This window comes from Carassius auratus, unplaced genomic scaffold (assembly GCF_003368295.1).
Source record: "Carassius auratus strain Wakin unplaced genomic scaffold, ASM336829v1 scaf_tig00216860, whole genome shotgun sequence".
Lineage (NCBI taxonomy): Eukaryota > Metazoa > Chordata > Actinopteri > Cypriniformes > Cyprinidae > Carassius > Carassius auratus.
In genome coordinates, this window is record NW_020528772.1 from 538,268 (window position 1) to 604,309 (window position 66,042).

General features: G+C 37.9%; 1 protein-coding gene and 1 long non-coding RNA gene across 4 annotated transcripts; one reads left to right on the forward strand and one right to left on the reverse strand.

The window, feature by feature from the left end:
* Positions 1–1,290: 1,290 nt before the first annotated feature.
* Positions 1,291–4,607, reverse strand: LOC113099080 (uncharacterized). The gene is made up of 3 exons (XR_003289288.1): positions 4,533–4,607; positions 4,383–4,441; positions 1,291–1,568 (listed from the first exon to the last, which is right to left on the reverse strand). It is a non-coding gene; the product is annotated as an uncharacterized LOC113099080 (long non-coding RNA).
* Positions 4,608–25,893: 21,286 nt separating this feature from the next.
* On the forward strand, positions 25,894–48,856 carry LOC113099081 (nectin-2-like). Of its 3 annotated transcripts, XM_026264157.1 has the most exons (9): positions 25,895–26,089; positions 26,201–26,479; positions 32,978–33,084; positions 33,253–33,505; positions 34,528–34,824; positions 35,031–35,148; positions 37,609–37,757; positions 43,953–44,079; positions 44,177–44,409. In XM_026264157.1, the coding sequence occupies exons 2-8, from the start codon at positions 26,437–26,439 to the stop codon at positions 44,048–44,050; spliced, it is 1,065 nt and encodes a 354-aa protein (XP_026119942.1). In that variant the 5' UTR covers positions 25,895–26,089; positions 26,201–26,436; the 3' UTR covers positions 44,051–44,079; positions 44,177–44,409. The 3 variants fall into 3 exon arrangements, with proteins under 3 accessions (XP_026119943.1, XP_026119944.1, XP_026119942.1); XM_026264158.1 differs by lacking the exon at positions 44,177–44,409 and adding an exon at positions 48,440–48,856 and having other exon boundaries at positions 25,894–26,479; XM_026264159.1 differs by lacking the exons at positions 43,953–44,079; positions 44,177–44,409 and adding an exon at positions 48,440–48,856 and having other exon boundaries at positions 25,894–26,479.
* Positions 48,857–66,042: the final 17,186 nt, after the last annotated feature.

Genomic DNA, 66,042 nt, shown 5'->3' on the forward strand with positions numbered 1-66,042 from the left:
ATATAAATACTGTATATGTTGCAGTATTGTTCAAAAGTTTGGGCCAGTCATTTTAATATAGCCATACACTTATGCACTTCTAGTTTTACAAAAGATTTCCATTTAAATACTGTATTTTTCAACTTTCCATTTAAAGAAAGCATCAGTTTCCACAAAAATCATCATTCAGCACAACTGCACTGAAACAATTAAAGATAAAAATGACTTTACATTTTAGTATATTGTAAAATTATTACCGTATTTAACAGGATTGATCAATAAATACAGCCTTTGTGAGCATAAGAGACTTCCGTCAAAAACCTGGAAAAAGACACCAAGTTTCGTAATGGTAGAGTATATAAATTTTTTTTCTGGACATTGTGTACTTAGTTATGGATGTATAAAAAAAAAAAAACTAAGATTACCAAGTGATTTATAGTTTGAATTTGAAAAAGAAAACACAAACGAGAGAGTTCAATGATAACAATTGAAATAATTGCTCTTTGGAATAATCCAATGAAGAAATGTCAGTGTAATCTCGTTCTGCTCGCTCAAACAGCATATGCTTCTAGCAACACCAAGGTCATGGGTTCGATCCTCAAGGAATGCATGAACAGATAAAATGCATAACTTGAACAGAATGGAAGTCTTTTTGGAAAGTGTCATGTCAAATGTATAAAGTAGATAAGTAGACATGCATTTGTTGTAAGCAAAACTTTACAGCAGGATTCAAATTAAGAGTTTGGTTCCAAAATGCGATAAACACCATTAAAAAAAAAAAAATCCAGCAAAATCAGTATTGTATCTGGTCGGTCTTGACAAGTCATTTTAATTTTAATGTAAAATGTGATATTTGCAGAGTTATTAAGTCATGTTTACTGCCTTATTTTCTAAACCGTGACAAACGGCAGTCTCCCTTTTTTGCAGAATGTGATATATCCACTCAACCAATCACAGCGCACCATTCAACAGACTGTAAACAGTAACAACCAATCACAGTGCACCATTCCACAGACTGTAAACAGTTACAACCAATCACAGTGCACCATTCCATGCACTCGCATTCACGTGTCATTGTTAGTGTTTTTATTAATGCCATTTATGTTTTTGTTAATACAGCACACAGCACTAGTCAACTAAATGAATGTAACATGGCAAAGATGAATGCACTTTTGGAAGTTGAATGTGTTACAGAGAAAACAGAGAAACCTTTAAATGCAAATGTGATTATAAATGTGAGAGAAATGTTTCTCTTAGTGAATCTGAGTAAAATATATCTTTTGAAACTCAAGCTGAAACATGTAAGTGGTTTTTGGTCTTTTCTTCTGGAGAAACTGAGCAGTGCAGAAGCTCAAATCAATGTTTTAAGTTATACAGTATACTTATACTTATAATAGCAGAATCCTCATCACATTTTACCTGTAAGTGTAACAATGGTTAGAATTTTTTATTTTTTTTATTTCTAGTACGAGTGCAAAAGCCAGATGCATTTCTTGCGATCAATAGGCTACATGATTTGTGAGGAAACCGAATCAGTTACAGTGTTCTGTAATGAAACACGTGTAAATCACCTCCGTCACGTCTGATTCCTGTAAGACAAACACAAATGGATAAGATTATTCATATTAAATAAACAAATTAATATTGCACTGAATGGGTGTTTTGTGTTTGTGTGCAGTGGTGGACAGTAACAGAGTAGCTTTACTTCGTTACTGTACTTAAGTACATTTTTCAAGTATCTGTACTTTACTGAAGTAGTTTTATTTTGAGTAACTTTTACTTTTACTTCACTACATTCCAAAGCATAAGATCGTACTTTTAACTTCACTACATTTCATAAAACATATCGTTACTCCCTATAATATATCACGTGCTCCGACACGCAGAAGCGGTGTCTGATTCATCATGAACGAACTGAGTCTTTTCAAAATAAACCTTTAAATCGGATCGCGAATCGCACCAAACGATTCGTTTACGAATTAGAATGATCCGATTGCAGCTGTTCTGGAGTCGACCACTCACTGATTCAAATGAACCGTTTAGTGTGAGTCTACAGAAGTAAGAACCGTGAGATCTTGTGAGCGCGTGCGTCTGATGTTGCTAAAGGTAAGTTATTAATGTCGGAATTTAGGATTAACTATTGTAACTGAAAATCATATTTTTTATTATTTATTTTATATATTTTATTTTGATAATTTAGAATTATTACTGAAATACAACCTTTTTTTGTTTCAAACAGTTCATTGAACAATAATAAATTAAGTACCTGAAGCTGACAATGAAGTAAATGTATAATAATTAGCAAAGATGATTAATTTAGCGCTGTAAACGCGCGTGTGAGGGGCGGAGACGCGCCGCGGAGCGTCAGAGGCGCTTGAGGACCAAACACAGCAGAGCGGTAGGAAACTTCATTCCTCTTATTATTTCTCTTTTACTATAGCGATTTATTTTTAGATACGTGATCTGAGTCTTTTATAGAGTTGTAGAGTTAGAGTTATTAGAGAAATAGAATTATTTTTTACATTCTTTGGTCGAAGTTTTCAGATCGGCGATTCGGAGCCTGTTCGCGACTCCGTTGATTCAGATCGGCACTTCGGAGCATGTTCGCGACTCGGTTGATTCAGATCGGCAATTCGGAGCCTTTATAACCACCTATATATATATATATATATATATATATATATATATATATATATATATATAGATATAGATATAGATATATATAGATAGATAGATAGATATAGATATATAGATATATAGATTACATCTGGGGAGAAAAGAAAGGATGTGATGTTCAGAACATGGTAACTACAGTAATTATCAAAGAGGGGAAGAGATGCACCCCGTTTGGCCAGGGGTGTTTTTACACCGCAGACAAGGTTTGAGAAGGAAAAAAATCATTAAGAAAATATAATTATATTTTCCTTAAGATGTTTCCTATCTGCAGGCCTTATTATCTTGTCATATATAACTGTGGTGTTCTGTAAAACAACAAACTTTAAAATACTTTTTTCTTACTGGTGAAGATCAGATTATCATCTGTTTTCTCTCAGGTACATCACAGTGTAAGCTTCACAGTGAACATTACTCTCATAAGCGTAGTCAATATCAACAACAAAAATATATCTTGACTCCATATAGTGGTTATTTTGGAAAAAGTTATTTTGAGCAGTAGGATTATAAAAAAAAAAAGTGCTAATATAAAATTAAATTAGCCTATATAAAATTGCAAACATCTATCTTTCAGTACTTTTTTACTTAAGTACATACAAAATTGAGTACTTTTGTACTTTCACTTGAGTAAAATTGAAAAAGGAGTACTTTTACTTTTACTGGAGTAGTATTTTATTATTCGTATCTGTACTTTTACTCAAGTACTTGATTTGTGTACTTCGTCCACCACTGTTTGTGTGTAATGTGTAAAAATCGGTGACTTTCTTGAGTTGTTACTTTCTGAATAAGTTATTACTTAATGGCTGCAAAAAAGAAAAAACTAAAATTGAGTATGTTCTTTACAGTATGAATCAGAGGCGTAGGCAGAATTATATGTTTGGTCACATGCCTGGGCAAAAGTGAGTGGGGCTAGTAGCCTAGCTAATCAATATTCAAGGTCATTTCAATCTTAATTTTTTTGTTCCTATTGAAAAATAAACACACAGTAAAACTACGACGTATATAGCCCCCAAAACTACTGTTACTGTATATTTTAAATTTCATTTTTATTATTCTACTTAAATGTAGCTTATTGAAGGCACTGTGTTTCCTCATCATACTTCCTCCAATACATAACTAAAGTTATTTTATTCAGAAAAGTCATGTTTGTGATTGTTGTATAATTAGTTTTTATGAAATTAACAGACCTACATAAAGCATCAGTCACAAAATGTATCTAAAATGATCTTTGTGAGGAGGATTGGCAAGATCTGGTCTTAAATTCTATACAGAACACTACACGACTTTAAACAACACTTTACATTTTGTTTCTTCCACATAGAGTTCTTCTAAAATGTTACTAACAAATTAAGAAAATATATCTGTGAATTATTGGATTGTAGCGGTTAAGGAATCAAAAGATGATAACTGTAATATTATACAACTATTGGAAAAACTGGAATCTGAGGGTGCAAAGAAATCACAATACTAATCAAAAATGTGAAAATTTTGATATATTTACAGTAGGAAATTTTCTGAATATGTTCAAGGAACATGATCTTTACTTAATATCTTAATGATTTTTGGTATAAAAGAAAAAAAAATATAATTTTGACCCATATAATGGATTTTTGGCTATTGCTACAAATATACCCCAGAGACTCAAGACTGCTTCTGTGCTCCAGGGTCACATATACTATTGTTATATGATATATAACATTTTTGATTGGTTATAAATGTAAGACTCTTACTCTCATTAGTCCCATGTGTTTGTAGAGTAATGCAGCAGCTGGAGTCTCGTCTTCATGAACTGTAATGACAGACACGTTCAGTCAAAACATGAAGAATATTGGTGATTCACTATTATTTTTACAGATGTGTGAGCTGTAGATTCACTTGACCTGCATTTCTGTGTTTCCTCCAGATACAAAACAACACAATCACAACTACAATCACCAGAGATCCAGCAGCAGCAGGATAGATCAGCAGTATTAGCAGAGATCCTGAGTGTGATGCTGTCACAGCCAAACACAGACAGTCATTAGTGTGAATGAATATGTCAGACTGATCTACGACAAAAGACAGACTTCAGCTCTGTTGTACCTGAACACATGAGACAGAGTCGAGTGATGTCCAGATGTTGAGTCTGGTTGCTGATGGGATTGTTGAGCACACAGCTGTAGCTGTTTTTATCCTGATATTCCACCTCCAGAGGTAGAGAGAGACTGATGCTGAGATCAGACACACTGATGCTGGACAATAAACTGTTTCCTTTGTACCAGGAGAGAGTCACATGACCCACATTCACCACTGAACACACCAATGAACAATTCTGCTCTGAGGATGAGGAGGATGAAGAGCATTGTGAAGAGTTTCTGCTGATGACAGGAACAGACAGACGAGCTGAAAACATCAGAGAATAAAATAAATGTAACAGTAATTAATTGTCTGTTTCATCAGTCAGTGTTTAATGCTAAATTCATCTTTTTTTTTAATCAAGATTTACAACAGATTCATATTTAATAACATTACATCGTCAGGGAGGATAATAAAAACACTGTTACTTCAGATGATAATCACATCACAACAGAAACTAATGCTGCTGCTGTTTGTTTTATACTTTAATTATTAATTTCTGTGATTAACTTTAGTTTCTTTAACATGTTAAAATTGTGAAAGTAACTCTGTGTAAAATGTTTGGTCCTGTAGAGGTCAGATATAAACCTGCAGCATCTTCAGTGATGTGTGATTCATTACTCACAGAGTCACTGTACACACCTCTACAAGACACACACAGCTGAACGACGGCTATGAAACAATACAGGAAGAGGAACAAATACTTTATCTGACTCTCAAGATGACGTGATGTCAAAAATATTTAGTCTTTCCTCGAAACACTTTTGTCATTTTATGCTATCTGAATGAATGTGTTTAAAGATCTTTAAGAAAAGAAAAGAAAATAAAGGAAATGAAAGGAAAAGAAAAGGATAGAATAGAATAGAATAGAAGAGAAGAGAAGAGAAGAGAAGAGAAGAGAAGAGAAGAGAAGAGAAGAGAAGAGAAGAGAAGAGAAAAGTGATCAAATTCTTTTTCATGCATCTTGCAGCACAAATAACTCAGTAGTAGTGACTCACCATAGACAGTAACATTGAATCTGTTTGTGGTCAGTGTATTTGTGCCTCTGATGGTTATTTTATAAAGTCCAGAGTCTGTGCTTCTGGTGTTAGTGATGGTCAGAGATCCAGTCTGATGATCCAGCTTCAGTCTGTCTCTGAATCTCCCGTCAAGAACATCATCATATGTGGAGAAGTGTTCATCCTCTTGACTGATTACAGCTATACGAGTCTCTGGACGTCCAAATCCCCATGCTATCACATCACGTGTCTCTAGTTCAGAAACACCAGACTCTAGAGTGACTGAATCTCCCTCCGTCACCATCTTCACTACATCTGTATCACCAAATACACCTGAAGAACATTAATATTAAGACTTTAAAAAAGTGTTTGTGATTATCAATAACATCCAAAACAATCATTTGAGCTCCACGCAGCATCATACACACAAAACAGTTTTACTGCAGATGAGAATCACGTCACACTGAAACTAAAGCTGCTGCTGTTTGAGCTTCAGTGATTTATAGAAAGACATTTAGAAAAACAAACAAACACTGAACCTGAAGAAAAGCTAAATTCATAAAAACACTTTTCAAACTCACCAACCAGACGCCACAAACACAAACAGAACCAGAATCTGTCAAACATCTTCAGCTGTTTCAGTTCACAAATATGAAGACAGACTCTTCAGAACTGGTTCAGTAATAAAATGACAGATGAGCTGATGAGAGACTGATCTGTAGTAAAGTCACAAGAAACTCTACTGTCGGCTGAAATAACTGCACAACTAGAAGTGTTAAACCGTGTGAACATCCAGCTCTTTGCTGATTTCACAACATGTTAACTTTGTGGCTTTTAGCTCCAGTAGAGCACAGCTTCCTCTTCAGGTCAGGTTTGTTGTTTTCAACAGAAATAAACTGAATCTTAAGATGATCAGAGTCTAGAGAAGGTGCGAGTGTCTTAAAGCAGTGTTTGATCTGCTCATGAGATCCTGAGAGTGTTTGGCTCTGCTCTCTCCTCTAACTGTCTTCAGCTCGTTTCTTCTTCAGTTCTTATCAAATGTCTCAGTTGTGTCTCCTCTCAGACTGATTTCAGAGTTTCTGGAGTGTCTTTATGGAGCAGGAACAGATCACCTGCTAGAACTGTGTGTAGAAAAGTCTTCTCTGATATTTTCATATCATTAATATTACATAAACACACCTAATGAGTTCAGACATACCAAGATATTGAAATTGTGTGCCAGGAACAAAACGGCTTGAACGTGTCCTCACCTGCACTCAAAGGTAGCCATACATCTGCCATTAAAGCAAAAAGGCTGAGGAAAGCAATGGTAATGTGTGTGAATAGAGTATTAGCAATTAAAGCGCGGTTAGCAGCAACCATGCTAGCCATGCTAACAGGCTATAAGCTAAATATACCTATATACTTTATAGCGGACACTCTTGCAACAATATCATAGTGAGAGAAACATTCAGTTACAATTCTACTCTTTCATCATGTGGCAGAATGATAATGTATAAAAGACAGTAATGTCCAGAGATACAAACTACTTGGTGCTGTTCTCTCTCTCTCTCTCCCTCTCTCCCTCTCTCTCTCCCTCTCTCCCTCTCTCTCTCTCTCTCTCTCTCTCGCTCTCTCTCTCTCTCTCTCAGGTATCATTTTACATTTAATGTTTTACCATTATTCATTATTCATCTTTTTTTTTTTACCAATTTAAGTGTTGACATAACAAAATACTGCTATTAAACCATTTCAATTATACATTATGAGCTAGTCTTGATTCAACACTAAAATTAAAATGCTATCTATTGCAATATGTGACACTGGAGCACAAAACCAGTCTTAAATAGTAGTCATGTAATAGCAATGCTCTGGCACATATTCAGCGACTCTAACTGCACTTATTGTGACGGCTGGTGAAAGGACAGTCTGGAAACAATAGCGAGTTATCAAGGTTTAATGAGATGATGAGATATGATACAAAGACACACAAAGACGATGATGCGGGAACACTCCAGAGGGATGAATAAGGCGGTGAGAAGTCCAGATGGTAATGGGGTGTAGGTGAGGAGTCCGGGTGTTGACGGCGTGAGGCAGCAGGAGAGAGTGGCACAGGAACTGTGGGGAACAGAGCCGAAGGTAAGTGTCCGTGGCTGAGTGATCGTGCGAAGAGTGGACGAGGTTCTGGGGAAACACAGACATCCAAACGCAAACTACACAGAAGCCAGACGGGGGTAAACACAACGACATGAAACAACGATCTCACAAACACAAGACGTGAGACAAGCCATTATATAGGAGATGAGTAATGAGTGGCAGCTGTTGCTGATACAATTAATGGAGACGCCCACAACTAATCAGTGCAGACGCAGAACACACAGAATTCACCACAAAGTGTAAACAACCCGAGATCACGGTTTACCAACCGTGACACTTATTTCCGTCGTTGGTATAAGTAGCAGTGTGTGGTAAGAGACAAGAAATGTTCAGCATTATTCCATCATGACGATAAAGTTTCTTTAGTCGTTCAGCAATCCTACAGCCTGAAGCACTGCAGAGAAACCTCCCTTACATGTGGATATTTCAGGAGATGGTTTACTTGATTCATCTTGTGCCGGTGTGTTATATATTCTGTGTTGATGTGTGTGACCGTGCAGCTCTCTTTCTGATGATCATTTCACACTCTCTGAACACAGCGAACACTTGTAGCTCCAGTAGACCACAGCTTCTTCTTCAGGTCAGTCTTGTCATTTACAGCAGAAATAAACTGATAATAACATGATCAGAGACTAGAGAAGTTAAAGAGGTACATTTCAAAATAAAAAAAGGTATGGACAGTGCCAAACTATTTTTTATTTAATAATAAAATAGGAAAGAAAAGTATGTGATGTGTGGCCAAGTATGGAACTTGTGCTCTGCATTTCACCAGTCTGCACACACACACAGCAGATAGTAGTGAACACACACACACACACAGCAGATAGTAGTGAACACACACACACACACCAGGAGCAGTGGGTGTTCGGTGCTCAAGGGTCTCACCTCAGTCGTGGTTTGTAAAGAGTGCTGTTCATTCCCTCCATCCACCTACAAACACTGCTGGACCTGAGACTCGAACCCGCAACCTCTGGGTTACAAGACAACTCTCTACCCATCAGGCCATCTTTACTTCTTGTGTTGTTTCATCGATGTAACAATTCTGTAGTTAAGGTTCTCTTAAGGATGTCCTTAACTTTATTAGTATGATGGAAAATACCACATTCACAAAACATGATGCCTTAACTTTAAACCCAATCGTAAAATATTCGCTTCTGATTTACTTTTACTAAACAGCAATGTTTAAAAAATATCCAGTCTTATAGGAAAATATCATAAATAAGTGGTAACTTTTATCATATTTATTTATTTGTTTTAATTTCACATAATTTTTTATTTATTTATTTTTACTGTATTCCTCACTTGTTCTTGTTCTATTGTTTATGTGTATCCTTGTGATATTGTTAATAAATAATAATAATAATAACTGTAATAAAACATGCAGAGACTCTTGGAGCCCAGAGTGAGAAACTTTATTGATAAAGACGAGCAAATACAGATGACAAATGGAGTAATAAAGTAATAAAGTCTGTACCAAAAGGTAAAAATAAAAGCATACCAAAAGGTAAAACACTTAAAGAAAGTCTTCAAACTCTACTAAAAAAGAAATCATCAGGTGTGAGATAGGAGCAATACTTTACTGAAAAAGGGTCAAACGCTGACCTTCGTCACTGTCCAGCTTACAACATTTGAGATGAGCACAATCTGCACAGAAGCGATCACCGGAGATCACTGTGAGATTCATGCTGGTTAAACATGTGTCTGAGTTCAGTCTGATGCTCTGATATCACAATGATCTGTGTCAAAAACACTCTCTGACGACACAGTTTACTGCTCAGCGGTTCAGACAGCCCTGATGTTGCTTTCTCTTCTAAAACTAATTATTTTGATCTGATTTCATGTGATTATGTGTTTCAATTATGCATGAATATTCCCAAACACTATAACAGTGCTATCTGTGTGTGAAATATGTGATTGTTGGCATAGGTGATTTCTAAAAAAATCTAAAATACATGTTTGTATTAGGCTAAAGTAAAAATGGATGATAAATAAATATGGGTCCCAATTTATATTGTCTCCCCAATACCTGTAACTACACACCTATAACAGACCACCGAATGGTTTGTGTAAGTACAAATGTGTAACAGGACATATATAACTACATTTCGTAACAACAATATGTGTAAGAGTAAGTGGGAGGAGTTACTGCACCACTGTAATACCAGTGCACTTACAAGATAACTCCTCAGGAACTGAACTGTCCACTTTATATAAAGAGTAACATTCTGGACAACAACCACAATGTGTATGTAAAGCCTAACTTACTGACCACTGCTGTGTAACATCAGAGTGGTTACATGATAAATCTAATATAAAGTGTAACACTTTCTTTACCAAAAAGTGTTGTTAATGTCCTGTTACACATTTATACTTACACATAACATTCAGTGGATTGTTACATAAGTGTAGCTACACAATCATTACATCTGTAGATACGGTGTAGCAGTGTGTACACATCTAGTTACTGTGTAAGTGCAGGTATTAGGGACACTTAATATAAAGTGGGAGCCATGTATTTCTCTCCTCTCCTCTCTGCAGCCGTAACTCTCGTCTAAAGTCAAGTCATTTCACTCGGCGGCCATCTTTGAAACGTCTCTCTGTGAAGTACAGCTTCTATATCTTTATATCGGTTGCACTTTATTTTAAAGACCTGTTTCTTATGTACATGCTATGTACTTATTATAGTAATTACAATAACTATGTAATAACTAGGTACTAACCCTAAACCTATCCCTACCCCATGTAGTTACCTTGTATTACCAGAACTTTCTTAGATAAATACACTGTAAGTACACTATAAGTACATGTTAGTACACGTACTGTAAAATAAAGTGCAACCTTTATATCTCTACTTTTACATCAAACTCCAAAACTGATGCAATTGCATAATTATAATCACAAATGAAATCTGACAACAACTGTGTCATAAATTTTGTTTATTTTGCTCAAATAGCAAACACGTCTCCGAATGCTGACTGTTTCTATCATCTTAATATAAGGAACCACATGATTACACAGATCACATGATCAAACAAACCTAGATATAGTAAATAATCCAAACTAAATGCTGAACAGCAGTCTATCTGAGGGAAATACAAACACTAGTCTATATTTTAATTATTTGACACTGATAGAGAAAGCTAAGCTCAAATAATCATCAAATACTTATTATGACAAAAACACTAGAAGAACAAAAATACATGTGAAGAACCTTTAAAGTTCAGCGTTCTGCTTTAGATTGCAAAACAACAAAGCTATACATTAATCTCACAAATATTTATCTATACAGTATTTCGAGAGAAATGACATCATCGCTCGTGTAGCTGATGTGTGAATTTGTGCGTGATCTTAGGTGTGTTTGATTTGAAGCGGCGCTGTGCAGACCGATCGGTGGATGACGTCAAAGTACCGCGAGAGTCGTAGAGAGCAGACGGCTTCTTATGCTTTCGGTTCACTCTTCGATCGCTCATCATTCTCTGCATCGCTGCTTCTAGTCAAACACACCTCTTGATCAGCTCTTCTGGATCTGATGTCATAAACCAGAAGAATGACAGTAGCCACGCCCACCAGAGCAGAGAGGACCAATCGGATCACAGCTTCAGTAGAACCACAGCAGTGGACAGAGTCTGAGGAATAAAAACACCAAACTGAGATCAGATCAGTCAATAAACATTAATATCAGTGCCGACATCAACTAATATCAGCTCTGCTGTACCTGAACATGTGTGACAGAGCTGAGTGATGTCCAGGTGTTGAGTCTGGTTGCTGATGGGATTGTTGAGCACACAGCTGTAGCTGTTTTTATCCTGATATTCCACCTCCAGAGGTAGAGAGAGACTGATGCTGAGATCAGACACACTGATGCTGGACAATAAACTGTTTCCTTTGTACCAGGAGAGAGTCACATGACCCACATTCACCACTGAACACACCAATGAACAATTCTGCTCTGAGGATGAGGAGGATGATGAAGAACAGTTTCTGCTGATGACAGGAACAGACAGATGAGCTGGAAACATAGGAGGAAAAAAATAAATGTAAAAGTAATTAATTGTCTGTTTTATCAGTCAGTGTTTAATGCTGATCCTGTTAGCCTTCATCTGAATTTATTTCTCAAGATTTATAACAGATTAATATTTAATAACATTACATCGTCAGGGAGGATAATAAAAACACTGTTACTTCAGATGATAATCACGTCACAACAGAAACTAATGCTGCTGCTGTTTGTTTTATACTTTAATTATTAATTTCTGTGATTAACTTTAGTTTCTTTAACATGTTAAAATTGTGAAAGTAACTCTGTGTAAAATGTTTGGTCCTGTAGAGGTCAGATATAAACCTGCAGCATCTTCAGTGATGTGTGATTCATTACTCACAGAGTCACTGTACACACCTCTACAAGACACACACAGCTGAACGACGGCTATGAAACAATACAGGAAGAGGAACAAATACTTTATCTGACTCTCAAGATGACGTGGTCAAAAATATTTTGTCTTTCCTCGAAACACTTTTGTCATTTTATGCTATCTGAATGAATGTGTTTAAAGATTTTTAAGAAAAGAAAAGAAAGGAAAAGAAAAGGATAGAAGAGAAGAGAAGAGAAGAGAAGAGAAGAGTGATCAAATTCTTTTTCATGCATCTTGCAGCACAAATAACTCAGTAGTAGTGACTCACCAAAGACAGTAACATTGAATCTGTTTGTGCTCGGGTTCGTGCCTCTGATGGTTATTTTATAAAGTCCAGAGTCTGTGCTTCTGGTGTCTGTGATGGTCAGAGATCCAGTCTGATGATCCAGCTTCAGTCTGTCTCTGAATCTCTCATCAGGTGTAGAGAAGCTTCCAGTGTCTTTATTAAATGAAGCTATACGAGTCTCTGGACGTCCAAATGTCCATGTTATCAGATCATGTTCCTTCAGTTCAGTAACACCAGACTCTAGAGTGACTGAATCTCCCTCCGTCACCATCTTCACTGCATCTGTATCACCAAACACACCTGAAGAACATAAATATTAAGACTTTAAAAAAAGTGTTTTTGATTTAATAAATTAAACCGTTTGAAATCAATAACATCCTAAACAATCATTTGAGCTCCACGCATCATCATACACAGAAAACAGTTTTACTGCAGATGAGAATCACGTCACACTGAAACTAAATCTGCTGCTGTTTGAGCTTCAGTCATTTATAGAAAAGACATTTAGAAAAACAGACAAACAATGAATCTGAAGAAAGAGCTGAAATACAAAACAACACAATCACAACTACAATCACCAGAGATCCAGCAGCAGCAGCAGAGATCAGCACTATTAGCAGAGATCCTGAGTGTGATGCTGTCACAGCCAAACACAGACAGTCATTAGTGTGAATGAATATGTCAGACTGATCTACAACAAAAGACAGACTTCAGCTCTGCTGTACCTGAACATGTGTGACAGAGCTGAGTGATGTCCAGATGTTGAGTCTGGTTGCTGATGGTATTGTTGAGCACACAGCTGTAGCTGTTTTTATCCTGATATTCCACCTCCAGAGGTAGAGAGAGACTGATGCTGAGATCAGACACACTGATGCTGGACAATAAACTGTTTCCTTTGTACCAGGAGAGAGTCACATGACCCACATTCACCACTGAACACACCAATGAACAATTCTGCTCTGAGGATGAGGAGGATGAAGAACAGACTCTGCTGATGAAAGGAACAGGCAGACGAGCTGAAAACATAAGAGAATAAATTAAATGTAACAGTAATTAATAATGATAAAAACATTGTTTCATCAGTGTTTGAATGTTCAAGTAAAGTCAACTCTGCTTTATTGTCAGCTCTTCTACATGTACAGCACATACATACAGCGAATTGAAACTCTGTTACTCTCAGAACCTTAGTGCATACAGATAACACTAACAGTAGAACATTAAAATACAGAAAACTATACAAATAGACACATAGATCATGAAAAAACAAAGATAAGTAAAGCAGCACAAGACACATGGCAGATAGAGTGCAAACCAGTGAAGTAAACAGTGCAGATATAATGATTGTAGTGTAAAAGAGCTTATTTAGTCTGGTTAAAGTGTCAATGCTGAATGAGGTAGTGAGCAGACCAATGCTGTACGAAGTGTCTGGTGCGGGTCCCAGTGTGTTTGTGGGAGCTGGGGGGGGGGGTCTGAGGTTCAGAGTTCAGTCATGCATGGGGAAAAAGAGGGAAGGGGAGGGCTGACTGTATTCTAGGCGTGACTAAGCTCGGACTGTATTCGTCTGAAAGAAGAAAGTCATAAACACCATGGGCTTGAGGGTGAGCAAATCATGGGGTCATTTTCATTCTTGGGTGAACTTTCCCTTTAATAAAATTAACACTGCGTGTGTTTTTTACACACTAGAGACACATGTTCATGTTATTTTCACGTCGCTCCCCGCGGCTATGAAACAATATATCTGACACTGAAGATGACTTTTCTTACTTTTATGCTATCTGAATGAATGCTTTTAAAAGATCTTTTTGAAAAGAAAAGAAAAGAAAAGAAAAAATAAACATTTTTTTTTTTTTACTTTGATTGATAATATTATTTTCATGATTCTGGCAGCACAAATGAAACAGTAATTGTGACTCACCATAGACAGTAACATTGAATCTGTTTGTGCTCGGGTTCGTGCCTCTGATGGTTATTTTATAAAGTCCAGAGTCTGTGCTTCTGGTGTCTGTGATGGTCAGAGATCCAGTCTGATGATCCAGCTTCAGTCTGTCCCTGAATCTCTCATCAGGTGTAGAGAAGCTTCCAGTGTCTTTATTAAATGAAGCTATACGAGTCTCTGGACGTCCAAATGTCCATGTTATCAGATCATGTTCCTTCAGTTCAGTAACACCAGACTCTAGAGTGACTGAATCTCCCTCCGTCACCATCTTCACTACATCTGTATCACCAAACACACCTGAAGAACATACAGAAAAAAGATTTTTGCTGCTGTTTGAGCTTCAGTGATTTATATAAAGGACAGTTAGAAAAACTAAACACTGAATCTGAAGAAGGAGCTGAAATCATAAAAACACTTTTCAAACTCACCAACCAGACGCCACAAACACAAACAGAACCAGAATCTGTCAAACATCTTCAACGGTTTCAGTTCACAAATATGAAGACAAACTCTTCAGAACTGGTTCAGTAATAAAATGACAGATGAGCTGAGGAGAGACTGATCTGTAGTAAAGTCATGAGAAACTCTTGTCAGCTAAAATAACTTCACAACTATAAGTGTTAAACCGTGTGAACATCCAGCTTTTTGATGATTTCACATGATATGAATTTTGTCACTTTTAGCTCCAGTAGACCACAGCTTCCTCTTCAGGTCAGTGTTGTCATTTTTAGCAGAAATAAACGGACGATAACATGATCAGAGACTAGAGAAGTTAAATAGATACATTTTTAGAAGGTATAGACAGTGCCAAACTAATTTTTGTTTAAAAATAAAATCGGAAGGTATGTGATGTGTGGCCAAGTATGAAAAATGCTTGTGCACACACACAGCAGAGAGTAGTGAACATACACACAAACACACACACACACACCAGGAGCAGTGGGTAGCTATCTTTGCTGCAGCTGGGGGTTCGGTGCTCAAGCCACATAGACAGTAAAAGAAATGGACACAGCAACCCCATTGGAACTCAATTGAGACAAATGAAGCCATTTTTAGCAATTTTTAGCACTTCCGTTTCTGACTCGCAGACTCAAACTAAGCTTGACGACGTCAGTAACCTGTCTGACAGATGTAAATCTTCTAGTAGCTGTGCGTGCCAACTGCCATCGTTAATCTTGCAGAGACGGCGAGCTTGAGCGGGGAGTTCTTTGTCGTGAGTGAGCAGGAGTAAGTATTCTGATTAATTATTTTGTATAGTATTTTAAAATGTAACGCCAGTACGCCATATTAAGTTAATTGCCTTCGAGCTTCTCCTCCTGTCTGTACGGTAATTTCTCTACTGTGCGATAGAGAGTCGAGTGGTTATGACGCAATCGCTAGCCTTTTTTTTTTTACAAAAACTGTTTCTACGGGGCCATAATGTAACATAGAAGGTAATGGAGCCCTTTATACATTGTCGTGTATCTTTAGAAATAAATAACGGACAAATGGAGTCTTTAAACGCCTCAGATGTAAAAGTTATTCGCTGTCAAAGTGACGCCAAAATGAATTAAAGTCAATGGCATGCTAACGCAAGTGAAGTTCTGCTACCGACTTCAACTTTCGGTCGACTTCCTTGCCGCCTGGTCTCACCTCAGTCGTGGTGTCGAGGGTGGAGAAGAGTGCTGTTTATTCACTCCACCCACCAACAATCACTGCCAGACCTGAGACTCGAAACCACAACCTCTGGGTTACGAGCCAACTGTCTAACCTTTAGGTTACGTCTTTTATTTAAAAACTGCAGTGCTTTACAAATATAGGACAGGAAGAGCTAAATAAACTTATCACTGTATCTAAACCAACAACATGTTTAACCTGTACCCACTAAATTACGGAAAGAGTTGTTACCTGTAGCCGAAGAACTGCTTCTCAATATCATTAACTCGTCGTTATCTTTAGGTCACGTCCCAAAATCACTCAAGCTGGCAGTTATTAAGCCTCTTATTAAGAAACCAAAACTAGATCCTAGTGAACTGGCAAATCATAGGCCTATTTCAAATCCTCTATTTATGTCCAAAATTTTAGAAAAAGTTGTGTCTGCTCAATTGAGCACCTTCCTGCACAAAAATGATCTGTATGAAGAATTTCAGTCAGGTTTCAGGCTCCACCATAGCACAGAAACTGCACTTGTTAAAATTACAGATGACCTGCTCCTTGCGTCAGATCAAGGCTGCATCTCATTTCTAGTCTTACTTGATCTTAGTGCTGCGTTCGACACCATAGATCATGACATACTCATAGATCGATTACAAAACTATACAGGTATTCAAGGGCAGGCTCTAAGATGGTTTAGATCCTACCTGTCCGATCGCTACCATTTTGTTTACTTAAATGGGGAGTCATCTCATTTATCATCAGTAAAATATGGAGTGCCACAAGGATCCGTCCTAGGTCCCCTTCTATTTTCAATATACATGTTGCCCCTTGGTAATATTATTAGAAAATACGGAATTAGCTTCCACTGTTATGCTGATGATACTCAGCTATATATCTCAACGAGACCAGATGAAACGTCCCAATTATCTAAGCTAACAGAGTGTTAAAAATGTAAAAGATTGGATGACCAATCATTTTCTCCAATTAAATTCGGATAAGACAGAGATATTAATTATTGGACTAAAAAAAAAACACTACACAGAATCTTGTCGATTACAATCTGCAACTAGACGGATGTACTATTACTTCCTCTAAAGTCAAAAATCTAGGTGTTTTATTAGACAGTAACTTGTCTTTTGAAAATCATATTTCCAATGTTACAAAAACTGCATTCTTCCATCTTAGAAACATTGCCAAGCTACGAAACATGTTATCTGTTTCTGATGCAGAAAAGCTAGTTCTTGCATTCATGACCTCTAGACTGGACTATTGTAATTCTAGTTGCGTAAAAAAAAGTCATCAGGTGCGAGATAAGAGCAATACTTTACTGAAAAAAGGGTCAAACGCTGACCTTTGTCAATGCCAAGCTAACAACGTGCTCGTCTGAGATGAGCACAATCTGCACAGAAGCAATCACCGGAGATCACTGTGAGATTCATGCTGGTTAAAAATGTGTCCGAGGGAAGTTTGATGCTCTGATATCACAATGATCTGTGTCAAAATCTCTCGTGACAGTGAGTCGGCCGCACAGTCGAGCACAGCTGCTCTCCTCACGATATCGACTCGCTGACGACATAGTTTACTGCTCACTGGTTCAGACAATCGTGATGTTGCTTTCTCTTCTAAAGTGTTTTATTTTTGATCTGATATCATGTGGTTTTGTGTTTCAATTATGTATGAATATTCCCAAACACTATAACCTCTTTGTGAAATATGTGATTGTTGTTGTTGATTTTTCTAAAATATTCTTAAATAACTGTTTGCTTGTATTAAAGTAAAAATGGATGATAAATAGTCTACGGAATAAATATGGAATTAAATAGCAAGTACTTTATTGTCCTTGTGTGTTGTTCATCATATTTACTTTCATATAAAAGCAACAGAACTAAAATTCTAACATGTTTATCAGCAAAACAGCACATGAGTGTGAATAATGTGATATTTGTGCACAGGTAAGTACACAGGTATTAGGGACACTTAATATAAAGTGGGAGCCACTTATTTCACTCCTCTCCTCTCTGCAGCCGTAACTCTCGTCTAAAGTCAAAGTCGCTTTAGGCAAGTCATTTCACTCGGCGGCCATCTTTGAAACGTCTCTCTGGGAAGTACAGCTTCTATATCTTTATATCTCTACTTTTACTTCACGAGTTCACCCTTACATCTAATCTGAAGGCAAATAGTAGGCATATTTTGGTGTGCTGTCCTGGGGGAGGGGTCCGGGCCCGGAGCATAGCCCGAACCCAAATAACTCCCCCTATCCCAATTTGGGATAAATAGATTAGAAGTGAGGAGTTGGGGTGGAGGAGGGTTGCCGAAAAACTGTCGTGGGACAGGAGGTAGGAAGACTGGATATATATACGCGTGCGTGCTATAAGATGATTAGCTAAACGAGATGCACCTGTACCAAATTGGATGATTATCTGATCGTGCTTCTCCCGAACTTTGTTAATAAAACCACATTTCACGAGTTCACCCTTACATCTAATCTGAAGGCAAATAGTAGGCATATTTTGGCGTGCTGTCCTGGGGGAGGGGTCCGGGCCCGGAGCATAGCCCGAACCCAAATAACTCCCCAAAAGAAGCTTAAAGCCATAGGACAGCAGCCAGAGAGATAAAATTTAGTTGCCCCCCAAAATATGCGTGTTGGGAAGAAAATGCAGAGCGACCTGGAGAGCCCGTGCAGTGTTCGACGAGAGCTGCGGCTCGCAACGTCTTACCAGCGAGCCCTCCATGCCGCTTATGGGAGGAGCACAATGCCAGATATCAAGAAATGAGGGACTCTTGCTGCCTCCGAAGGGAGCTGCGGCTCTGCTGCACCGGAAGGGAGAGTCCCTCTTGCGGCTGAGTACGAGGCGCGGTTTGTTGCATCTGATGGAGGGCTCTCACTGCGACTGAATCCCATCGGGAGGGAGATCCCTGGCCGCCATAGAGTATGCAACATAACTCGGACGGGGGGTTCACACTGCGACCGAAGGGAGCCGTGGGTCTGCTGCACCAGAAGGGAGAGCCCCGTCAGATGCTAAATAGGCAATGAGATTCGAGCCGCGGTTTGGCGCGTCGGATGAAGGGCTCCTAATGCAACCGAAGGGAGCCAGCGGCTGTACCCCATCGGGAGGAAGATCCCTAGCCATCGTGGAGCATGCAACAGAACTCAGATGGGGGGTTCACACTGCGACCAAAGGGAGCTGTGGGTCTGCTGCACCGGAAGAGGAGCCCTAGTCCGATGCTGAGAAGGCAAAGAGACGCGACTGTTGGAGGGACTCCCGCTGCATCCGAAGGGAGCTGCGGCTCTGCTGCACCGGAAGGGGGAGTCCCCCATTGCGGGTTTATGGAGGCACGGTTTTTTGCCTCTGAGGGTTCTCCCAGCCTCCGTAGGGGGTTCGCAACTCTGCAGCAGGAGTGCTGCCCCGGAGGGGAGAGCCCTGATTGACGCTAACTAGAATACGACTGTTGGAGGGACTTTTGCTGCGTCCGAAGGGAGCTGCGGCTCTGCTGCACCGGAAAGGCGAGTCCCCCTTGCGATGCGAGGCATGGCTTGATGCGTCTGATGGAGGGCTCTCACTGCGACCGAAGGGAGCCAGCAGCTCTATTCCCCCGGGAGGGAGAACCCTATCCGCCCTTGAGCATGCAACATAACTCAGACGGGGGGTTCACCCTGCGACCGAAGGGAGCCGTGGGTCTGCTGCACCGGAAGGGAGAGCCCCATCAGATGCAGAATAGGCAAGAAGATTCGAGGAACGGTTTGATGCATCGGATGGAGGGCTCCTGCTGCGACCGAAGGGAGCCAGCGGCTGTGTTCCCCCGGGAGGGAGATCCCGGTCCGCCCTTGAGCATGCAACATAACTCAGACGGGGGGTTCACCCTGCGACCGAAGGGAGCCGTGGGTCTGCTGCACCGGTAGGGGAGCCCCGTCCGATACGGAGTAGGCAAGAAAACGCGACTGATGGAGGGACTCTCGCTGCGTCCGAAGGGAGCTGCGGCTCTGCTGCACCGGAAGGGAGAGTCCCCCTTGCGACTGTATAAGCGGCTTAATTTGATGCATCGGATGGAGGGCTGTCACAACGACCGAAGGGGGCCTGTGGCTCTGCTGCACCGGGAGGGATACCCCCATCTGCCGCTGAGCGCGCAGCGCAACTCAATGACAGATGAAAGGCTCACACTGCGACCGAAGGGAGCCACTGCCCAGCTGCACCGGAAGGGAGAGCCCTGTCCGATGCTGAAATAGGCAAGGAGATTGTAACGATGGCTGGAGGGCCCTTACTTTGGCCGAAGAAACGATAACTGAGAGGCTTCTATTATTCAAGTACACAACATGATTTAAGGAGGAATATATAATTTTTTTATTTATTTTTTATTTTTTTTTTTAATGTCTGATGAACAACAACCGAGGGCATCTATCGGATTATGTGAGAGGCCCCTTTTGAGCTGCTTAAGATTAGGGCTGAAACGATTCCTCGAGTAACGCGATTACAAAAAATGATGTAGGCAAATTCCTCTGCTTCGAAGCCTCTTTTAATTTATTCTAAATCTCACGTCGGGTTCTTTCGCAATGAATTTTTTTTTTTTTGAATGAATTAATCAAAATAGGTAATTGCACTTACATCCGATTCACGAATTAATATCTCTAAATATTAAGACGGAACAGTGTTTAAATGTAAATCCTGCATGTTCTGTGTGTCTCTGTTAATGAATGGAGCAGGAGCGCGACTTCCTTTTTCACACACACACTGAAGCGCGCATTACTCTCACGGTAATTTCTGCGTCTGCTGTCTCACTAAATGAGGACTTGAACACATGAACAACATCTCCAGAACTGCTCTGACAGTCAGTTCATGAGCATTTGACTTTAAGTAAAACTGGCGTCACATCACATACACAGAACTGAAAAGGTACGTCAACCCGACTAAATAAAGGTCCGGGGTCCTGACATTTTATCCTACCCATCAGATGCGCACATCAGTATAATTAAGCAACAACACATTTTGTTACTCGATAATTTTTTTTTTTTTTTTTTTTTTTAAACCAGAGTCGTTGATGAAATGAGGGTCCATCGTGAATTTAGATTGGGCGTTCCGGAGTTAGACAAAAGCGAGCCTGATGAGGTTGAATTGGAGAATGGACATAAAATATATATTTTATTTATTTATTTATTTATTTATTTATTTATTTATTTTTGAGGCTCTTGCGGCAGCGAGAATTGCGGCAGTAGGGAAGGATGGAAAGGGCTCCTGCGGGAGCAGACACTGCTATGGCAGTGGTGAAATATAGGTAGAGGCTCCTGCGGGAGCAGACACTGCTGCGGCAGTGGTGAAATATAGGTAGAGGCTCCTGCGGAAGCGGAGACTGCTGCGGCAGTGAGGAAAAAACAGAAAAGGCTCCTGCAGGAGCGGACAATGCTGCGGCGGTGGGGAGATATAGAGAAGGCTCCTGCGGGAGCGGACAATGCTGCGGCGGTGGGGAGATACAGAGAAAGCTCCTGCGGAAGGATGGCTGAAGTGAGGATTGACCATTACAGATAGATAGGGCATGTTAGGAGAGTTAGCTATGGTAGATTAGGAGTTTTAGTGAAAGGGGATGAGCTGGCGTTAGAGGGGTTGGCTGAAGAGGGTTCGAGATAGATATATAAATAAATAAAATAATCGGCCTGACCAATAATAGGTCTTGGTACCCTCTGCCTTCTGGCAAATCTGGAGCTGGAGGCCACTGAACAGAAAAATGGTTAGTAGCATGAGGGAGCGGAAGAGTTAAGGGCGCGTTTACGAATGGAGGCGGCCTCACGTTTGCTTCAGCTGCTGTAGCTGTGGGTCGTGGGAAGGGGCTGGGGTGTGTGATGTCTTGAAGAACCTGTGTAGCCTGCACTGCTAGCAGAAGTAACAGGATGGAAATACTGAGATGTGCAGGCCCGTGTTGCAAGTAAAAGTAGCTTCATGCTTGCTTTGGCTGCTTTAGTTGTTGGCTGATTTGACAATAGCTCAAACCTTGTCTGAATTAATACGGTCCTGTTGGAAAAGCATCTTTTCCTCTTGTTTTGGCATTCGGGCCCTTTTAAACAGCCTCCGGAGCAGATAAATTTGGGATGCTGTTTTCCTGTTGTAGTATGGACTGTGAAAATAGAGGCTTTGAAACAATGTAGCATGTTTAGTTTTATAAACCATTGTACCAATAGACATGTCTATAGCAGTAACGTTAATTGCAGTAATTCAAATTCAAGCCGTTTCTAAAGACATTTACTTTGCATGCTTTTCATATAACAGTCCTAAAAAGACGATAGAAAATTTACTCACACTTGTTGTTCTGCAGCCAAACACGAGGCAGTAGCGTGAAAAATTCTGAATAATCATGCCAGTAAATGGTGAAATATGTCCTTAAATAATTGATCCTGCCGGAATAATTGCATGAAACTTATGTCTGTATCATCTCAGTGAGGTTTAAACATGCACAGTAAAGCAAATGTAATGTCTTTAGACATTTCGGTGTGGATGACAACTCTGCAAAAAGCCTTTGCTTCGTGGTTAAAAAGTGGCATCGTCATCGGACAGAGTTAAGTCATAACGCAGTTTAACAAATTTTGGCGTCTTCATAAGCGCATTCTATATATAACGTCTATTTAAATTGTTCAGATGAGCAATCACGAGGTTTTCTTGCATGATTAGCATTTTAATTGTTTGGTCAGACGGTTCATATATTGATCTATATATTCACGTTCATAAATCGGGGATTAAACGTGGAATTTATCTTTTGTATGCTAAATATGTAAACAATATGTGCACAGTACCTATAACTGCGCTTTACATTTTGCAAGATTGACATGCTAAATGGCTAACTGACCCGGTTTACTCTCATCTTAACAAAATTGATAAGAGTTCCTTGCGTTTACGAACGACATGTATCTGTTTAATCAACTCGACATGTATACCGGTTTAGTCCTTTCGTTCACGAATGAGAGCTCTCGATCTCTGAGACTCATATGAAACTCGCTCATTGTGGATGACAACTCTGAAAAATTCTTCATGAATGAGTGTAAACCGAGAACGATTCGTTCGCCTAGAAGATTCATTCGAAAAAACGATTCTTTCACGAACGACATGCCACTACAACAACGCACGGTCTTCGCCGCTAGTGGAGGCAGCATCGGACTGCGCCACGGCTGAAAAAGCGAGAGAGGTTTACTGCGGGGAGAACTGGAGCACGGCTGCGATCCAGCATTATAATAGAGCCCGGTCCTGGCGAGAAAATCGTGTTGCCGAGTGAGGCGAGCTCAAGGATTTGCACGAGCTTTTGGCCACAACGTGTGGCTTGGCGAGAAGAGCAGCTGACCGATGACGCTTGTTGGTGTTCAGCGGATAGATATCTTCGTCGGAAGGAAGATTGGGCCTGTGATAAGAAGACGGACAGCGCGAACCGAATGCTGACAGAGCGAACCGAATGCTGACAGACGGTCTATGCCGAAAAACTGTCGTGGGACAGGAGGTAGGAAGACTGGATATATATACGCGTGCGTGCTATAAGATGATTAGCTAAACGAGATGCACCTGTACCAAATTGGATGATTATCTGATCGTGCTTCTCCCGAACTTTGTTAATAAAACCACATATCAAATTCTCCAAAACTGTTCGACAAGCTTACGACTTAATTGCATAATTATAATCACCAATGAAATCTGACAACAACTGTTTCATTAATTTTGTTTCTTTTGCTTAAATAGCATTTACAAAAGCTTATTTCCCAGGCTAGAGCAGATTGTGCACATGTGCAGACCTAAGCACACGTCTCCGAATGCTGACTGTTTCTATAACAACCGGGACGTCTAACACCAGCTGCAGTGATGCAATGACTTACTTTTACTTTTTCTTTTACTTTTACTTTGATGTCATACAACCGATGCGTCTGCGCAGCGCTGCTTCAAGTCTAACGCAGGAGTCATCTTAATAAAGGAACCACATGATTTTTATTAAAACACTTCATCACCTCGAGCCTCAATGTTCGTATAACATTCTACTAATGTAGCTGAGAGAATGTTCTTCATTTGTTGTTTTGAAACATTGTCACAATGTTTTATTGACAACATTTTATAATCCGTTTCCTCAACAACATCCACAAAACATCCTCAAAATGTTGCGGATAAAATGTTCTATCTTTGTTAAACTGTCACATTAGAATTTTTTTAAATTAAAACATTTAATTACCTCAAACATCCTCAAAATGTTGCAGGAAGAATATTCTTGCTTTGTTTTCACTTAACGTTATAGGAACATTTTTTTTTTAATTATTAACATTCTTCGAAAAAAATTTAAACATTACATTCAAATGTTTTCTTTCAAACATTTAAAAATATTTTACGGAATGTTAGCCAAAGTTTTGAGAACGTTCCCTGCTAGCTGGGTAGTGATTTGTGTGGTGCGTAGAATGCTTGTGATTGGCTGCAATACTCAATGCTGCAACATCACATTGTAGCTCTGTTGAGCTCGTGTCATGAATACAGAAACCAGACCGCTTTCATTTACTTGCTTTTCTCTTTTATTAAACAACTACCAAATATATGTGTTTTTTCTACACCAACCACAGTTTAACCGTGGTATTTGCAGTAAAATACAAATGGTATGGTAATACCATGGTTAATTTTTGTCAAGGAAAATATGATAATGCATTAACAGCGGGCAGGCACATTGCTGTGGCTCTCATGGAGCAGCTGGGGGTTCGGTGCTCAAGGGTCTCACATCAGTCGTGGTGTCGAGGGTGGAGAAGAGTGCTATTCATTCACTCCACCCAACAATCACTGCCAGACCTGAGACTCAAACCCACAACCTTTGGGTTACAAGCCAACTCTCAGGCCTTCAGGCCACGACTGCCCCCAAAAATACGACATCCCCCTTGGAAGGTGATTTTTCCCAGGGAGCCCCCCTCGAAACGTGGTTATTTTGGGCTAGTTTTGAGTAGCACTTGGGAGTGCTTTGTTGTGATAACCTGGCAACCTTTTCCGTCAAACAGGGATAATTAGCTAGTATTGCTAACATAGCGGACTCATCGAAAATACTTCATCTATTAAAAGAAAATAATCACTTCATCTGATGTTTAAAGAAGGTGTTTAGGGCAGCGTGGACGAGTCTTAATATTTAGAAAGAATATCTCTTTGGGTTTGACACTTTAGTCTTCGCAACTTTACAGATCTTCTTCATGCACCAAGAGCTTGTAACACTGCAAAGACCTTTAAGTGCTTCTAAGTTGATTTTTCATATTCAATTAGCCAAGTTTTATTTGCAAGGAGGAATAATAACATGCTTCTACAGTATACTGTAACTTCTGAACTTAAGATCTGTCGGAAATGTAGATCTGTAGAACTCCAATGCAATGGGAAAAAATAGCTCTTTTCACAGATGATCTCCGGCTAGCTGTACATGTACCAGCAGAGAGAGCACTAGAGCTTCATTCGCCACTTGACAAACTGAAACTTGAAACTAGACTTGCCCAAAATATGTGGTTGAGGCTAGAAGAGATACATCAAAAACCGGAAGCTAACAATAAATGTAATTTCCTACCTATTAGATTTTTTATTAACGTGTAAACCTACCTCAACCCTAAAACTACCCCTTATAATAATGCATAAATAGTAATTATTGTTGTACAGTGAACAAAAAAATGACACTATGTAATGTGATGTGCAAATGCCCAGTAGTTTTTTTGCTGTAGCCTATGCCATGTACCCTTAACCAAAATATTTCTGGCACTCGTTACTTGCTCCTTTCCATCCAGGAACATCATGCTGACTGGAAACCAAACAAAAAGTTCAAAGAGGACAAAGTACAAATTCAGCAGTTTAGTTTAACTGAAACGTACTGAAGTGAGGAAGTCTGAAAAAAAAACACCTTCGGCTGTATTTTTATTCTTTTATTTCTTTTTTTCAGAACGGAGTATTTTTAGGTGGCTTTCACTCTTTCACACTTTCACACTCTAAATGAGTATCGCTTCATGTGAAAATCGCCAGCTGTGACTCACATCACATTTTTATGTGTTTTTTTTAATGTGTTTTAGACTCCGTCTATGGTTTTGACAGCTGATTGTAAGCCAACTGGGAAGGAATGCGCTGAATACAGCGACACACTTCAACATTAAGTTTCTGTGCTCGTCCATTAAAGGAAACCAGAGGAACCACACAACATTTTTTTTTTCATCTCCATCTGACTATTTTGGTATCTTTTTTGCGACTCTGAGCTGACAACAAAATTATTTTACAGTAGGTGGACTGTACACCCTTCTCTACGATAAACATGTCAGGACTGTTAAGTGCACTCATTCTCCTAATTATTCAAGGTAAGACAAATATTATATTGAGATAGTGAAAGGAATCATAAATAAGACAAATATGATGTTGAAATAATGAAAGGAATTATAAATTGTTACCGGTTATAGTTTTAATAACAAGACTCAACCAAAGCACTCATGATACAAATAATAAGAAGACAGAGATAGAAAGAGCAAATAGAGGCTACTAAAGGCAGTTCAACACTGCAAACATGAATACAAAGCTCCAGCAAGCCAGCAGTAAATCATCATATAGTTTATCAATATTTAGCAGTTTGTCACACTTTAATTCTTGTAATTAAGTTTATTTCCCATATTAATCACTTGACTTGATACTAGTAATCTATAACACATCATATTTTATTAAAACCATATTAATAGTAGGCCTATAAACAGTTAAAATATAGTATAAATGTTCTATATTAGTTGTTTATTAGTGTATAATTATAGAGCGGGGGTGAAATAGGTCGTAGGCTCTACTGGGTGAATTTTTCATTTTATTTTTATTTTTATAGTAACCATCATCATTTTCCCAGATAATGTATAGATTTTTAAGCATTCTATTATCAGCTTGAAAAAAAGTGCATTTAGCTGATGTAAATGGGGGAAAAAATTCTCCCCGGGGGAGTATGACCCTGCACCCCCCAAGCTTGGGCTAAGCCCCGAATGTTTACATCATCTGGCTCCGCCCCTGTTTACAGGGGAGAGTTGGGTAAGATTAACAAATTTTTACTAGTGTGGTCCTCAAGATAAGAGAAAATGGCGCAGAAGGACAATGCTTGTATCCTATCCTAATGAAAGTGTTCCTATCATTTTAAATGGTCAGAATGTTTAAATGAAAAGGGTTCTAAAAGTAGAGCTTCTTATAAAAAAGTGTTCCCATGGCGCATTTTTCCCTGAGTTTGGGCAACAGCAATAGCAGCTTTTATGCGACCACTCACAAAATGTACACGCATTCTGGAGACCTGGAATTAATAGTAAATATAACCGAACAGTAAAAGTCGCGCACTCGATTTTGTAGCACTAGATTATTAATAAATAAATCAAATGTCTTTTCCCCCGACACATTCATAATCACTTTGACGGTGCTTTGAGACAATTGGCTTATGCGCAAGCTTGAGTGCGGAATGCCTATATTAAAGTATGTTTAATAGATTATTATATTAAGTTAATCAATTTAATATAAAGTGCGGCTAGTTGACTATAAAAGTCTTTAACCCGATCTCACGGAAATTCGTATGAATTTTACGAGGTGGCTTATTCGTACATATTCGTACGACCACACTTGTACAAATTCATACGATTTTTGCCAAGTCGTACATATTTAACGAGTTGCACCATTCGTATTAATTTGTACGAATGACTTACACCTAACCCCGCCCCTAAACCTAACCGACATAGGGGTTTAGACAAATCATATAAAATCGTACAAGTGAGGTCATACAAATTCGTACGATAAAGCCACCTTGTAAAATATATATGAATTGGCGTGAGATAGTGTTGAAATATTTAGTAGAGGGCAGGCCTATTTAGCACAAGTAAGCATTCCATTTTTTAAATAAAATGCTACAATGACATTACGAAAAGAGCAACAGCTGGAAATCAAAAAGTTATGCATGCGTAAGGAGTCAAATGTTTTATTACCCTAATTAGATTGAATTAATTGTTGATCTTGTTTTCCCTTTAATACATACATTCAGCAAGATATTTTTTTATTACTTTATCAACCCTGGCAAAAATTGGTGGGGACATGTCCCGCCTTTCCCACCTGCAAATTACGCCTATGAGGGTGCTTGATAATACAAGTTATACAGTTACAAATATACAATTAAAAGAGAAGACAGGTCTGTAATGTCAGACTTTAGATGTTTTGATAAGAATGGGCTCTCCCTCACTCTCTGAGCCTGCTTCTGCCTCATCTTCAATTGAAGTAGGGGAGAGTGGGGTAAGTTGAGCCACCCCCTTTTCTTGACAGCTGTACGCCTTTACTGTCGTGTGACCATTTATTTTGGAACCACCCATCATTTCTGCCAGACTGTGATAAGGAGAAACACATGGGAGGATCAGAAGGCAATCATTTACTTTAAAAACTGTTTTTGACTTCTCAAAGATGTTCTGTTTTTGGCTTCTTATAACAGATATTATGGTTTTTACATCAAAGCAAATTTATCCAGGTTTAAAAATATTTATGATACATATAGGTGACCGATACCTGATCCTAGAAAATGGCAGTATCGGAGTATTTTTATATATTTTTTTTTTGATTGTGCCAATTATTCTGTTACCTCTAAAGCCATACAATAGCTTAATGCAGCGGTTCTCAATTTCAGTCCTCGCACCCCCCTGCTTTGCATATTTTGTACGTTTCTCTTATCGCTTTAGACTTTTGTTCTATTTGAACATAAGTGCCCTGTGAAGTGGACATCACAGGATATTCTGTCATGATTCCGAACTGAACATATATGTTCCATTCAAAGTGCATTGAAGTGTGAGAGATGTGAATTTAAATTGTATTTATTTACAGAGGTATATGATGTCAAACTTTTCCATGTGTGAAGACTCTGCGGAGCACAGATCAGAGTAGTGAGCATGTCAATGGGAACACAGCTGCTGTGTCTCAGTCAGCCTTTCAGCCTTTAAACCCTGTCCGCGTTCGGTTACGACAGTCAGTTCAGTAAGCTCTCTCCAAGATCGTTCTGTGTTCTCATTATTATACTTGATTTGTAAATACATGTCTATGAATTTGTAAGAAGGACTTTAAATTCTTACCGTTGTTTAATGTTGTTTTGTGACTAGCTACCAAGTGTCTGTGAGAACAAAACATGAATGTAGAAAAAAAGATGATGTGTCGTAGATTATTGAGTGTTGAGTGTAACGTGTTACTAAGAAACGCGTTACTGTAATTAAATTTCTTATCCACTTAAAAAGAAATTAAGGGATTACTGCTCATTTTTAGGAAATTTAATTACAGTTACTTATAAAGTACTTGCGTTAAATACAGTAAATAATTTCAACAGTTCTAAAATCAATATTAAATTTGAAATCTAAATGTATTGTCTAAAAATACAATTGAATGCAGCATCTTTAACCCTCTGCGTGCCAGCGCATTCACTTTCCTGATTCACAGAGAAACCTTAAATACTCAGATCCAGATAATACTAAAATCATTTGTGTACACTGACAATAACAACAAAACATTCTGCTTTGACAAAATAAAATAAAAACAAAAAACAAACGGTGCACTTTCTGACATCTAGGTATAGTTTTTATAATTAGATAATATATATATATATAATACAAATAACACATGATTCTGTTGAATGAATGTAATGGCCATTTCTGTAATGTATTCTTACCTACATTAGTTAAAATGTATTTTTTACATAAACATATTTTATAAGCTGGGCTTTTCTTTCCAAACTGAAATGTGTTGTTTCACTTTTTTAACTTTGTTCTTAAGCTTTTTTGTTATTCAGATATGTTGTTATTCATAGTATTTCTATTCGTTAACCAAAGAAGGTTAATTTTTTAAATGAAAATTTTTAAGTAGTGCAGTTGTTTAAAAGTTAAAAGCTAACTATTATATATTTGACTCCAAAAAAAAAAAAAAGTTTAATTTCTATAAGTTTTTTTTTTTTTTTTTTTTTTTTTTATTAAATCAATTAAAGTGTGACAAACTGCTAAATATTATTTATCTGTTGGCTTGCTGGAGCTTTAAATTCTTGAAAAAGACAATACAAAAACAAAAACAAACTACCAAATGACTAATTCAGCTAATCTACTCCAGAGAGCGGCACACAGATTGTGAGTGATGCTACGGAACGGCGGGAAAACACAGAGCAGATTCACAGAATAAACAGATCTTTAGCAGAGGGGTAACAGAACGCTTTGAGCCCAGGTAAGGGTGGGGGGGGGGTGTAGAGAGGGGCACCTTAGGCGATGAAGGTAAAGGGGCAGTGGCTCTGTGCACGGCCCTGGGTAAGTTGACCCTAGTCAAGTCAGCACCATCTGTGTGTGTATATCTTACCCACTGACCTGACTCGGGTCAACTTATCCCAAACCCATCAGATGTTGAGTCTGGTTGCTGATGGGGTTGTTGAACTCTTCAGAACTGGTTCAGTAAAATAACTGCTCATCTAGAAGTGTTAAACCGTGTGAACATCCAGCTCTTTTTTGCTGATTTCACAACATGTGATTTTTTTCACTTTTAGCTTCAGTAGAGCACAGCTTCCTCTTCTGTTCAGGTGTGTTGTTTTCAACAGAAATAAACTGAATCATAAGATGATCAGAGTCTAGAGAAGTTGTGAATGTCTTAAAGCAGTGTTTTACGAAGGAGTCAGAGGCATGCGGATCCAGTCGCAGGTTTTTATTAGACAGAATGACAAAAGCAATGTCAAAACACAGGGCTTAGGCTGAGGCAGAAACAATATATAGGCTAGGGTCGAGGCAGGCAGAGAATGTTCATAAATGGGGTACACAGACCCTGGGTAGTAACCGGAACCTAAGAGAGGGTGGAGCAGACAGAGTGGATGTCCCCCAGGGTGGACCGAACTGGCCAGGACAGCATGCTTGGGACTGGAGCCTGGAAGAAGCAGAGACAGACAGAGACTGAGGATTCAACAGTATGAGAGGTGCTAGTGTCCAAGTGATGATATGGTCACATCTGGTGGTTGATGGGTGGAATGATCCTGGGCCGGATCATTACACAGCGTTTGATCTGCTCATGAGATCCTGAGAGTGTTTGGCTCTGCTCTCTCCTCTAACTGTCTTCAGATCGTTTCTTCTTCAGTTCTTATCAAATGTCTCAGTTGTGTCTCCTCTCAGACTGATTTCAGAGTTTCACGAGTGTCTTTATGGAGCAAGAACAGATCACCTGCTAGAACTGTGTGTAGAAAAGTCTTCTTCAATATACAAATATGATTTCCTAGGTTCATAACGAGATCTCTGGTGTTTGATTGTAGACTTTGCTTGGCAAATCTTAGCATAATAACTTAAAAAAACATTGTGTCTAATAAAGTGTCTCCTGGTGGATGAACAGTCAAAAGAAACATATTCATTGATGATAATATTCATTCATTCATTCATTCATTCATTCAGACCAGTCACACTGTTCAGGGCCTTTGTTTTTTGTTTTGTTTTATGTGAATTATAATCTTATAAAAATCATAAAACAGATAGTTTGGGAAGAATGATAATATTGCACATCAATATTAATCATTCTCATACTCTAAAATAAAAAAAATAAATTTCCATTGGCAAAAGATTATCGATCTAAATCCTAAAATATAATTAAAAAAAATATATTTTGCATTTATCATAATTTTCCAAAAATGCAATGTTATGATTCCATAAAGAATAGGCAGTGCATTAATAAAAATAGTAAACAAATAACAGTTGAATAGTAAAAAAAAAAAAACTAATACCCAGGAAAAAGTACTTAGATTAACAATAATGTACAGTTACAAATGATATAAAGCTCTATAGGTTGTTCTCACAACCCTCATACACAAATGAAAATAAAATACATAAAGTTAGTATTCCTCCAGTCGGCGCTCGGCATAATATAATAAAGCATAAAGAAAACTTTATTCATGAGGGGAGGCAGACACATAAATAACTAAACCGTTTTTTTTTTTTTTAATCTAGAGCATTTATCATTCAGGATAACAATAAACTCATTAGAGGAAAAATCACGTTATATTTGAAACAGTAAGTGTAAAAAAAAAAACTAGATGCAGTATGTACAGTTTGATACAAGGGTCTGTAGCCTATGTGTAACCCTTTATAGCCTTTTTCATTTGCCAGAAATATGCCATCTATGCTGACTGAGGTGATTTGTATCTCTCATGTGCATTCAGTTTATTATTACATCTCTCTATCTTCTACCCCCTTCCCTCCTTTCCATTCACACACTGTGCTGCTGTATGTTGAGGTGAGAAGTTGCACAGATTCTTATTGAAATGAGTTTATTTCAACAGCAAAAATTCAGTAAAAAACTGTAAATGATGGGGAGGAATGGAATCAGAAAATGTTGTGAGGCAGTTGTAAGTCTGCATGAGCACCAAGACTCTGACATACACAGTGCTCCCATGACAGTGTCCCAACTGTTTTGTGTGGAATTGTATTTCTTTACCACTTTATACCCCGACTGACGTGCCCACACACACACACACTCATGTACTCATCATGTACTCATGGTGGATGATTGCTTCTTGCAGAGAGCAAGCTGAATGTTTTTTTTTTCTATATAGATATTTTCACACACTTGCATGCACACATTCACATTTAGGTTCACACTCTCTCACACCACAGCCGAGATCAAAAACATTGGCCTACTTGCTTTTTTTGTAACCTCACTTATCATTCCTTATTTCACCATTTCTGAACTCCTGGACTGTGCTGGCACTTGTTGAATTTCTCTCTGGCACGTTCAGCGAGGTGGTCGCGGGTCACCTGAATTTAGCGGTTGTTTCCTGTTCTTAGGGCTTTTTCTCATTTTCTTTCCAGGGTCGTTGGCTCAGCGCGTGAGGGTGGAGCCAGAAGTCGTGTCATATCCTGGTCAGACAGTGACACTGCGATGCCAGTTTCCGAACCCAGGCAAACTCCTTACTCAGGTCTGAAATCAGCTGTTTCCTGCCAGTCTAAACACAACGAATAAGAGTTTGTAGAAAGAACTTGTTCACTGGGTTGAAGTAAGAACTTTCTGAAAGCATTTGATGTGCTGTAAGCATCAGTTGGTGGTCATCTGAATTGATTTTTTATTTGTTTCTGTTGGCATGCAGGTGTCATGGATGTTTGAACAGACTAATGCAGATCGAACCAACATAGCAGTTTTCCATCCAAGTTTTGGAGCAAATTACCCAACGATATCCCCTTTATCAGGACGTGTCAGTTTTGTAACAGATCCACCATCTTTGGAGAACCCATCCATTAAGATCAGAGAAGTGAAGATGACCGATGAGGGCCGATATATTTGTGAATATGCCACCTACCCTTCTGGCAACGAACAGGGAGTCACTTCGCTGGTCCTGCTGGGTGAGTAAGAGTATGTGTTTGAGTGGGCAAGAGGAAAAGAAACAACAACTGCAATGACTAATCAATAAAATAGTTTAAAAAAAATTATCATAAACCTTATCATGAGTTTATTAAAATGTATATTTATTTACATAGCATTAGCAAAATGCTTGGTGTGCATTCATCAAACTATAAATATATTGTTAATATTATTTAGTATGCATATTGTTTGTTGAAGATATTTTTCTTCAATAAAATAAGGGGAAATTTAGCTTTTTTATTAATATTATTTTAGAAAATAAATAAAATAAAATTGACATTAGTTTTTCAGTAAAAACGGGGAAATTTTATTTTTTATATCCAGTTATAATTAATTGAAATATATGCATTCCCCAATAAAATACAAGGAAAAATAGATTTTTAAAATCCAAATTATTTTTAAATAATAATTTAACAATGAGGAGCATTAGGCATTTTTTTATCTTTATTTGCATTACTAATTGATAGACAGCATCATTTAATAAAAAAATACTGGGGGAAATGTCTCTTTTTACAATCAAATAATCAAAATAATCAAAAGCTTTTTTTTCAAGTGGGGGAGAGGACTGTAATGACAAGTGACAGTTTGGATTGATTATCAGTATATTTGTCTGTTTTATGGAGCATACTCGCTCTCATGTCTGTGTATGTTTGTGGACTTAAAGGGGGTTTATAAATGGTATTGTCAGATCAGTTGTGCTGCTGTTAATGCATGTGAAATGTGGCAGTAACCTTGGCTGGTCTCTCGCTCGCTTGCCTCCTCTCTCTCCCTGCTATTGATCTGGCTGTTTATCATGATGAGAGATCATCACTTCCCTGTCGTTCCCCGTCTCCCCTGATTTGATCCTTTCCCTCTCTTTGATGTCTTTCTCTGAGTGAAATGTGAGTACAATCTGAGTGCTAGCGTGTGGCAGGACAAGCAGAGCTGTGATCCTCTCATCTTCTCTTACCCTCCTTCATATTATAGCATCCAATTAAGGTCATACTCTCTCTCTTCCCAACAGCTAAACCGAAGAACATTGCTACATCTGTCACCGTTACCGCCGGGAAAACCCCAGTCATCGTGGCGCGCTGTGAATCATCCAATGGCTGTCCAGCAGCGAATATTTCTTGGTCCACGGCGCTTAACGGAAACGTGACGATGCCGATTGAGACGAAGAATCCAGATAATACGATCACCGTCCAGAGTGCCTACATGCTGGCTCCACATCCGTCGGATAATGGCAAAGACATCAACTGCACGGTGTCACACCGTACCATGACCCAACCTGAGACCTTCCCGATGAAACTTGTTGTTGAATGTAAGATTTCAACCAGACCATTAAATACACCAGAAACTACTGATCCAAAGGCTGTTACACTGTTGCTATAGCTGAGAACAGTTTTAGTGAGTCATGTCTCTATTGGTCCAGGCCAGTAATGCCAGACATTAGTAACGACCATTAAATCATTCTTAAAAGCTAGTTGTTCGATCCTTCGATTTATTCTGTCTTTTTCTCTCTGTCAGATCCTCCCCAGGTGAAGATTGTAGGGTATGATAACAACTGGTACAGGGGTCAGACAAATGCATATTTGACCTGTCAGGCAGACGGAAACCCTGTCCCCACCACTGTCACCTGGAAAACGTGAGCATTTCTTTTACTTTTCAGTTTTATATAGTCTCACCCTCGAAATGAATCGAACCAGACAAATTAAAGAGTCGATCAGGGCTGTGTTTGAAACACGAGAGCCGAATTCCTCAGGAAGTCATAAAACATTCTGTGCCACAAGTCCCAAGCAAGATGAGCAACCAACTTGTTCACACAACAGCTTTCAACATTAACACCACTAGAACAATTATTTACAATTTCAATTCGAAGGAGAGAAATTTAGTGTCAAATTTGTTGTTCGTAATGGAAATGCAACGCTGGACATCACATGTAAACCCATGAGAGTTAAATACTTCCATTGACTTCCCCCCACCTAGCGGTACCAGACTGAAATTCCTAAGGGGGGGAAGAAGGGCCTTTGAACCTCTGGTCTCCACAGAAATCTTTGGCAGGAGAATGGCAAAGAAACTGTATTTTCTACATATATATGGACCAGAATGAACTCAAAAAGACTTATAAATGAATCAGTCCATCGCTTCACTCCATATTCATTTATGTGTAACCCACACATTTGACTATCATGTTATAATCACTTATTGTGTATGTCTTTTAATAACTATGGGATAGCTTAAGGATACATAGTCATATCTAGTATCTACGTATCGAATCTGCTTGCTTGAATTAGTCCAGACAATCCTTTATTTGTTACATTTATCATATTCTGGTTATAGGAATCATGTCCAAAATTAGACCCTGCAAGAGCAGGAAGATTCGGACCACATGCTTGGTAAGATAAACATATGATTTATGATACCCCCTAGCCAAGACAATATCTGATTGGTCAAGACAACATTTGAGGTGTGGCCAACAGGCCAGTTTAAATACTCAGGACACCATAAAATCTTGCTTTTAGTCTCTAGTTATGCTTCTGCTACTAGTCATGCCAGCTTTTAGCCTTTAGCCATGCTCTTAGTCATCACGGTTCTCTGTTCTTTGAGCGCGGTTCCAGCGTGCTTCGGCCTGCCTGCTGCTACTTAGCCACGATGAGAAGAAACACAACTTAGTCTCGTCAAACTTTATTTCTTTTCTTTTCCGTTTGAGAGTGTCATGTTCTGAGTTTTGTAACGCCGTCTGACCTCGTCTGTGCGTTCAACTTCAACCAGCCACACAACTCCATCTTCAGCCAATGCCCAAACACGGGTTTCCCAAGACGTCACTTCAGCGACTGAACTTCCAGCCAATCAGCGACAACAAAGGGACACCTTCAGGCAATGTACATTTGTGCTGGTGTATCTAATATAATTTTAACCTCATTGAGGAACTCAATGCGAGGGTTAATTAAGTGATTGATGGTTGTTCATGTCTATGCAATTTAACGTATTGCTGTTAACTTGGGATTCCATATTTCCATTCTCTTAAACTCATCTTTCCCTAACTTTCGATCTTCCTGCAACTTTTGTGAATGTGTGTGTGTGTGCGTTTATGTGTTAGATTAGTTTATATATGTCTTAGATTTATCTAATAAAGCATTATTCATATTGAAAAGAGAAGTATCTTGTGTTTTGTGCTTACAAGTTAATGTCTTAAACTGCCGATCTTGTTACTGTGCTAATTGATAGTGTTTCACTATAGTTTGGATATTAATATCCAGCGCAGATTTGATGTTAAACGGCTAGTTCACTGAATCGCAGGGCGTCTCCGTGAACAGCCGTGAAACAGTGATTCTGTTCAAATTCCCTTTAAATTATTAAATGATTCCCTTTGAGCTAAATTGACCTGTTTCCCTTACAACTTAATAGGGCAAAATGTCCAGTCTTTGACTGCTTTATGCAGCGTTGTCCAATCCTGCTCCTTGAGACCCCTTTCCTGCAAAGTTTACCGTCAGAACAACTGCCCGCAAGTTTCTTGTGTTCCTGAAGACCTTTATTAACTGGTTCAGGTGTGTTCGCCGTTGTCCAGTGAAACACTGTAAAACATTGGCCCTCTAGCAGCAGGATTGGACACCTCTAGACTATGTAAAGAATCTTGGTTTCCAACAAAGTTTTGGCAGTGTCAAGAATTTGACAAAACTGTTGTGCAGTTTGAGAGCTCTTATGAAATTCAACTAGATGACTGGCACCAAAGTCTTGGCTTGGCCCACTTGAGATCATCTTGTACAGTGTGACAAACAACAAATTTAAAACACTAAATATCGTACAGGGTTTAAGGTAACGCCCACAAACCACCTATTCCATTCATGAACCCTCTGATGCACATTGCACACAAAAATGTAAAGCATGTTTTTAATCGGCCACCCTCTGTTCTTATTGGCTGGCTTTGATACATGTTTCAGATAAACCGGCCTTTAAAGGGCATGTAACACATAACGTAAGGTCAGTCAGACCTTAGTGGGCAGTTTATGGAAAGTATAAACTTAACGCTGATAGTCAATGGGTCTTTTAAGCTTCAATTCGATCAGAAACACTGTGCTAATATTGTCTGGACTTTGTCCCTCAGTTTGTCCGGACTGATGCCTGAAACAGTGCAGGTGCAGGAAAATCGGCTCGTTGTGCAGAAGGTGGATGACACCGTCAACACCACCTTCATCTGTGAGGTCAGAAACAGTCTGGGATACGGCAGAGATCAGATCTCCGTCTTCGTGAGAGGTGAGTCTGTCTGTATAGCATTCGATTACAGGTTCCTCTCACATTTCCACTGGGGTGAGTGTTACTTGTAGACATGAGCAGTAGTTGGAAAAATGAAACCGGATTTCAGACAAGCAAGGGGTTAAAGTTCAGACAAAATACCATATGGCAGTTTTTTGGCACTGTTCTTGTCTGTATGTGTTTTGTTCATTACTCTATTTGTCCTCAAGAACACCCCGCAGGCCCGTCGTTCCTCAGCCTTCAGCTGTTCCTCACTCGCTTTCTTGATCTAGAAAAACATGTGTAAATGCCACACAGTTCCTGTATAATTCTGCAGGATGCTTTTCTAAAGAGAGTAGCGTGTGTGTGATTGCAGATGTTGAGGTTGAGTTCTCTCACATTGGGTCAAACATTTGAGAGAAGTCATGTGTTTAAAAGAACAGGATTCATTTGAAATAGAAATCTTTTGTAGCACGTTTGATTAATTCAATGTATGGTTGCAGGATAAGTATAAGGTATTAAGCATTTTTTTTTTTTATAAATAAACAAATCGAATGAATATAGGCTGCATTTGAGTGAGTTACTGAACCCCTATCTCTGTCAGGTCTTTCATTTCTAGTGGGAAAATCTTGTGAAGTGAATAAAATATCCAATTACAACTACAACAACCACAACTATTGACTTTTCTCTTACTGGAGTTGTACTTGTGCAGGTGATGTAAAAAAGGAAAGTGAGTATTTGGACTAAAGCACTGTGAGGCAAGGGAGGGGAAGACTTCAAATGTTTCTAAGCTTAAAACGCATTTTTGCCCCTTTTGTGTTGTTTTATTACTTACACAATTATTTATTTAAAGTATAAAACATTGTTATTTACAACCTACAGCGTGGGTATAATTTTAGGGGGACCACCCCCGAAAGGTTATCCTCCATTTTACATCTGTGGAAATCCTGGGGGGGATGGGGAAGGACAAGACCCCCCCCCCCTTACCTTACAATGGCAAAATATTATCGATCTAAATCATTAATGAGGATTATTTTAGAGAAGATAATACATATTTCTTATTTATTTTACATTTATTATGATTTTCCAAAAATGCAATGTTATGATTCCATAAAGAAAAAAATAGGCAGTCCATTAATAACATTTGTAAACCGAGTAAACAAATGACAAATGAATATCAAATTTAAAAAAATAAGCTCTGTACATTGTGCTTTACTTAAAATTAAAATAGATTTCTTAAATTAAAATAAAATACATACAGTTAGTATTCCTCCAATCGGTGCTCAGCATAATGTAATAAAGCATGAAGAAAACTTTATTCATGAGGGGAGGCAGACACATAAATAACTAAACCGTTTTTTAATAATCTAGAGCATTTATCATTCAGGATAACAATAAACTCATTAGAGGATGATCATAGATGACAAAAATCATGTATATATGAAACAGTAAGTGTAAAGGCAGATGCAGTTGTTGTGGTCAGAAAAGAGTTTGTGAGAAACAGAGTCACAGAGAGCTTGATCATCGTTCTGAGCTGAAACACACCGTCATCTCAGATTCCTGTCAGACAAAAGAGAAAACAAGCCTGATAAATGACAATCTGCTGCAAATTCATCATGAGATCTGATGATGCACTGGACTTGAACATCATTCAGAAACAATCAGCACATAAAATATTATGGGATATGAATCAGCTGTTATATCAGCTAAAAAGAGACTCCTTAGAGTGAATATGTCCATCGATCTACACACAGAGATCAGCTCAATAAACAGAAGAAGATTGCACAGTCAGAGAGTAAGTTGTTTGTTTAATAAATACATATTAAATAACTAACATATTTTGTGTAAAAACCCTTAAGAAAACTGTTATAACAATTGTGTGACTCACCAGAGACAGTAACATTGAATCTCTGGTTAACGGTGCGTCTGCTGCTGCTGATCTTAACTTCATAAAGTCCAGAGTCTGTGCTTCTGCTGTTTGTGACGCTCAGAGATCCAGTCTGATGATCCAGCTTCACTCTGTTTTTGAAACTCTCGTCAAGAGCATTATATATAGAGATCATACTGTGCGATCTACTGAGTTTAGCTTTGAGCAAGTTGTTTGGTTTAAAGGTTATGGTCCACGATATCTGATCAGCTCTCTGTGTTTCATTAAGACCAGAGTTTAGAGTGATTGAATCTCCCTCCATCACTGACACTGACCTCGCTTCATCTGGATCACCAAACACAGCTGAAGAACAAACAGAAGGAGATGAAAACTAGTGAATCACTAAAGTAAACAGTCTTTGGCTGTTAGATATGCACTTTAAATCTCTGGTTCTGACACCCAATAAACTGTATGAATCAAGAGAGTTCAAATCTGCGCTGTGATATGAGACACATAAAAGTCAAGACAAAATCATGCAGCTATGGACAGGGGTGTTTATGAGAAAATATTATTGACCTATTGACCAAAATCAGGATTACGTATTCCAGAAAGCCACATAATGAACGCCAATATCAGCTCTGCTGTACCTGAACATGTGTGACAGAGCTGAGTGATGTCCAGATGTTGAGTCTGGTTGCTGATGGGATTGTTGAGCACACAGCTGTAGCTGTTTTTATCCTGATATTCCACCTCCAGAGGTAGAGAGAGACTGATGCTGAGATCAGACACACTGATGCTGGACAATAAACTGTTTCCTTTGTACCAGGAGAGAGTCACATGACCCACATTCACCACTGAACACACCAATGAACAATTCTGCTCTGAGGATGAGGAGGATGAAGAACAGTTTGAAGAGTCTCTGCTGATGACAGGAACAGGCAGACGAGCTGAAAACATCAGAGAATACATTAAATCAAGAGCAAGTAACTGTAATCAAGAGGCTGTTATGTTTGTCAATGTGTTTAATGCTGATACCGTTAGTCTTCATTTCTCAAGACTTATAATAGATTCAAATTTTTTCAAATTACACTGTCAGAGAGGAAAATGTCATGCAAAATGAAAAAAAAAAAAAAAACGCACCGCATGTAGGACATCTTGAAAGATTGCTTACCGGACGTGCACATTCTATACACACATGCAGATGGAGCTCTGTGGCGTGGCAGGAATTTGAACAGCCTCATAAGTCATAGCTGGGCGCCGCGGACAGACGCCGAATGGCACTGCCAGTGTTCACACAGTCATAGAAAACAATGTGTTCGAATTTTAAAGACGTGGCGTTAGGCGATGTGGCGCTGCACTTTTCGCACTGTGTGTGACCCGTTTAATGCTAAAAACAGCCAAATCTATTAGTTACAAAGTTCATAAACCTGTTTCTTTTTTTGCCAAGAACCAGACATGGGTGTCATGTTGGTTAATATAATACGTTTAATGGGACTGAATTTATGGTCTGTATTTAATGTGATTACAATTTTATTATAACATTAGAAATTAGCCAATATAACGTTTCCTTCCCAAAGTTATTCAAACTGCAAATAAATTATGTACAGGCATGACATTATCACTAACTTTGATCTATCGCATTCTCAAAAAAAAAAAAAAAAGGGAAAACAAAGTTTTTTTTATAATTACTGAAGCTGTCTACACTGCGAAATAAATCCCTTACTTACATTGTACTTACATCTGCACTTTTTTGTTTATGATGAAAGAATTCACAGAATTCAGTCATCGAATGTGGGCACATTCATCAAAGCTGATGAGTTTCAGCGATGACTCATCTGAACGCCTCTGATTGGCCATTGTATTCCTAAGCGCAACAGAATTGTATACGATTGGTTATAATACGCAGCAATGTTAAAAAAAAAATCCTCAAATGACAAATGAAATACAGTGCAACATGAGCGAATCTTGATTTAATACCATAGTCGAACACGATTTTTCTCATTTACACATTGTTAGCAAAAGACGTAATAGATTTAATTTGTTTGTGCAGTGGCATTTTTGTCCAATTAAGTGGCATTTTTGCCCCAAGACCCCTGGCCTTACACATGCTCCGTCTATGACTATAACTGTTACTTACCATAGACAGTAACATTGAATATGTATCTGATCTCTCTGCTTCCGCTGATGATGCTTACTGTAAAAACTCCAGAGTCTGTGTTTGTGATGTTTGTGATGGTCAGGGATCCAGTCTGATGATCCAGCTTCAGTCTGTCTCTGAATCTCCCATCATCGCCATCATACAAAAGGATCATACTGGACTTAATACTGAGTTCAGCTATGAGTAAGTTGTTATGTCCAAACTTCCACTCGATCTCATCATCTGTCTGTATTTCAGTAAGACCAGAGTTTAGAGTGACCGAATCTTCCTCTGTCACAAACACTGACCTCACTTCATCTGAATCGCCAAACACACCTGAAGAACAAACACAAGATTCTGTAAACTGTATGAAAATTACAATTGAAATCAATTTCCAAAGCACACAAACGATTAACTATTGCATCTCTGTAGTGATTCTAAATGAAACCCATTAACTGTTGAAGTTGATTTGAGCTCCACACAACATCATACAGTGAAAACACCTTTACTTGAGATGAGAATCATGTCACAGTGAAATTAAAGCTGATGCTGTTTGAGCTTCAGTGTTTTTTATAGAGCCACCATATAGAAAAACAAACTGTGAATCTTTCACAGAAACAACTGAAGCCATAAAAACACATAAAAAAAAACTCACCAACCAGACTCCACAAACACAAATAGAACAAAATGAATTTGATTGCCATTTTCCACATCGTTTCTCGAAAGGAACCCATAAAATGTCTGAAACACGACTGGACTGTGATATTTATCTGGTTGTGTGTGAATCCTCCCCCAAACTCCATCACCGTATACTCTCAGACGTCCATCCTCTTTGACATTAAAATCGACAAGCTTTTGCTGATCTTACATTTTCAAATTCAAAACCAGGAATAGGCAAAATCCAGGCAATCAGCAAACAGGTTGTCTGAAGCAGTTTAAGTCAAAACCATTGGAAATTCAGAAGAAATAAACAGGCTTGGTAATCTGTTTCTGTCCACAGTGTTTTCAAGTGCTTTCCAAAAGTCTGAAAATACTTAAATCATCTTATGTGCATGTGTAAAATGTAATAAAACCTTGCAGAGGCTATCTGTAACCTAGGTCACACTAATGCATTGTCCAATATGCAAATCATGTTTTGCTATATATTTTGTTACTGGTGGTGGTTTCTTTCCAATTTGCTCTTCTAGCCGGCTTCAGTATATTCTAAATATCCTGCAATTTGCATATTGTTAATGTAACATCATCTATCACAGCACTTCTTCTTCACAGTCTCTATGTGTTTCTGTATTTTCCTTATGACAGGCAGACAGACTGAGAAACATGAGAGAATGGAAGATGAATGGAAATATTCAAGCATTCAAATATTCAAAATTAGTCAAAAATAGAGCATGTAAAGGAAATTAATTAATTAATTAATTAATCACAGACTAACATTTATTTTCCTTGCACTACAATAATGTTTTTGAAACTGAATGTCCCCAACACTTGGGCCAAAGTGAGTGTTTTGCAATAAATAAAGAGGAAACAGTACTAGACAGCTGTCTAGATTTGTTTATATATTTAACCTCATGACTTGAGTAGCAAGCTTAAGTATCTTTTATCTAGTAACAGAAGAAGGCCTGACGAGAGCATTAATAGTCCAGTCTGGAGAGAACAGGAGTGTGGATAGATTGGAGTTGTGTGGCCTGTTCCAATAGGACTGACCTGCTTGTCCTAATGTTGTATAAGGAAAATCTGCATGACTGGACAGTTTCAGCAATGTGGTCTGTGAAGGTTAACTGACCATCGATCAATATTCCAAGGTTCCTAGCTAGGTTCCATCCTAGTAATAACATGTAGATTGAAAAGAGAAGTGGTCCAAGCACTGAGCCCTGAGGAACACCAGTAGCTAGATGTTGTGACTTAGACACCGCAAATCTTCAAAACATCCTGAATGTCATACCTGAGAAGACTTGAACCATTGGAATGCATAACTTTTTTTGCCAGTCTCATAGCTTCAATAACCAAAAGCAGGGCCGTCTCGGTTAAGTGGCAATTTTTGAAACCAGATTGGTTGTTGTCTGGAAGGTTGTTCTGCGAGAGAAAGCTAGAGACTTGGATGAACATGACTCAACATCACTTAACTCTGCCACACATGTTCAGATAGGAGAGCACTTTATATATTAGCATTTATTGACAGAGCTGATCTGAGTTTGGTCTTTTTATTCCTCAGATTCTGTCCACTCTTGTGGTTCTACTGAAGCTGTGATCCGACTGGTCCTCTCTGCCCTGGTGGGCGTGGCTACTGTCCTTCTTTTGGTTTATGACTGAACAAGATCAAGCACATATTCACACATCAGGTACATGATTGATGTAATTTCTCACAAACTACATAATAATTTAAAAATATTTGTGAGATTTATTAATTTATGACTTGATATGTTCATCTTTTTTCAGAATGATTTGGAATCTATAGCAGAACGCTGAACTTAAAAGGACTTTAGTTTTGTTTTTTCATAATAAATACTGATGATTATGTCAGCTTGTGCTCTCTATTTCAGATTTTTTAAATGTATTTATTTGAAAGGTATCAGTGCAGTTTTCCCTCAGACAACCAATTCTCACTTTACTTAGGTCCCTTTGTTACATGTATTTGCTTGCCTTTATCAATAAAGTAATCTCAGTCTTAAGAGTCTATGTGCAATTTGTATTTGGATTCATTGTTACTTCAGCTTGCTATTCAAATCACAAGGTTAAATATATACACAAACCTAGACAGCTGTCTAGTTCTGTTTCCTTATTTGCTATTACAACACAGTATCTTTGGCCCAAGTGTTGGGGACATTTTGTTTTCAATAGCACATAAATATAATGCTAGAAAAAAGGAATGTTAGTAATAATTAAAAATACCCTCACGTGCTCTACATTTGATCAGTCATGGTTCCTCTCAGTGTTTCTTCTTCGCCTGCCTAAATATCTTCATTCATCCACATTTATCTCTATTCTTTCATGTTTTCCACCTCGTCTGCCTGTCATCAGGAAAAAAACAGAAAAGTGTAGAGATTTTGAAGTAGGATAAGACATGCTGTGACAGACCATGTTATATTAAAGAAATGCATATTGAATAATATTTATACAATATAAAGTTTACAATGCTAAACGCACGCTGAATTTGCATTTACTTAACAGGAAGGCTTGGCCTGCTGAATTCAGTATCAGATGCGTATATAATTTCTTAGCATACTACAGCAGCCCTCGTGTGAAACCCTCATCGTGTTAAGCACACACCCCTTGTCTGACTGAGATGGGTGGGGTAGTGGTATGCTCATCTTCAGTGAGTGGATATTTAATCCTTAACATTCTTTTTGTGATAATAGCTCCTTTGAATCACCCAATTAAAAGACAGTTGATTATTGTCCCCCAGGTCAGCTAATTAAGTTCTTGGAGTAGTTAGATGTGTTACTCTCATTCTTCCCTGAGAATGGTGCTTCTCTCATAGTACTTCAAGACTTGATACACTTTGAAAAACCTCAGGCAGCTTACTTCCACATTCTGCTTGCTTTGCTTGACCTCTGACTTTGTTGCAACCTGGAATTGAAATGCTGGTTTCGTCTGGTCAGAGGAGAACTGGCCCCCCAACTGAGCCTGGATTCTCCCAAGGTTTTTTTTCTCCATTCTGTCACCGATGGAGTTTTGGTTCCTTGCCGCTGTCGCCTTTTGGCTTGCTTAGTTGGGGTCACTTCATTTACAGCGATATCGTTGACTTGATTGCGAATTATTGCAAAGATACTATTTAAACTGAAATTAGATGATGACATCACTGAATTCAATGATGATTTTAACTGTCATTTTGCCTTATTGACACACTGTTTTCCTAATGAATGTTCTTCAGTTGCTTTGACGCAATCTTTTTTGTTTAAAGCGCTGTATAAATAAAAGGGACTTGACTCAAACAACTGCAGCAAATCATACATCAGGTAATCAATTGGTCAAGATGTCATCTACCTGCTAAGAGAACACAATTGGCTGCCACACTCCACACTCAAATTGCCACCATTGACGATGACCAGCCTGTCGAAACACTCTGGGTAAATGTGACCAAGATGATCCATGACGCAGCAGGAGAGTGCCTCATTGTGACTAAGCCAGGACGAAAATTCTTCAACAAACAGGTCTGGTGGTGGATCTACAAAATACAAGTAGTCACATAGGCGAAAAAGACATTTAAGTTGTAGCGTGTCTTGCGGGTGGCCGACGACTGGCTAGAGTACCAGTGACTAAAGTTGAAAGCCTAAAGACGCTTGCCATCGCTCTACCCTGGACTTTGGTTAAGTGATGAATATGAAAGAAGCCAACCACAGAGTCCTCTTCAACTCCCTACCATTTTGCAGTGCTGGAAAGCATACTTTGACTCAACAAGGAATTCTTTCATTCACCAATCACAAGTGCTCAGCCCTGCAGAGGTCGAGCTTGCTATAAAAAAGATGAAAAATGGAAAGGTCCCCAAACCTAATGACATTCCCGCTGAAGCGTGGAAGCTACTTGGACACCAAGGTGTTAAAGTCCTCACTTGACTTTTCCACAACATCATCGACAAGGGTGCCACAACCTCAGCATGGGCTGCCAGTGTTATAATCCTGATCTGGAAAGGCATAAGTGTCGGCGAATGCACCACTCACCGCCCAATCCTCCTGCTCTGCCACACCATGAAGATATACAAATGTGTAATCGACAACCGTCTCCAGAAGATCATCGCCATTAGTCCCAATCAGTGTGAATTTACATAAGGTGGATCCAGCTCCTCTATGCAAACACCACTAGCATTGTCCAATGGCCTGCCAGACTGTCCAAACCATTCCCAATCACTGTCGGTGTGCACCAGGGATCTGCCCTCTCCCCGCTTCTGTTCATCCTTTGCATGGACATGGCCACAGCAGATGTTCAACTGCATTAGCACTGGTCACCTCTTTTGACTGATGATATCTTCCAAGCTGACAAAACCCATTTTGGGCTTGAGCATTAACTGCAAGATTGGAACAAATGGCTGAATTTGTACAGACTGTGCATCAACATCAAGAAGACTAAGTTTGCACCTATGGAGGATAGATGCTAGAATGAAGAAGAAGAAGAAAATAATTGGTTAGAAATGAAAATGAAATTATACCTACAAAAAAGTAAAAGTAAGTGAAAAAGTTCTAAAGTAAGTGAATGAGCTTCATCATGTCTCTCACAAGCTATCATGGTTGCTTTATTTAGTGACACCTTGCAGTGAAATATATTTACCAGCCACTAATTTCTCAGTTTGGCTTCATATTTCACTGAGTTTGGACAAATCTGCTTACAGTCTCTGATTCTGCTTTAGATCTCGCTGACATTCATATTAAGTGAAGAAATCTTTCAACCACAAACTACTGACCACAACACATAAATGAGATTAATTCACGCAGAATGCATGTTTAGAATGAAAAACACAAGGGGGTGCTCAACATCACAAATGTAATAAAACATGGAGAGACTCTTGAATCTCAGACTGAGAAAACTTCATTAAGAAAGACAATCAAATACAGATGACAAATAGACAGCAGTAGTAAAGTGAGGTATGTGTGTCTTAACGGAGAGAAATATAAACAAATAAGTATTTCAAAATGAATTTAAAAAAAACTGACACTGAAAAATGAAGAGAGATTTTATGTTCAGAATTTGTTGCTTTTTGGTCACAAAAAATCTATAAGGTGGATAAATGGACATCGATTCCAGCTGATGAATATGTAAAGCAATTCCAAATAAATGAAGATTAATAAATGATTAAAATATTTATGAGAAGTCACAGGGATTTTTGAAAAATTTAGTAAATTTGAACTAATTACTTATTTTAATATGCTGAATAATTTTAGAAATAGTTAAAGAGATAGATTTTTATATAAACCAATATCTAAATTAAAAAGAAAGACTGTCAAACTAAATCTAATGCTCTTGGGTATTTGGGCTTCATATTAATATTATTTTGACATGAATTCAAACTTGCTCTGACAATAAAATCAATTATTTCTGAATGAGAGTAGTATCATTTTTAGTGCCTTTTCAGCATCTGAGGCTATATTCATGGAAAAAAAACTCAATTACATTAATTCAAATATCACATGAATATGACTAAAACCAAGCAAACAAACAAACACAGAATTAAATTAGCATATGATAAAAAATTCTAAACCATTTACAAGCAAATTCTTACTGAATAAGACCTTAACTGAACAAATATGAATCAATTTCATAAAAGAGATTTTCACTTGCAATAAAAGTGGGACAGTCTTCTGTATGAGAATATTAGTGAATGTTAAACCTTTCTGACTAATTTAACTAGTATTTTATTGCATGCTACCAGAACAGAAGCAACTGAAATCATAAAAACACATTTCAAACTCCAGACCAGGGAAACATTCACAGACTGAGATGACATGCTTCCAGTGTTATTAACTACATCTTTCAAACCAAGTATGCAGACTTACAGCTGCGTCATGCATGTAGTATAGTCTGAGGCAGCGACAAACTTGTCGAAATATTCCCAAACTTGTTAACTTAAATATCTTAATTCTCAAATTTGGGTAAATGCATTTGGCACCTTAATAGATCATGTTAGTTCATTTATAATAGCGATGTAGACTAATGTAATCTATCAACTACGCATAAAACCCGTCTTTCTTTGCTTCTCTGTTTCCAAAGTAACTAGAAATTACACAAGCTTCAGGCTGGATCCAGCCTTTATGAAGATCTGAGATGACCTGAGAAATGATGCCAATCCTGCCGAGGACCTCAGATGACGACAAACCTGAACCAACATACAAAACTACCAAATTTAGCTGTAAGTGAGACTGAAATGTATAATCATTTCTGGCAGGGTTTGACATGAACAGACTTGGCTTACATTAACTTACCCAAGAGTGAAGAAAAGTACCCCGCCAAATTGACAATGTTACCCACTACAGCTGATTTTAATTGTGTGTTTATTTCAAACCCTGGTAACTGGTTTTTACTGTATATTTTTGCAATATGGACATCACTTTGACATAATCAACACTGATAAGCTACTCATAAATATAATGTAGAAACTTTAATTTTCCGTGAAGCTTCTATGCAGTGATTTGCACCCTGAAAATACTAATAAACATAAATTGAAAAACGTGAATTTTTACTTAAGTACTTTATTTAAGGGTGTCATGTCATAAAATATGCATATAACTGATTTTGTTTTTAATGTGAAGTTAATAAAAACATCAATAAACATTAATAAGGCATTGATATTTGGTAAAATTCAGTTGCGATGTCGGTTGAGCAAAATTCATTGTCAACTCAACGTCTTGGTTGAGGTTGATATTTTATTGTTTTTAGGTTGTGTTGTAAAGCAACCAACGTTAAGTCACTGTCAAATACTGACGTCAACCCAATTTTCACACTCAACCAAAATGCAAGATCTGTCTACTGTAATGTTTGGGGTCCAACGTCAACCTGATGTTATCTGGTGCCTGTTGAGTTACATTACCAAAGACTATTTTTACTGACTTCAATCTAGCACAGGTTTAAGCACTCAAACTCTTCACAACTGGTTCAGGAATAAAATGACAGATGAGCTGATCTGTAGTAAAATGAAGTAAAACTGCCTGTTCATCTTAAATAACTGCACATCTTTAAGTGTTAATACATGTGACTGTCTGGCACTTAGCTTTTTTGGCTGATTATTTCACACATCGTCACTTTGAGCTCCAGTAGGGCGTCAACTTCTCGTAGATCCAAGGTGTCAGCTTCAGCAGAAACAAACTGACACATAACATGTGAAATGTGCAAAGACACTCTAAATGCTTACTTTGTTCAAAAAGTAGTCCGTACAGGAACTACAACTTTTTTTAAACTAGCAGAAGGACATTGCAAGCCTTTTACTGGTAAAATAACATAATAACAAGTCTTTCAACAGTTAAAATCGTATCATAAAAACAACACAGCATTACAAAATACCTGTTAAAAGCCATATTCTGAGTACAACATTAACTTTCTATAAAAATGAAGCTCAATCAACACGATTTGTATAATTTTGGTAAAAAAAAGAAAGAAAATGTTTTAAAGAAAATGAATGCTGGAATCAACATTAAATCACAAATTCTGTTGTTTGAGCTCATGTTCTATTAACTTAAGAATATTCCTGCAAAAAACTGCTTAATAAATACATCCTGAAAGTCTTTCTGAGATGAGCACACACATGAGGGTTGTCCCTCTTCTCAGAGACCTTTCCGCTTGTTTTGCTTCTCTGTATCCGTCTTTTATCCAGTGAGTGTTGTGATTCCAAGAAAACATCGTCACATAAAAACAAGCAGTAATATGAGGAAGCTTTTCATTTGTCTTTGACCCTTGACCCCATCAGATCTGACTGTGGCTCTCAGATCACATCAACCGTTCTGTGAAGCAAATAAAGTCTACATGTGTACAAGACAACACCAAAACGGCCACAGCTGATGTGATCATATTGAAACACTAACATAGAGCTCAGGCCGAGGGGCTAGACTGGAAACAGACCTCACACAGATCCACTGAACACAAAACTTCTGCTTCTTGTTGAGTTGCTTCTCCAGCAGGAGAATCAGGGCGGCTTAAATTATCTGCTTTCGGACAGCATTAGAGCATTTGTCTCTCAAAAGAAAGAGACGATCCTGGGAGATTAAAAGCAGCCTGGGAGAAACACCTGGCAGTTGAGCTCTCTGATGATATGTGGGGTAATACAGGTCTGTTCAGTAAACACCAGACACCAACTGATCCAATTCAAGGTTGTTCACCGCTTGTATTACACTAAAAACCAAACTGCTTACAATTTTCCCCTCTGTTTCACCAATGTAGAACAAGGTGGCAGACGATCTAACTTCTCATTCTTTCTGGTTTTGCCCTTTATTGTCTGGGATTTGGTCATGCATATTTGACTTTTATTCCAAGGCTTACAATAGGCCTCTTCCACCGGATACAAAATCTTTGGTTTTTCACAGCGCAATAAATAAAATAAAAAGAAGAAGAATGGTAATGGGCGTTTTGTTTCCGACAAGCATTGTACACTAAAAGACCAGTAACAACAGACTTAGCCAGCCGACCAATCAGAGCACAGTAGGCTTATAGAAGGGAGGAGTTTGTAGACAAAGAACTGCTTCGAACGAATCGTTCCAATATCATTGAATTTTATCTAATATAAAACGTATATTCTGAGAAAATGAAATGCATTTAAACCTGTTGTAGGGGACTCCAGCACTTTAAAATACCATATGATCTGCTCTTTAAAGACTTTATCATTGACTGTCGGAGGTGAGTAAAACCTGCAGAAACTCTGGAAGCTCAGAGTGAGAAAACTTTATTGATAAAGGCAAGCAGATACAGATGACAAATAGAGATCTGAGTGTCTTGTCTGAGAAAATATGAACATTAAGTCTTTCAAACTGGATTTATGCATAATCTAACATTAAAAATGCAATGAAAGAGTGCTTAATGTTTTATTGAGTTCATGTTCAGCCAGTAGAAGAGCTTCAGTAGTAGAGATGTCTGATCTATACAATAATATTCGCAACTCTTCGCTACCTTTGAGGTGATCTTGAAAAAAAAACACTAGAAGAACAAAGATGCTCTTAAAGAACCTTTAAAGTTCAGCGTTCTGCTTTAGACTGCAGAAGAATAAAGCTATACATTAATCTCACAAATATTTATCTATACAGTATTTCGAGAGAAATGACATCATCGCTCGTGTAGCTGATGTGTGAATTTGTGCGTGATCTTAGGTGTGTTTGATTTGAAGCGGCGCTGTGCAGACCGATCGGTGGATGACGTCAAAGTACCGCGAGAGTCGTAGAGAGCAGACGGCTTCTTATGCTTTCGGTTCACTCTTCGATCGCTCATCGTTCTCTGCATCGCTGCTTCTAGTCAAACACACCTCTAGTTCAGCTCTTCTGGATCTGATGTCATAAACCAGAAGAATGACAGTAGCCACGCCCACCAGAGCAGAGAGGACCAATCGGATCACAGCTTCAGTAGAACCACAGCAGTGAACAGAGTCTGAGGAATAAAAACACCAAACTGAGATCAGATCAGTCAATAAACATTAATATCAGCACCGACATCAACTAATATCATCTCTGTTGTACCTGAACATGTGTGACAGAGCTGAGTGATGTCCAGATGTTGAGTCTGGTTGCTGATGGGATTGTTGAGCACACAGCTGTAGCTGTTTTTATCCTGATATTCCACCTCCAGAGGTAGAGAGAGACTGATGCTGAGATCAGACACACTGATGCTGGACAATAAACTGTTTCCTTTGTACCAGGAGAGAGTCACATGACCCACATTCACCACTGAACACACCAGTGAACAATTCTGCTCTGAGGATGAGGAGGATGAAGAACATTGTGAAGAGTTTCTGCTGATGACAGGAACAGGCAGACGAGCTGGAAACATCAGAGAATGAAGATAAGAACAAATTTAATCAACAATCATATTTTCAGCTGTGTGTTGAGTGAGTGTTTATACAATCTATCACCTGAATCTATCAACTTCTTTGCTCCAGTTATCTGCTCCATTTCAGCTGTTAAATCTTTTTCACCTCCAAATGACCTCAAAATCTGATCATCATCTGTTATTTCAGTAAAACCTGAGTTTAGAGTGACTGGATCTTGCTCCGTACTCTTCACTGATATTTCTTCTGTATCATCAAACACACCAGAACACACAGAAATAGGGTTTGTCACAGATCAAGACATTTAAATAACTTTAAGGTTGTTTATGAAAGTAACAAATGTACACTTTAAATTAATAATAATGTTATAAAACTATTCAACAGAAATAAAAGAAGCAAAATGGTGTGTGGATTAATGTTGAATAATAATATTCAAATAAAATGGGTGAAACAAATATTTGACTCACCATTCACACTGAGCTGGAAAATGAAGCTAACACGGTCAACCTCTACTTCATAATTTCCAGAATGTTCAGTTCTCATGTCGGTGATGGTCAGAGATCCAGTTTGTTTGTCCAGCTTCAGTCTGTCTCTGAATCTCCCGTCAAGAACATCCTCATTTACAGTCATGCTGTCAGTCTGTTTATTGATTTCAGCTATTAAAGTGCTTCCAACTGAAAACCACCACTGAATCAGACGACCATTTCTTATTCCAGTAAGACCAGAGTTTAGAGTGACTGAATCTCCCTCGTTCACTGACACTGGCTTCAGTACATCTGTATCAGCAAATACTCCTGAATAACAGAGTTTTTCACTGATTAAAGCTTTAGAATGAATGATGAGTCAATAATATTCTGCAGCAGTGCAAAGACAAAATATGACGAATGAAAAGAGAAATAGATTTTAATTATATTTAATGTTTAACGTCACACTAAAACTAATGCTGTTGGCGATTTGACCTCATAATATAATTCAGGGGATATAGTTTGGTGAATTGGACCTGAAGAGCCGAAAATGCAGCTTTTATCTCTGATTGTGGCTGTGGGTTTTTGGGTTTTATATGACAATTTTCTTTTCTCGGATGAAAATGTGGTTATGAAGGATAAACCTAGTCTTTTCAATGGCACAGTCTGTGCATAAAAGATGGGTAGTAATTGATTACATATAATCTGGATTATGTAATCAGATTCCAAAATAGAGAGGCCACACAGCATTTGACCAAAGTTTTAGGAAGGATTTTCTCAACATTTTGACATAGTATCAACTACTAAACACATTCATTTTTATTTGAATTATTGCTCAGTTGCTTATTTAAGCAGCTTTTCAATAAATCCATGAATCCCCTGCAGCTCCTTCACGAACCCCAGTTTGGGAAAGCATTATGTAATGTAACGTTTAATGCACTTCATGTTGTTAATAACGATAAATGGAATATATTATTGTTTTCTTTGCATTTTTATATCACTATTATGCCAGATGATCTTGTTTTAATAAATGAGTTAGCTCAAAAGAAAACTAAAAATAGTCTGATTGTATTTAAGGGGTCATATGATGTGATTTCAAGTATTCCTATCTTGTTGGAGTGTTACAAGCTCTTGGTGCATAAAGAAGATCTGTAAAGTTGCAAAGACTAAAGTCTCAAATCCAAAGAGATACAGGTATTCTTTATAAAAGGTTAGAGTCAACCACATCCCCCTAAAACGCCTCGCTCTAAAACGCGCCTCATGTCAACGTCACTATGTGGAAAGATCCAAATCCAAATCTGTGGTAAAGTTGTGTGTCTTCAAAAAAAACACAGTCTGTAAGTACGTTTTCATATTTAAAGAATTTTCCACTGACGATTCAAACACAAGTTTTGAGTAGCTCATGTTGTTTGTCGTCTCTCTGATTACAAACGCAGACATGGTTTTATGTTTACACATAAAAACACAGTTTAAGTCATTATAATCAGTAATTATGTCCCCACTGGATGCAAAAAAATACTTTGTTTATAATGGGTTTTATTGGTTTTGTCTTGTCCGCGCCAGGAGACAGCATCACAGTATGTTAAGGGTGTAACATTTCAGTCACAAGCTTGAGGTATTCGACCAATCACAATGCACTAGATAGCTGGCCAATCACAGCATACCTCGCATTTCAGACAGATGAGCTTTGTAAAAATCTAGGATTTTTTTTTAGAAAGTCGAGTCATAGAGGAGCCACAATAATGCACATTATGTGGAGAATAATGTGTTTTACATGCATTACACCAAATACACAAAATAACTTGCTTTTTTTGCAAAGTCGTATGACCCCTTTAAATTTATAATGTAATGGATTATGTTACTAACCACTGTGAAAACCATTACTAAAATGAAACCATTGTAATTCTGATAGTATTCCCTTTTTTCTTTTTACAAAATTTAACTGTACTCTGATTATTTTGTTTTTTGACGTAATTGTACATTTGGCCCCGACACATTTAGCAAATGCTGAAAAATGTTTTATGTTTAATATTTGGTTTTATGCTTAATTGAGCAAGTCATGTGAGCAGTGTTTTAACCAATGTTTTGACTAACCACTTTGCTTGACCAATACTCCTTGAGTTTATTAATGTGTGTCGAGTCAAGCGGTGATTTACGTTATTATTGTTGTAATATGTGCATATACCAGTATGGGTCCACTGTGGTTCTTTTCTTTGTCTGCAGTGGATATCGTAAATGTTACTGTGCACTGTATAGCAGACTTACATGTTTGTGGATTTTCTGGTACAGTTTTTATAAATAACTTTGTCACCTGCCACGTTTGGATTTTTCTATTAGTTTGTGTTTGCCGACCTTTAGAATGCTTTTAGTACTTGCCTGTAACACTGAATGTTTATCGTCTCTGACTGATTTAACCAGTAATTTATTATATTGTATTAGAACAGAAGCAAGTGAAGCCATAAAAACACATTTGAAACTCACCAACCAGACGGCAGAAACACAAACAGAACCAAACCGTCCAAAACATCTTCAACAGTTTCAGTCCACGAATCTTATGAAAAGACAAACTCAGCAATAAAATGACAGATAAGCTGATGTGAAGCTGCTCTGTAGTAAAATGAAGTGAACTTTCATCTAAGTGGAAGTGGCCACTTCCTGTATATCCATGATGTACAAGTGTAATTTTCAACGGAAACAAATTGACACATAACATGTGAAATGTGTCTTAGTGTAAATTTCAACTTGTCATGAGCAGTGTTGGGCAGTAACGCGTTATTAATAACGCATTGTAGGATTGGTGGATGCCAACCACTGTAAACACGAAGATGCACTGTGGGCGTGTTTCCGTTTATTCAAGTATGTGCGGCAGTCATGGCCAGTCAAGGCGAGAGCAACACGAGTTTCTCAAAGTGGAAATATGCTCATTATTTCACTTTAGTTGAGCATAAAGACAAAAACCTTTTAGACAAATGTAAGCTGTGTCTTTCTGGTTCGAATGTTCTATCCTAGCCCACGAATTTCCAATCCGTGCGATCAGATTTTGTAAACCGTACCCTCGGTTTTTTGAATCTGTACCCATGAATTCATAATCTGCATGCACACTTTCGCAATTTGTTCCCATGGATTTGTAAACTGTAGCCTACTCACGGATTCATGCAGTAAGCTCCTACGTGTTAACATACAGTTTTAATGAATATTATTATATATACTACTGTATAATTCAGAGTGCTTTCATTTATTTATTTCAAAATGTTTTGTGTATGTTGCTGATAGCTTTTATACTTAAGCTGTGAAAGGAACATTTTTAAGGGCTCTACACAACAGCTTTTATGATAAAGAAGCCACTTTAGTCTTTGAATCAGAATATATTTTTCAGGTGTTTTGATATTTATTTCAGAGTTCGGAGCGGGTTCGCTAATCATTTGAGTCAGTTTGGGAGTTCGGATCAGGATCGCGAATCATTTGAATCAGTTCGGGAGTTCGTAGCGGGTTTGCGAATCATTTGAGTCAGTTTGGCAGTTGGGAGCGTGAATCATTTGAGTCATTTCGGGAGTTCGTAGCGTGTTCGCGAATCATTTGAGTCAGTTCGGCAGTTCGGAGCGGGATCGCCAATACCATTGCTCTAAATGCTTACTCTGCTAACAAGTGAACATCGCATTATTGAGACAAAAACAACATGACACTGCAACAGTTTCTCATTCCCTTCAGTCAAGCTGCCAAAGACTGTGAAATAAAGTTTCGAGCAAATGCTTGTTTGCTAATGCTAATTTGATACTCCTTTAGATTTACTGCAGTAAAAAAAAAAAAATGAATCCAACTGAAACTCAGAGTCAGTTTTATAGTCTGTAATTCATAATCTCCAGCATGTTTCATGGTGGTGTTTGTGATGGTCAGTTTGTTTGTCCGGCTTCAGTCTGTCTCTGAATCTCCCGTCAAGAACAGCATTTACAGAGAATCTGTTGGTCTGTTTAATGATTTCAGCTATTAAAGTGTTTTCAGTTGCAAACTTCTACTAAATAACATCATAGTTCATTTTATCAGTAAGACCAGTGTTTAAAGTTATGGAATTTCCTTCCTTCACTAACACTGAATTCAGAACTGTAACACCAAACAGAAAGAGGGTTAACAAAAATGGTTATTTGGTTTAGTAAAGTAGATAGTTTGAAGTGTAAATTTGAAATGAATATCATCATACACCAACAGAAGCAAAATGGAGTTTGAATTATCAGTTGTATATTTGTGTTAAATAAATAAATAAATATATATATATATATATATATATATATATATATATATATATATATATATATATATATATATATATATATATATATATATATATATATATATATATAATTATTCATCTTTTAAATTAAAGGAAGCAATCAAAAACAACAAAAGAGCAATGATATATACGTTTTATAAGTCTCAGTTAGCTTAATGCAGTACATGTAGCAAGGTTTATTATTATTGTTATTATTATTATTATTATTATTATTATTATTATTATATTTTGATTTTATGTTGTGAAGCATGTTCAGAAATAGATATAGAGTTCACCTGGGAAAAAAAGGACTGGATTGGTTGGCACGAAGCAAATAAAATAGTTTAGTATTCCCTATAATCACGTAAATATAATGAAATATTGCGTTATAAAAAGTTTATTTGATATTAGCATAAAATATATGTTACCACGGACATAAGGTTATGTTTATTTTCATGTTATGGCCATTTGATCCTGATAAAATCAGCCGTAGACATGTAGAAACTTGGCCGATACAGCTTTAACATGCTGCGCGCGCTCCCGCGGAAATGTTGTTTACAACCAAACAAAATAAACAAACAAACAGAAAATCTTTGAACAACGTTTCCTAAGAGACGAATCCTGGTCAGTCGTATGAGGGAATCAGAAACAGAGACAGGATGGAGACATTTGTGAAATCCGGATCATATTTATTAAACTTACAACTGTACAGAGATATGAAGAAGACTTTCAGAATAGTTCTGTTTTTACTACTCTTCAATGGTAAGAGCTTGATAACTATTTGTTTTAACATTCTCGGTTTCACCTTAGGCTAAACATTAACAATATAACAATAAATCAACTATTGCATGATTGTTAAATTCTAATTTAATATATTTTAAATTAATATTAAATATGACAGACTGAACTAAAGTGTATTTTTTTCACCCACTTAAGCTAGAACGTAGATACATTTTATTTGTATTTGTATAATCATTAATAGTGCAGAAATGGCTAATACTAAACATGAAAAAGCTTTTCTCCACATGCACGGTTTAACTGAATTCTCGGATCCGTTCTGAATAGTAACGGAGCGATTTACGACTCTTTTATTATTTTAAAGCTCCGTGGATTCAGCCTCGACAGCGGGTTTAACAATTGTTGGCTCGTGATTTTTTTATTTTTATTTTATTTTATTTATGACGGTACTCGAAATAGACTCATGATAACTGGTTTATTTATTTAGAAACAGAAGCAGCTCACTGATTTTTCAACATAAAAAAAAAAATGTCGCAAACTATTTAAACTTTATATTTTGCTGTACTTGGCTGAATACTTAATTTAAGCTATTAAATTATCAAGTAGATCAGGAACTCAGATTTCCTAAAATGGAATGAGAAAAGGATAATAGCCCAGGTTTGCATTCATAACGTTCTTAAATAGGTCTAAAAAAAAAGAAAAAAAAGAAAGAAAGTCTTACATTTTACTTTTTGAAAAATGCAAAAACAACCTTGTAAACTAAATAACTGAAGAACTTCGAAAGTATTTTTTTTAAAGAATTTATAAACAGTACAAAACAGGCACAAAAGCCAAAGCTCCAAGAGATGAATGTGGTAAAAAAAAAAAAAAAAAACATTTACAAGACGCCAAATACAGATTCATAATATGTAACAATAGAATTCCTTGAAACTATCATTTTCGATTTTGGAATTTTCATTATCTTTCACACACACAAAAAAAAAAAAAAAAAACTATTTGAGCAAAACCTCTGACGTTCTTTAAAAAGACAACATCAGAAGGTATTTTATTTCCTCGATTAGAGTTGAAAGATGTTTCCCTGACATAACGTGACTGTAAGGGATGCAGAGCCAGTCTGGGAAGATGGTTTAATATTGGGATTAGTAAAGGTCATTTATTTGAATATAAAGTTTAAATCTGTAACATTTATGAAGACTAGCTCAGTTTATTGGAAAATGTTAATGAGTAGCTTTGATTTCTGTCTTTGTAAGATGATAACACCATTTAAAAAGTAAGGAGGGCATATGTCAGAATTATAATTATGATAGTTTTGAAACATATTATATTTCTAGTTTCTATTTCTATAATATGAAACATATTATATTATATTTCTATATTTCAATACACCTTAAGTCTAGGTTAAGTTTCGGATGGCAAACATTAACACAGATTGTGAGAACAAAAGCTTATACTACATAAATATACATTTATACAGGATTCAGCCCTCAGTTTCAGTTTTATTTTGTATTTGGTGTGTGTTTCACTTGCTGTTTTGATTTTGTTAAATAAAACACCTGTTGAAGGTTTTATCTGATATGTCTTTGTGAGCAAATACCTGACACATAGGACATAAGTATATATGATATTAGAACTGTTTGTATTTGTTCCCCAGATGCATTTGGTGCCGAGACACACACAGTCAAAGTAGTTTCATTTAAAGAGGGGAAAAATCTTGCTCTGCGTACTGGGGAGACTGAAATACAGAGAAATGATAAAATACTGTGGATGTTTGGAGATGAGCGTAAACTCTTAGCTGAAATCTATATGAAGAACAATATCTTAGAAACATATAACACTGATGACAGGAGATTTGGTGACAATCTGGAGCTGGACAGATATACAGGATCTATCATTTTCAGAGACACCAAATCCACACACTCTGGAGTTTATCATCTGAAGATTATCAAAAAAATTGCCACCATTTACAAGAGATTCCAGGTCAATGTCAACAGTGGTGAGTAAATATTTGACATTAATATATATTTTATTTTATGCAATATTATATACAGTATATATATAATAGTGTTACTATACAACAATGTAAAAAAAAAAAAACACCAAGAAATTGTGCCAGTTTTATTGGGGAGGATGTTTTTTTTTTTACTATTCCAGAGCAAATTTTCTCAATTTACCAATTTTATATTGTAAAATGTAGTAAATTAAGTTAAAAATCAACATTTGAAATGTTGTTATACAAGAACAAATAAGGGAAGTTTTTAATAACAAATACTACAGATTTTTCTTATAGAAGTCATATTGCATCTTTTCAATTAAATGTTGACCTACTACCAAAATTTGATTGTGGATGAACTGCACCCTTTCTGATTTAGTTCCTGAGCTGTACAGCTTTTCCACAAAGTACACAGGACAAATAGTGATGATAGACATGAACCTTTTCAAAACTTTGAATCAAATGAACAAGTTGCTTCGCAAAATTATTTACGATTTAATTGTGTTTGAAACACGGTGGTCGTCTGCTGGTCGAAACTGTGTAAAAACAACAAACTCCCACCAAAACATGCATAAAACACTTTTCACAAACAAGTGTTTATATCTTTGACAATTAATTTTCATTATAATTTTCGTCAACAATTTTTTTTTCACAGACATAGAACAGACGATGATGAACTAAAACTCGTTTTGAATGAAAGAAACTATATGACAGAAATCTATTGACATTTTCGTCAACGAATAAAGACGAGACTAAAATGCTAGCGAACAACAATTTGGGAAGAAATTCATTCAGAACGAATCTGCTGCATGGTTGTGAACTTAGATGAGTACATATAAACCGGTGAGACGTAAGCTAACATACACTTGCTGCACGTCTCATAACACATACAAAAATGTTGATATCTGGGAGTAAGAGAAAAGCAGGCATATGGATAAACGCAAGATGATGCAAAAGAGAACTCAATTTGAACAAGGAGATGTTCTTGTTCTTTATGAGAAGTGGTTTTATTTAATTTTAAGATAAAGGTGTGTCGTGTGTTACCACAGTTGAATAGGCATCTATGATAAAACCTTAAAGGGGGGGTGAAATGCTATTTCATGCATACTGAGTTTTTTACACTGTTAAAGAGTTGGATTCCCATGCTAAACATGGACAAAGTTTCAAAAATTAAGTTGTACGTTTGAAGGAGTATTTCTGTTCCAAAAACACTACTTCCTGTTTGTCACAAGTTTCGGAAAGTTTTTTTCGAGTATGGCTCTGTGTGACGTTAGATGGAGCGGAATTTCCTTATATGGGTCCTGAGGGCGCTTCTCCCGGAAGAGCGCGCTCCTGTATAGCAGAGCACTGAGAGCACAACAGACATTCACTGATCAGAGCGAGAGCGTCGCGAAATGTCACAAAAGAAGTGTATTTTTAGTTGCCAGGGCAAGACAACCCTTCACAGATTACCAAAAGAGAAACAGCATTAAGGGACCAGTGGATGGAGTTTATTTTTACAGAGCATCAACGGAGTTGTGCAAGTGTTTGTGTTTGTTCCCTGCATTTCGAAGATGCTTGTTTTACAAACAAGGTCCAGTTTGACGCAGGATTTGGACATCGTTTATTTCTTAAGGATGATGCAATCCCAACGAAAAAGGGTCACGATCGTGTGTTGGAACTACAGGCGGTGAGTAAAACTGCTTCAAATGTCTCTGCCTCCTTGTTAGTGCGTCCGCCTCCCATCGGAGACTCGGGTTCGAGCCCCGCTCGGAGCGAGTCGTTGTTGCTGCTGCTCTCGTTCAGTTTCAGCCTTCACAGCTGTCACAGCTTCCAAACGCTCTCAACGCAAAAGCCTACTGGTGCTCGTGATTCTTTAGCTCCGCCCACACGTCACGCCTCCAGCCGCTCGTGTTTTTCCAGGAAAAATCAGTACAGACTATCTTTCTCTTATGAATATAATAAAACTAAAGACTTTTTGGAGTTATGAAGGATGCAGTACTACTCTATAGGTACTCAAGATTAACAGGAGATTGAGTGAAAACGAGCATTTCACCCCCCTTTAACATCAAACCTAGTGAATTTGGAAAACCATTTAAAGACTAAAACTAGACAAAAAAATAATAATGATAATCAGACTGTTGCATTGACTGTGCGACTCAAGCATTTTTTCGGTCAACCATAGCAAACTATTTAAATTCGACATGTCACTTACATAGCCATACATGCTGTCTGTACTGTACCACCCACATACTTCTACCATTATTATTTGTTATGCTCTTTTTGTTTGATTTTAGTTCAGTTTTTATTTACTGGAAAAACAATGTGATCTCTAAACTAGTTCCAGGAACTGTATTGTCTATGCAGCAGAAAACACCTATCATTATCTAATCAGAAGACTTCTATGTTTATCATTACCATAGTCCCTTTCACTAGGCTCATCAGTCATTCAATGCTCAATTCATAATTGACTGACATCTTTAACAATGCGTTTGCTGTCATCGAGAAGCAGGTTTTGAGTGTAAACAGAGATTAGCCGAAGCAACTTCCCTTACCCTTTAGAGATTTGTTTTTATTTGCCTAGAGACAAATCTGTCGATGCAGACTGTGCATTGGTTGTCATCCAGTATGACACACAATACAATACAAAGTCACTGATTCTTTCATCCCCACGCCTTCCATACATCAAACATATTGTGGCAAAATTGGGCTAAATGGTGTAGTCTGATCCCAGCATGAGTCGCACGTTACAAGCATTTGAATATTATACATGACTTTATGGTTTTAGGTTTTCTTTAATTTTGATAAAAAGTTCAGTACACATTTCAGACCACTCTTATTGCTGTATTTCAGAAAAGCCAGCTCGCATAAACAGATGGATTGTAAAAACTGGTGAGTAAATATTATGATATACATCAATGCATGAACATGTTACTCCATTTAAAGACTAAGAGGGAAACTAATATAATCAGCCATGCTTTTGTACAATTTATACTATAATCTATGCACTTTTTATCTTTTTCTTTTTTAGTTTTGTCCTTCATGTTTGCAGGACTGATTGGACTCGTACTTATTACATGCTGTTTCTGGTACACGAGATGACTACAAATCATGATTTATCTTGAGAATAGGTTTTTTGTTGAAGTTAAGTGCAAAAGAAAAAAAATTCTCAGAGAAGTTTATATTGAGAGGACTTTATAAATCACTTGTCCACAGATATAATTTGGTTTGATATTTATTTCTAATCAAGTTGACTTCTGTGCACAAGTGTCCAAGTATGTTGTAGAGCCACTATCTTTTACCCATCAAACCACAGCTTCATTAAAACTACAAATGTTAACACAATTTGAAGATTTATTTAAAAAACATGACTTTATAACAGAATTGTCCATTTGACTCTTTCAAAAGACTAGATAAAGACCCGCCTTTTTGGCCATTTTTGATTATCCAGGAGTGATGCACAATGACACGCTGCCAAGATGACTCAGCCCACTTTCGCCTACAAAAACACTCTTTGGAAACCTATGGGTGATGTCACACCACTTCCATGTTTATATACAGTCTATGAGCTATACCATATTTTAATGTGAGTAACTTTTTTCTCATTGCAGTTTGGCTTTATGAGGTAAATGAGAAATCTTAAATTTTGTTTATATTGATATAAGGCTATAATATAGCACAATCAGTCCTTTTATGAAAAAGTAAATATTACATCCACAACTTTTGTTTTCTGACTTGAAACTGCTTTAATCAAATGTGTCAAAGATGTCTAAGTCTTATTAGGACCGATATTACCTTCCAGTTCAAAATTGCTTGTAAAATAATGTTTTATTTCAAAATTTGTTTTCAATATTTATTTTTATTCTTCATTCATATTCATTATTTGTGTGTTTATATTATCATATTATTTTAGCTTTAGATTTTTTACTAAAATTTTACCTTCACAACAAATATAAAAATATTTCCATAATTCCATTATTTGTGAAAACCATGCAACAATTTTTTGGTTATTAACATTCTGCAAAATAACTTTTTATGTTCCACAGAATAAATATATGATGTTCTCATTAACAAGGTTCGGGAGGAGCACGTCAGATACTTAGCCTAATCAACACAGGTGGACCACAATCTAGTAATCAATCCCACAGTATAAATATCGCTGACTTACCTCTATCCATTGACGGTTAATCAGCAAGGCTTACTCGTCCGATGCCGTGTGCTCCCATCGTACGTCAGAGAGATCCCACCAGCTACATCCTTAACTTCCTCTTTTACAGTCGTCGACACTTACCTATCTGGTGCCGCGAGTATAGAGCTCCCACCAGATGCGGGCGACACTTTCTACTCTACAGCCAGCAAGGCTACCCGTTCGATGCGTGTGCTCCCTTCGGACGTCGGCGAGAGTCTCCAGGCTAGGTAAACCTTACCTTTTCTTCCTACGGCCGGCGAGACTTACCCATTTGATGCATGTGCTCCCATCGAATGCCACCGAGAGCCTCCCGGCCACACAACTTAACTTTCCAGAGAGGTTTACCCATTCGATGCCGCGAGTGGGAAGCTCCCATCGAATGTCGGCGAGAACCTCCCGGCCAGACTACCTTTCCTTTCTCCTTACAGCCGCAAGCTGTCATTTTCACCATGCACTATCCAGATCCCGCGGGAGGCCGGCGAAAACCTCCTTTTCAATTTCTACGGTCGTCGAGGCTTTCTCATCCGATATTGCGAGTACAAGCTCCCATCAGACGTCGGCGAGAGCCCCACGGCCACCCAAACTTACCTCTTCAATCCTACGGCCTGCGATGCTGATGCAGCTGATACAGTAAGCACGAAGATCCTGTTGGATGCTGGTGAGAGCCTCCTGACAAAACTACTTTACCTTTCATCCGGAGAGGCTTACCCATTCGATGCCATGAGTAAAAGCTCCCGTTGAACATCGGCGACAGCCTCCTGGCTAGACAACCTTACTTTCCAATCTATGGTCGGAGAGACTTACCCATTCGATCGTGTAAGGCCCCGTCGAATGTCGGCTAGAGTCTCCCGGCCACATGACTTTACCTTTCCATTTGACTATTAGCGAGGCTTAACCACCCGACGCCACGAGTCTCAACCTCCCATCAAATACTGTCCAAAAAAAACCCTCACTTCTTTTCCCCCCACCTGGCGAGGCTTACCCGTTCTATGTTTTGAGTTGATACCTCATCGGATGCAGCGAGAGCCTCCCAGCACGGGTTTTCTTTTCCTCTCCCCGTCCGGCGAGGCTTATACTTCTGATGCGTGTGCTCCCGTCAGACGTCAGCGAGAGTTCTCCCGGTCGGGTTACATACTTGCTGGCCGCAAGCGAGTCTCATCCATCCGATGTCATGAGTATCGACCTCCCGTTGGTTGTCGCAAGTGTCTCCTTGTCGGTCAGCCCAAAAACCTTTTTATCTGCCAAACTGAGAGGACCCAGACGTCCGTCGTCCTGAGTCTTAATCTCCAGTCGGAGGCTTCATGGGCTCTCTCGGTCAGTCTTTTGCCCTTCTGCCTCTGAATAGCAGGGGCTTATAAGCCAGTAGGGCTATTTTTTGTGGGACAATGCATGGCAGGATTACTAAATGAACAGAATTATTAGACTGATTTAGTTTCACAGCCGGTGACCTGGGATTGAATCCTGCTCGGAGCGTGTTGAGTACCACAACAAAGGATTCTCAGAAACAATACAATATCAGAGTATCTGCTAGTAAAGTAATGTAACCAGTTTTGATGGAAGTATTTATTAAGTTGTTTCAGATAAGAAATGAATCTGTATAACAACAGAAAAAGTGTACTGGCATTGCAAGTGTCGTTCAATGAGGTCAAGACATACACATAAAAGTGCACTAACTGTGTGGAACTAAAACAGAAAATTACAATTAAAATTTGTAGAACATAAAAGGAAAAGGTGAACAAAATCCAGGTGTGCTGCAGTCGGACGAGCTGGCAGAGCCACCGGCTGTTAAACAGAGGTTTTTTTCCACCCTGAAAAGTTTAGTTATGTTATAATATTTAATTTGGCATGAGAACCGGTGGTTTTAAGATAGAAACTTGATGACAGAGATTGATCAATCACAACCAGTACATTATTACACACAGGGTAAAAGTAACCTTAATAATAATGTTCAAATTTTGAAATAATGTTTACGGTAATATACAGTTTTGTGCTGAAATTGTTAAAATACATACAGTTAGTATTCCTCCAGGGGAAATTCCTCGACATAATAAGGTTTTTATTCACTCCGAGGCTTCATAGTCTCTCCATTTTTTATTGATAAAGACAAGCAAATACAAATGACAAATAGACAGAAATCAAGTGAGATCTGTGTGTCTTATCTAAGAGAAATATCAGTAAAAGAGCTTCAGTATTAAAAATGTCTGGGCCCGTATTCATAAAGATTCTAA

Bases quoted from the DNA above. Each gene is read 5' to 3' on its own strand.
- LOC113099081 (XM_026264158.1), top strand. From the start codon at position 26,437: ATGTCAGGACTGTTAAGTGCACTCATTCTCCTAATTATTCAAG. The intron at 33,085-33,252 runs GTCTGAAATCAG...GTTGGCATGCAG, and splicing joins CAGGCAAACTCCTTACTCAG to GTGTCATGGATGTTTGAACA. The intron at 33,506-34,527 runs GTGAGTAAGAGT...TCTTCCCAACAG, and splicing joins CACTTCGCTGGTCCTGCTGG to CTAAACCGAAGAACATTGCT.